This window comes from Vitis vinifera, chromosome 11 (genome assembly GCF_030704535.1).
Source record: "Vitis vinifera cultivar Pinot Noir 40024 chromosome 11, ASM3070453v1".
Lineage (NCBI taxonomy): Eukaryota > Viridiplantae > Streptophyta > Magnoliopsida > Vitales > Vitaceae > Vitis > Vitis vinifera.
In genome coordinates this window covers 10,267,410-10,339,498 of record NC_081815.1, presented here as the reverse complement: position 1 = coordinate 10,339,498, position 72,089 = coordinate 10,267,410, and the positions used below count along the sequence as shown (strand labels likewise).

At 33.3% G+C, this 72,089-nt stretch overlaps 3 protein-coding genes and 1 long non-coding RNA gene across 4 annotated transcripts; 2 read left to right on the top strand and 2 right to left on the bottom strand.

Moving 5' to 3' along the window:
* Window positions 1-3,396: 3,396 nt before the first annotated feature.
* Window positions 3,397-14,731, top strand: LOC104880717 (uncharacterized). Its single transcript, XR_786902.3, has 3 exons — window positions 3,397-3,762; window positions 4,427-4,532; window positions 14,507-14,731. It is a non-coding gene; the product is annotated as an uncharacterized LOC104880717 (long non-coding RNA).
* Window positions 14,732-20,230: 5,499 nt separating this feature from the next.
* On the bottom strand, window positions 20,231-32,401 carry LOC100265595 (cytochrome c oxidase subunit 6b-2). The gene is made up of 4 exons (XM_002271946.4): window positions 32,115-32,401; window positions 23,100-23,188; window positions 22,865-22,946; window positions 20,231-20,497 (listed from the first exon to the last, which is right to left on the bottom strand). The coding sequence occupies exons 1-4, from the start codon at window positions 32,121-32,123 to the stop codon at window positions 20,444-20,446; spliced, it is 234 nt and encodes a 77-aa protein (XP_002271982.1). The 5' UTR covers window positions 32,124-32,401; the 3' UTR covers window positions 20,231-20,443.
* Window positions 32,402-48,649: 16,248 nt separating this feature from the next.
* On the top strand, window positions 48,650-51,129 carry LOC100245084 (VAN3-binding protein). Its single transcript, XM_010658348.3, has 8 exons — window positions 48,650-48,851; window positions 48,933-49,007; window positions 49,119-49,187; window positions 49,306-49,666; window positions 49,964-50,131; window positions 50,444-50,493; window positions 50,620-50,677; window positions 50,822-51,129. The coding sequence occupies exons 1-8, from the start codon at window positions 48,672-48,674 to the stop codon at window positions 51,037-51,039; spliced, it is 1,179 nt and encodes a 392-aa protein (XP_010656650.1). The 5' UTR covers window positions 48,650-48,671; the 3' UTR covers window positions 51,040-51,129.
* Window positions 51,130-57,013: 5,884 nt separating this feature from the next.
* LOC100267398 (mannosyltransferase APTG1) lies at window positions 57,014-70,848 on the bottom strand. Its single transcript, XM_002271410.5, has 10 exons — window positions 70,634-70,848; window positions 69,950-70,203; window positions 69,718-69,835; window positions 68,081-68,185; window positions 67,629-67,915; window positions 58,439-58,720; window positions 58,124-58,325; window positions 57,674-57,825; window positions 57,400-57,562; window positions 57,014-57,318 (listed from the first exon to the last, which is right to left on the bottom strand). The coding sequence occupies exons 2-10, from the start codon at window positions 70,180-70,182 to the stop codon at window positions 57,235-57,237; spliced, it is 1,626 nt and encodes a 541-aa protein (XP_002271446.1). The 5' UTR covers window positions 70,183-70,203; window positions 70,634-70,848; the 3' UTR covers window positions 57,014-57,234.
* Window positions 70,849-72,089: the final 1,241 nt, after the last annotated feature.

The following is a 72,089-nucleotide window of genomic DNA, read 5'->3' as shown; positions in this document are numbered from 1 at the left end:
TCAAGATACAAAAGAAATATGATTAAGGTACAACAAAGTGAAACCTTAGGCACATTGTTTTTAGAGTACTAATAATTTTGTCCTTAATTCAACAATTAGGGAGCAACATTGAACAATTAGGGAGTGGATTTTGAAGGTATGAGAACGGAATCACTAAAATTATGAAAAATTGATAAATGCAAGTGTCAATTATCTATAAATATTTAAATTTCAAGAATTCGTCTCTTCCCTTAGCAAAAAACTCTAGATTATTTAATTACACCTTACTAAATGCAATCTACGTAGGGTACAATGCCATAGAACGATGGTACAGAGATATGAGACATAGGTACAACTAAACGAGACTTTGGATGCAAAGCCTTGGGACTACTTGTAATTCCTTCATTTAGAGTGGAAATGAATAGTTTGGGAGTGGAATTGGAAGACTAGAGAGCAACATGGAAATGAAGAGGATCGATATCACAAAAATCACTAAAAATTCACATTTGTTAGCTTGCAATGAATGGCACATAGAAATTATAAAAATGGTGAATTAATAATATAATTAACTTTAAGATTAAAAAATTGCTTAAATACATTTTATTTTTAAAGCAATGAGCCTAGGATACAAAGAAATTGGATATTTAAAAAAAATTAACAAAAAATTATCATTTTTTTCCTTTTTTAATTAATTGTCATATTTATCACTTTAATTCTATAACCAAATAAATTATCTTTTTTTAAAAAAAAAAATTATTCTTCAAAAATAAATTTATTTTATTTGAAAACCAAATATATTTCAATTACATTTTCATAAAATATTTTTTTACATTTATTAATTTGATTTAGATTAAAGAAAAAATTGCTCACTTTTTTTTTTAAATAGTTTATCTTATTAAAATGCTAATAAATTAACTTTTACATTTTCATCAAATTTTTCTCTACATTTATTTGTTGGCTTTAGATTAAAGAAAAAAAATTCCTCATTTTATGAAATAGTTTATCTTATTAAAATATTAATAAATTTTTGTGTTCTATAAAAATAATAATAATAAAGACCCAATCTGCCGATCACCCCACTTGAAGTTTCCTGGTTCTCTTAAGTTTTGGTTTTTTGTCTTTTGTAGTCCAAAGTATTAGTTACGCTTCGAAAACCATGAGTTCGATACTTTAGCCAACCCATATCATAAGAATCCACTAACAAAGAAATTCTGTAATTGAATGACGAAGACTCTCCAATGCTCACTAAGCTTATTGAATTACAAGTTTCTAAATTAGACTATACTTATAGCAGATTTTGGCAACAACCAATAAATGAAAATAAATCAAGAAGTTAAGAGCTGATTTGGTTGTGATTTAAAAACAATTTATTTATTTATTTTTTATTTTTTTATTTTTAAAAATATTCTAGCATTATTTAACTGTTATTTTTTAAAATTAATTTTTTTAAATAGAGAATAATTTTAGAAAATTAGTAGAAGTTGTTTTCATAAATTTTTAAAAATAAAAATAAAAAAAACTATGGTTCAATCGGTCGTATTTCCTGAATCTTGTTTTTTAAAAACTGTTTTTTTTTTTTAGAAAATATGCTCAAACGAATTTTAATTAGTTTCATGATTTTGAAAATCTTTTGATTAAGCTCATTGAAGAACACTCAAAACTTCAAAAATATTATAAATAAATAAAAAAATTAAACAATCATTACTAAAGGCTGGACTGAAATAGGAAGCATCCAAACAAAATCATTTGAATCTCCCACAAGGAAAAAATAAAAGGTTCAAAAAGTGCCTCTATTTGGGAGTTAAATCCGTTAGCATTTATATCTTTTAGAAATTCCCTACGTATTGCATTAGGGAAAGAAATAAATAAGTGACAACATGACCTGAAGATGGCCAAGTTGCATATCACATAAATGCAAGGAAAGTTTTTTTTTTTTTTTTTTGGTTGGGATCAGAGAAAATGAGAAAAAAGGGTTGTCCTTATCATTGAATAAAAATGGCAGCCATAATGACTAGAAGATAATGGACAATCATTATCCTACAATGAAAACCAAGAGGAGAAACAATGGACCCCATGAAAGGTTGATCACCAATACAACTACTCGTTTCATATATGATCAATGACCTTTTGTCTCTTCCTCTTTTCCCTTGTAGAAGGGAGTTAGACACCCACTATGCAATGTGAATGGTATTGGTAATTGGGTAAAGTGTTGTAGCTTTCGAGACTCTGGACAAATCATCAGTCGCCGGTTGATGCCATCAGTGGCATGGATGGTAGAGTACGTGTAGTAATATCAGTAGTTTCTCTATTGTTTTGATTTGATTCTTATTGTTGGTTTCTTCTGAGTATTCCACGACGACACAGAATGATGGAATGGACTCAAGTGAGAGGACAATTATTGTAACTCTTGTGCAGCGGAAGCTTTCATGATCAACAACATAAATAATATTATTTGTGTAAGATAGTCGCGGCCAACTCTCCTCAAACCTGTGGTATGTGGTTTCAAGCTGCTCTCCTCTTGCAGTTATAAATATAATTTTTCATTAAAATACTCATTTCAATTATCCCACTTCAAAAACAGAGGGAGATAAAAAGGGCTTTAAAAGCCTCAATCATGGAAGACAAATTGTCCATAAAGCAATTGGGCAACCTTTTGCCAAGAAAAAGGGTAAGAAGGGGCCGGGTTTGAAACCGTCTGGTTCTTACAGAACCGCCCGATTCAATGGCTGGTTGGTGAATGATTGAAACGAGAGAACCGGATTGGAAAGGCCATCGGTCGAGGATTGGACCGACCAATTCGGTCTAATTAACAAAATACTAATGATTATCATATAAAATAAAAAAAAATCAAGAACATCGATAATACACTATAGTATCACATAGATTGTCAAAGTCCAAAAACATTGTGAGAAAAATTATCTACTTAATGTGAATGAAATCACGGGGATATTTATAAGTTTATCACAATAAAAGATTTCTTACAAAGTTTTTTCGTACAATCTTTTATACCACCACTCCTATAACTTTTCATATAATTTCTCTCCTATTATCTCTTATAATCACTCCTATAATCTCAATATTATATGATGTAAAATCCACAATTTATACTATCCATTTCCAACTATTTTTCAAAATACTTTATATATATATATATAATCTGTAGACCCCAAATTTGTTCTAATTTTATTTTTACAATACTTTTGAATCCAATTTTGTCCTTAAATTTTAAATCTATGATATTTTTTGTTCACTCACCATCTAATTATTAGTTTTTATTATTTTATATATTATTACTATTATCATTATTATTGTTATTATTATTATTATTATTATTTTCTTTCTTTTCTCTCTCCTCAATCTTCCTACCTTCCCCAACCACCCCACCCACTCTTTCTCTCTCATGCCCATATCCCCACATGAGACCCATACCCCCTCTCCTCACTTCTGTCTTCTCTCTCTTCTCATTTTCCTTTTTTCTTTAGGTTTTTTCCTTCCCATTGGCAGCTCTCTCTTCAGGGTTCCCTCTCACTCACAATGGACTGAAGAAAAAAAAAACACTCGAAACCCGGATTATTTTTTTTTTTAGCTTCTTTCCTTCCCTCATTTTCCCTTCCTTTCTCTCCATCCAAACACCCTTCTTTTGATTCCTTCTTATTTTCTACTCTCTCTCACCATAGCCATTCTCTCTCCATCTGCCACCCTCACCGCCATTGTCGATCACCACCAACCATCGTCCGCCATTGCCTTCTAGCAATTTGACCATCTATAGTTCTTAAAAAAAGGGTAAAGTTCATTTTTACTTTATTTTATTTTCATTTTTTTATCTTTATTTATTTATTTATTTATTTATTTATTTATTGGTTTGCATAGTAATTTATTTGGACTTGGGCCTATTACTTATTGCTTATATGTTTGGGTTTATTGGATTGAGCTTAAAATATTATTTCTTTTGATCATATGTATTATTAATGTGGGCTTGTTAATTGGTTATTTGTTTGGGTTTATTGGATTGGGCTTGAGATATTATTTCTTTTTATTATGTGTATTATTAATGTGGGCTTATTAATTGATATGAGTTTTGGGCCCACAATGTGGGTGAGATTTGTTGGATGACTTGAATATTTTATATGGGCTTGGCCAATTTGAACTATTTAATTTGGACATAGGACAATTGTGATGTATATTAAATTAGGTTTAGATTATGAAATATTAAATTTAGGCCTAGTAGAATTTATTTTAATTTATCCAATTTTAGGTTTAGTGGATTGTGTTTGTATTTTTGGTTATTAATTTGGATATTTTGGGCTAAGACCTATAGTGATTTGGGCTCATTTTAATTGACGAAATTTATGGGACTAATTTGAAATTTAAATTTGGGTTTGAATATTTGTTTGAGATTTTGTACATCTCTAGATATTTACATTTGCTTTTTTTTTTTTTTTCATAGACCCATTCTGCAATCTTGTTGGTTGAGTACGAATTTATGACACGTGGAGTACAAAATTTTATAGAAGAAAGTGAAACTCGAAAAACTGTAGGAAGACATTGAACTTGTAAGTTTATTTGGGTATGCATTTTATTTCCCACTACTATTTGATTTGATTTTTATTAGTTTCTTTAAATATTTATTTATATATATTTATTGAGTATGTACAAAATTGAATATCGAACAAATAAGAATTTTTTGTTTAAATAAGAGAAACAATTCAATAAATATATTTTAATAAAATAATAATTTTAAAATATTCTTCTTAATAAAAGAAAGTTTTTTTTATTAATAAAAATTCAAAAAAATTGTTTTTAATAGAATTTGAAAAATTGTTTTTAATAATAATCATCCTAAAAATGTTTTTTAAATGAATTCTTTCTCCTTAATTAAAATGGGATTAAAAGTTTTTTCTTGTTTTTTTTTTAGAAATAGAGGATCAAAATTTTTTCTTTTTAATTTAAAATTCTTTGCAAATAAAGTTATGTCTTTTAAAATAATTTGTATAAATCATTTTTATTAAATGAAAACAAATTGAAATACTTTTGTAAATAAAATTTTAAAAATTCATTCATTTTTTGTAAAAACAAGTAAAAATAATTTTGTTGCCAAATTGAAATTTTGTAATAAATTCTTTTGATACAATAAGTGTAAATAACTTTTTTTGAAAATTAAATACAAATGAAATTGAATAAAATCACTTAAAGAAAATATTTTGTAAATAAATGAATTGAAATCACTCATTCAAAATTGTTTTAAATAAAATCCTTTGAAATTTTTGGAAAACTAATTTTTTTCAAATATTTTTTTTAATTAGTTCCATAAATCAATTTGCATAATTTTATTGTCTTTTATTTTGTACATTCTTGTAATTTTATTTTATCATCATCTTTGTGTATATTGTCTCATTCCTTTAATCTTGGTATATATGATTGATTAATTAATTGTCACAACTCCCTTAATTCGTTTAGTAGAGACCGTAGTATACGGGCTTAAAGGGGTGTTACGACTCACCACCATACCTTCCTAATAGGTAACCTAACCCCCAAATCTAGATTCTATTTTTGCATACATGTTTTTTCCAAATAAGGAGTCACACGTTTTTTTTTTCTTATTTTGTTTTCCCTTTAAAAAAATTAAAACAAGTGACGACTCCAAGTCTTTTTCTAAAAATCAATTTTCACAAATAAATGAAAAGTGAGTCTTGCCATTCGAGTAGGGAAGCACGTGAAAAACACGGGTCCACAAAATGGCAACTCTGCTAAGGAATATTTAGAGGGTCAAACTTGAACTCGAGTTGAGGAAAATGTGGCATCTAATTAATCGATTAGTGGATAACCCCTCATTGTGCCTTTATTGTATATTTGCATGATTTAAGGTATATGAGTGTTGACATGATGATTATTTTGTATATATAATACATGTGCCTTATTATACATTGAATCTTGTTATCATATGTGTTCGTATATATTTGCTTATGTATGCATGTATCTATTTCGCATGACTGTGTATTACAGGATTACCCTTTTTTTCTTTATGATGTATGTTTGGTTATTATTGTTCATTAGAGATGTTCACATACTAATTATATCGATTGATTCTCTTACCTACTTTTGCATAGTGACTCTTCTTTTATGTGATTATCTTACTTTCCTTGACATGCATATTCTCATTTTTCTATATCTTGTTCATATTGGTGTGATTGATTCTCTTTATTGTATATTATCTTGTTTATCTCAATATATTGTTTATTCTTATTATACACCTATCTTGCTTATCATATTCTTGCCTAGCTTGTGTGTAGTTATGAGTGATATACCTATTATTTGCATGACTGCTATTCTTCTATGTGATGCATGTGTTGCTTGTCTGTATGGAACACACATCTATCTCTTTACCTCCAACTCCCTAGTCTCGATCAACCTTGTTTCCCTTGATCTCGTATTTGATATGAGACTTGTTACTTTGTTTGCTCTTCGACCGAGCTAGTGATGCGGAATAGGGTTTAGTGATGGGCTATATCTATGTTTGGAAGCATTCTAGAGGTTGACACATTGATACTGATTGGAGTCTGATCTTTGAAGACTTGTATAGCTCAGAGCTAGATTTCAGGATATTTATGTGACCAGTGTGTTTTCTATCTACTTAGTTTGATAGGATTTTCAGATGCACCCACACCATTCACTATACACCTTAGACTACCACTGAGTGCTGAGAGTTGTGAGAGCTTTCACCATACGAAACCCCCTAAGATGTCGATGTGGTGCATGTGTGGAGGTAATGACCACCTTGCATGGAAGCGCTCTGTCTTTTCGGAGGCATACAGAGGGTTGCGTACCATCGGAGGGTACAATCACTTCTCTTAGGGCTCCTTTAAAATCCACTTTTTTCTTTTTAGAGTCGTATTGACCTTGTAGGTTGAGCCATAGATTTTTTTTATTAGGATTTCATTTCCTACACATGGGTGCATTTGAGAGCATTCAGGGCCGCTTTAGTCACAACATGGATCTAGTATTCCATTTTTTAGTCTCCAATCGAGAGTACTTAGATATTGGTGTGAGTTTGAGTATCAGTTGGACCACCCCTTGTTGTATGGTTTTGGTTTCTTCTTCTCACTCATTGAGTATCAGTTTTCTTTTCTTGAGTTGACACATTCTTTCGGTTTGTTGTCACTTCCTACTTGACGTTTTAGGATATGCTCATTGATTATGCTGACATTTTTACATTCTTCACGTGTCATGGGCTTGGTACTTCATTCCTTGGTCGATTTGCCTATTTCTATTTTCAACCTGATATTTTCATTATAGAAAGGTGAAATGCATGTTTTCACATTCACGCCATTTTTTAGAGGTTCGCCTTTATCGCCTTATCATTTTTCTTTATTGAGCTTGGGTTGAAAGTGAATCAAATATATTTTGTTATAGATGGAGTATCGATTTCATGACATTGTTGTTTTTCGCGTCTCATTCTTTTTTTGGATTATTGATAAAAATTCTTTAGTCACATTTGTAGCCATCTCACAGTGGACATCTTTATAACCTTAGAGTTTTTGTCATTTATCCAGTTTTAGATTGACATCATAGGACCATATATCATATGATGTGTTATACTTTTGACTTGAGGCATCTATTCATCTGCACATCGTGGTCTTGAGGTCTAACCTATCATGGAGGATATTGAACTTATTAGCCTAGGATCGGAGATTTAACCTAGGGAGTTTGAGAGTGTGACCTATCGTCTTATGATCAAAGCAATACCTTACTCCCTCACCTGGACTTTGCTTTGGCCTACATTTACCTATTGTGAGTTTTACACAACATCACCCTTGACACCATTACATGACCTTTCCATCACCTGTTGTTCTAGCTTTGCATATCTTTTCTTTGATCTGACCAGGTAGAGTGTGAGGAATTTGAGCCCAGGGTTGATCTTGCATGGCAAGGGATGACTTATGATCTTTGGGTGGCTTATGATGTGAGGATTGGTCAATTGCTTGATGGGACTATCGCATATTTTGCCATGAGTATAGAGATTGGTTTTGTATGATGAGAGTTGGCTTGTGATGAGCAGTTGTGCCTGATGAGATCGTCGTTTACTTTACTTTGAGATGATTATCTTTTAGATTATTATGGAGCATTTGGAGTACGGTTTGGTGCACGATTCCAGAGGGTTGACGTGGTTATATCAGATGGACATCGATATTCAATATTGATCATTTGAGGGTTTGAGAGCACGATGTTTGAGACCATGGTTGCAGGATGGGTGGCCTTCATTTTGGTTAGCTCACTATTACCTTTATTGACATCGAGACCATTGCTAGCCCTTTGAGCCTCACATGAGCATCATAACATTTTCTTTCTTATAGCCTTGCTCACCTTTTACATTGAGAATAGGGGTCCTTTGGTGTATATAAGTTTTATTCGAGAGTCTCATGAGCCATTGATTTATTGACATATTTTCTTCATTATTATTATTATTATTATTTTGTCTTACCACCATTTTTCATCATACCTTATTGTTTATATCCTTTGTTCTATCATTTGTCTTTGTCATCGCGTTTCTTTCTATGCCATGAGTGATGATCTTTCTCGTTTCAGTGCATGGAGGACGGTCATGTCCCCTTCCATTCCTATTTCATGGACATCGGTTAGGAGATCCTTAGTTGAGAAGGTCATTTTGTCAGAGATAGTTTGTATACGTCATAGTTTGAGTATGTATCCATTTCATTATGTATTCTTAGAGAAGCTCATTTATTAATATTCAGAGTATGCACAAGTAAAAAAAATTATAAAAAAAAAAAAATAATTGCATGTGTTTATGTGTGGATACAGTGTTCTTCTTCATTGAGTGTATATATTGGTCATTAAGGCTACTTTATTGAGTTAGTTTCTTATGAAAGTTCATGTGTAAACTTTTAAGAGGCTCTCATCTTCTTATGTCTATCTCGTTATGTATTTTACGTGTGAGAGACAAGTGACCTTTTCCTAAGGACTCCAGATCATTGTCTTCCCCATCATTACATACATTAGTGATTTTACTGTTCTCCATTACTTGATTTAGGTGGATTAGTGGTCATTCATTTTCCTTCGATCTATTTGATCTTCTTATAGTATTTCATTCGTCTTACTTACATTGTTCTTTGTTCATATCGATTTTCTTTATGTGTTTGATATTTTCCACACATCATTCTTATACATCCTATCATCAGTTCAATATTCTTCCTTTTTTCTTTTTCATCATGGATATATTCATCGGATTCTTTCTTCCTCATCGATATATTCATATTGGACGTCCTTAGATCCATGGTTTATGAGACTCTCTACACATATCGCATTTTATACACGAGGGTATGGGGTTTTGATCATTGGGTATTTAAGCCTAGTTTTCCTTCATTTCTTCATCTTATTACCCTAGCCTACGTTACGTCCCAAGTCTTAAGACCACTCTGAGACCATGACATCACATATTGTGTTTGATAGCTCTCACATGGGTGATATTTGAGATTGGTTGAAAAGCATTTTGATTGTAATGGACTAAGAGTTATGGTATGATCCTACATTGGGGCATAGCCACCTCAAAGAGTTTTTATTAGGTATGTAATCATTCTACTTGATACATTGCATTGAGGCGCACACCTTTCTTAGTCAATGGTTGATTTTTTAGATGACTATTACATAGAGACATATTTCTCAGTTGATGATGGTTTTTTAGACATAACTATTCCTTGGAGATGATTAGATTCCTTTCACATTAGAGTATGAGATATGGCTAGGTGATTTGATTGGATGTGTTTATACGGGAGATTAGCCCTCTTATTGGCATTGACGAATTTTTGAGATGATTGGATCAGGACATAGACAGTTGTGAGAGCTTGCAGCATTTCAGAGATTGCCCTATATTGGGGCATAACCCTTTCTTTGGTGATTGATCTTAGAGATACTAGCTTACATCTGGGCATGATCATGTCAGAGTGCATTTTTGTTGAGGCATACCACTTTGCATGATTTTTTTTCGCATTAAGACATGTTCTTTCTTTAGAAAAGTCGAATACTCTCTTCATTTTACCACAATGACTTTGAGGAGCGGAGATTCATTTTGATCAGATTATGTATGATTGGTTGTACTCTTCTCATCTATGTTTGATTTGGAGATGCTTACACTAGGGTATAGCCCACTCATTAGTGATAGGCTTTGTGAGATGACAGTTTATGTCAGACACATACTTTCCAAAGATTATCTTGCACAGAGGGCTTACCCATTTTGAGAGAATGCATTCATACTAGGGTATAGCCGCCTTGTTGGTTTTGACATTGAGACTTCACCTCCTGTTTATGATTGTTGCTTTCGATGGATCATGGAGTCGGTGACGGTTCAAGTTTGTTCTTCTCAACATACTTGGTTGATACCCATCTACCTTTCATTTCATACTTAGATATTTCATTCTTGATACCTTCACACCTATATCTTTCTTACTAGATCTTAACCATTACCTTCGTTTGGTCCACACATTTCACCATGGCACATGACCTCACACCTTACTCTCTTAATTAGGAAATGATGTAGATCAGTCCTCGAGTCCTCTTGTGGAGCTTTCATACATCTTTTAGACTTTGGGTTCAACATCTTCCATGATAGTAGAGCTAGATAGATTATAGATTTTTTTTTTTTTAGTGACGATGTTTTCATTTTGACAATTGACATGTTAAGTTTTAACTTGCTTGCATTTTGCATTATGTGTAATGGTCATTACTGTTTTTATCCATCAGTCATTTTTATGTTGTCAGCATAGTTTTCTGATACATGGTCATGTTTGGCATTCGCATTTGAGGTTAGACATCTTCATTACATGGTTGACAAGCATATCCCAGAGTACAGCAGTTCTTGTGACATTCCACATCTCAGTCTTTTCATCAGCACATACTGGGGCATACCTCTTTCTTTGAGATTATTGGACCTTCAACATACTTCATTCACCTTTCCGCTTAGTTGTCGACCCTCGTGATTTGCATATTGAGGCCTAGCCCTCTTGTTTGAGTTCATTAAACCTTCAGCAAGTTTCATTACCTTTCGACATAGTTGTCAACCCTTACGAGGCTCATGCTAGGGCATACCCCCTTCTTTGAGATCATCAGATCTTTAGTAGACTTCATTACATTTTGATCTAGTTGTCGATTCTTATGAGTTGTCAAGTTGGGACATATTCCTTTCTGTGTCGAGTTTGTTTACATCACTATCTTCGAAATTCTTTGGCTTTGAGCCATTTGGTAAGATCATCATCATGTCAGTTCAATCTTATCTTTAGCGTAGACTGCACCTTATATGATCGGTTGCATCTTTATCATTTTCCTCTGTTTTAGGTGATTTCAGTCATGGCGACCGCGTCTCATTCCTTCCTTTAGTTTGGTGATTTCGGTCATGGTGATCGCCTCCCATTTTTTTAGGTGATTTCGGTCATTGCGACCGCATCCCGTCTATTTTTAGGTGATTTCGGTCATTACGACTGCGTCTCATCATTTTCTTCAATTTTGTGATTTTGGTCATTGTGACCACGTCTTGCCTTTCCTCAATTTTAGATGATTTCGATCATGGCGACCACATCCCATATGTTTTAGATGATTTCGGTCATTGTGACTACGTCTCATTCATTCTTTTAGTTTGGTGATTTTGGTCATGGTGATCGCGTCTCGTATGTTTTAAGAGATTTCGGTCATGACGATCGCGTCACATTTATTTTAGGTGATTTCGGTCATTGAGACCACGTCCCGTTTTTCCTTATGTTTTAGGTGATTTTGGTCATTGTGACCACGTCTCGTTTATTTTAGGTGATTTCAGTCATAGTGACCGTGTCCCGTCTGTTTTTGGTGATTTCGATCATGGCGACCGCATCTTGTCTATTTCAAGTGATTTTGGTCATTACGACCGCATCCCGTCTATTTTAGGTGATTTCAGTCATGACAACCGCGTCTCGTTTGTTTTAGGTGATTTCGATCATGACGATTGTGTCCCATATGTTTTAGGTGATTTCGGTCATTGCGACCGCGTCCCGTCTATTTTAGGTGATTTTGGTCATGGCAACTGCATCCCGTTTGTTTTAGGTGATTTTGGTCATGGTGACCGCGTCCTGTCTATTTCAGGTGATTTTGGTCATTATGACCACGTCCCATCTATTTTAGGTGATTTCAGTCATGGCAACCGCATCCCATCTGTTTTAGGTAATTTCGGTCATGACAACCGTATCCTGTTTATTTTAGGTGATTTTGATTATTGCAACCGCGTCCCATTCATTTCTTCAGTTTGGTGATTTCGGTCATGGCAACCGCGTCTCGTATATTTTAGGTGATTTCGGTCATGACGACCTCGTCCTATTTGTTTTAGGTGATTTCGGTCATTGTGACTGTGTCCCGTCTGTTTTAGGTGATTCCAGTCATAGCGACCACGTCCTGTATGTTTTAAGTGATTTTAGTCATGGCGACCGCATCTCATCTATTTTAGATGATTTCGGTCATTACGACCATGTCTCATCTATTTTAGGTGATTCCGGTCATGACAACCGTGTCCCGTATGTTTTAAGTGATTTCAGTCATGGCTATCGCGTCCCATCTGTTTTAGGAGATTTTGGTCACTACGATTGCATCCCATCCTTTTTCCTTATTTTAGTGATTCTGGTCATTACGAACGTATCCCATCCATTCCTTTAGATTTAGGTGAATCCAGTCTTTGTGCACCTTGTCCTTACAGCTTCTTATTCCATCCTACTTCGTATAGTACACGTATGGTTTTTCCCTTTGTATACATGTGTTTTTGTGCTCCTTGGTGGTTTGACCACTATTCAACTTCGACATCGATTTTTGAGCCACTTTTGAGAGGAAGTCTAGATCCATGATGTAACTTTAGAGGCACCTTAGGAGTTTCCGTTTTTGCACTTTTTGTTAGGTTTTAGAGTTCGTTTGTTCCTGTTTTGGTTTAAGAGAGCCCACTTTGTTTCGCTTATGTATACACTCACACTACTCGTGGACTCTACCGAAGATGGGCATATTTGTAGATCCCAAAATTTGTCTCAATTTTATTTTTACATTAATTTTGAGCCCAATTTTGGCATTAGATTTTAAATCCCAATTACATATTATATTTTTGGCCCACTCACCATCTAATTATTATTCTTTATTATTTTGTACATTATTATTATTTTTTTTTTCTTTTTCTTTTTCTTTTTCTTTTTCTTTTCTTCCTTTTTTTTTTCTTTTTTTTTCTTTTCTTTCTTCTCTCTCCTTTCTCTTCTTACTTTCTCCAACCACCTCACCCACTATTTCTCTCTCATGCCCATACCCCCACGTGAAACCCATACCCCCATCTCATCTCTTCTCTTTTCTCTCTCTTCTCTTTTTCATTTTTTCTTTGGGCTTTTTCCTTCCCATTGGCAATTCTCTCTTCAGGGGCTCCCCCTTACTCACAATGGACTGAAGAAAATAAAAATAGAAAGAGAAACACTCGAAGCCGGATATATATTTTTTTTTTTTGGCTTCTTTCCTTTCCTCATTTTTCCTCACTTTCTCTTCATCCAAACACCCTTCTTTTGATTCCTTCTTATTTTCTTTTCTCTCATTTCTTATTATTATTATTATTATTATTATTATTATTTTCCTACTCTTCTCTCATCATACCCATTCTCCTTCATTCGCCACCCTCATTGCCATTGTCGATCACTACTAGCCACCGTTGACCATCCACCGTCAACCATCGTCGGCTAGCAATCCGACCATTCATAGTTCTTAAAAAAAATGGGTAAATTTCCTTTTTACTTTATTTTTTTTTTCCATTTTTTATCTTTTTTATTTATTTATTTATTTTGGTTTGAAAAACAATTTATTTGGACTTGGGTCTATTGCTTATTGGTTATTTGCTTGGGTTTATTGGATTGAGCTTAAGATATTATTTCATTTGGCCATGTGTACTATTAATGTGAGCTTATTAATTGGTTATTTGTTTGGGCTTGAGATATTATTTCCTTTGGTCATATGTATTATTAATATGGGCTTGTTAATTGGTTATTTGTTTGGGCTTATTGGATTGGGCTTGCGATATTATTTTATTTGATTATGTGTATTATTAATGCGAGCTTGTTAATTGATATGAATTTTGAGCCCACAATGTGGGTGAGATTTGTTGGATAACTTGAATATTTGATATGGGTTTTGCCAATTTAAACTATTTAATTTGGACAAGGGACAACTGTGGTGTATATTAAAGTAGGCTTGGATTATGAAATATTAAATTTAGGTCTAGTAAAATTTATTTTAATTTATCTAATTTTAAGTTTGGTTGATTGTGTTTGTATTTTTTGTTATTAATTTGGATATTTTGGGCTAAGACCTATAGTAATTTGGGCTCATTTTAATTGACGAAATTTATGGGACTAGTTTGAAATTTGAATTTGGGTTTGAATATTTGTTTGGGATTTTGTACATCTCTAGATATTTACATTTGAGCTTATTTCTTCTTTTTTTTTTGGCATGGGCCCATTCTACAATCTTATTGGCTAAGTATGAATTTATGACACGTGGAGCACGAAATTTCATGGAAGAAAATGAGACTCGAAAAGTTATAGAAAGACATTGAATTTATTGTAAGTTTATTTGGGTATACGTTTTATTTCCCAATACTATTTGATTTTATTTTTATTAGTTTCTGTAAATATTTGTTTGTATATATTTATTGAGTGTGTACAGAATTGAATATCAAACAAATAAGAAATTTTTGTTTAAATAAGAGGAACAATTCAATAAATATGTTTTAATAAAATAATAATTTTAAAATATTCTTCTTAATAAAAGAAAGTTTTTTTTATTAATAAAAATTCAAAAAAATGTTTTTAATAGAATTTGAAAAATTGTTTTTAATAATAATTGTCCAAAAATTTCTTTGTTTAATAAAAATTGTCCAAAAATTAATTTTTAATAAAATTGCCAAAAAATGTTTTTTTAAATGAATTCTTTTTCCTTAATTAGAATGAGATCAAAAGTTTTTTTAGAAATAGAGGATTTAAATTTTTTTTCTTTTTAATTAAAAATTGTTTACAAATAAAGTTATGTCTTTTTAAATAATTTGTATAAATCACTTTTCTTAAATGAAAACAAATTGAAATACTTTTGTAAATAAAATTGTAAATATTGATTAATTTTGTTGCCAAATTGAAATTTTGTATTAAAATCTTTTGATACAACAAGTGTAAATAACTTTTTTTGAAAATTAAATACAAATGAAATTGAATAAAATCACTTAAAGAAAATATTTTGTAAATAAATGAATTGAAATCACTCATTCAAAATTGTTTTTAATAAAATCCTTTGAAATTTTCAAAAAACAAACTTTTTTCAAATATCTTTTTTTTTTAATTAGTTCCATAAATCAATTGCATAATTTTATAGTCTTTTATTTTGTACATTCTTGTAATTTTATTTTGTCATCATCTTTATGTATATTGTCTCGTTCCTTTAATCTTGGTATATATGATTGATTAATTAATTGTCACAACTCCCTTAATTCGTTTAGTAGAGACCGTATACAGGTTTAGAAAGGTGTTACGGTTAACCACTGTATCTTCTCAATAAGTAACCTGACCTTCAAATCCAGATTCTATTTTTGTAAACATGTCTTTTCCAAATAAGAAGTCACACAAGGTTTTTTTTTCTTATTTTGTTTTCCCTTTAAAAAAAATTAAAATAAGTGGCGACTCCAAATCTTTTTCTAAAAATCAATTTTTCACAAATAAATTAAAAGTGCCATTCAAGTGGGAACGCATTGAAAAAATGCAAGTCCACAAAACCACCTATAAACATCTCAAATTTGCCTTTACGAATCACTCTATTTTTATAACAAATCTTTGAAAAAACTATTTTGAGTTCAAAATTTAACAAAAATTAAAAAATATATAGATTTTAAAACAATTTTATTTCCTATTTTTTATTTTCTTAAACACCTATTTGATTAAAAGAAAAGTAAAAATTATTTTAAAAAAAATAAAATCTATAAAAGATTAATTGATTTTGAGTTTTTAATAGTGAGAAAAATATAATTAAAATGTTATAGAATACACATGTCACATTATGAAACAACAACAATCATACTAATATATGCTTATTATTTTTCATACATATTGTAAGTGACATTATTATTATATTATTATCATAAAATATTATTAATATGCTTATAATTAATCCTTTAAAATATATTCATTTATACAATATAACAATATAAGATAATATTTAGTTTTTAATATATATTATATAATATTTTGTTCATATTAATATTTTTTCTATCCTTATTATTAATAAGTTTTTTTCACATTATGACTCACAATTTCTTTTATATGATTTTTATGTCTTTATAAATCTTTCTACCATTTTATCTATTTATTATTTGTTTTAAATTTTTTAGAAAATAGTTTTTACTTTTCTTAAAAAGAATTTGAAAACGCCACATCTGTATTTTTACTTTTTACATTCAATTTTCTGCTAAAATGAAAATTGAGAATCACTCTCCAAGTATTTGAATTTGATTTTTTTTTTCTTAGGACATGAAAAAAGAGAACAACTGAATCAAAATTGTTTTTAATTACCGTTTCTAAATAATTGCATAATTTTTTTAAATAATTTCTCTTTTTTTTCTTTTTTTGTTTTTTAAGTTTAGTTACTAAAATCAAGAAATTGCTACTATGTAAAATATCATTTTGACATGGGCTTTTTTTTTGTCTAAATAATAAAATTAAAAAAATAATATTTATTTAATAAATAAAAATTAATTATAAAAAGTTGTATAAACCTAGTAAAATGAAAAGACAAAATAATAATTTTAACATATTTTATATTATTTTATGAGGGAATCAAAATACATTTAATTGAAGATCAATTAACGTCCTATTTATAAATAAAATTTCATTAATGTTGAAATCACTTTTTTATTCATTAATGTTGAAATCACTTTTTTATCTGGATAGTATAATTATTTAAGTTATTCAAATATAAAAATGAATGAAAAAAAAAATGAAATGTTCATTCTTGCTTTTCTAGTACCAAATATGATCATACTGTTTCATAAATCCCCAATCACAAAGGTGTCTTGAGGTGTCAACATGGGCTTCAAGCTTATTCCTTTCAAACTTTAAAGGTTGTGTGTGTTCATTATTTTTTAAAATAATTTTCTCGACTAGAAAAAGAAAAGAAAAAATCTTATATATATATATATATATATATATATATATATATATATATATATATATATATATTTCAAAAACTATTTTCAAAAATATTTCTCAAACCTAAAAATTTGTTTGACTACATGATTAAAAAATAGTTTTTATTTTTAACAATAGAAAACCAATATTTTGGTACCAAGTTAGAACCAAAAAAATTATTGATTCATGGTTCAATGATAGAATCGATGATTGAAAGACAATAAAACCAATAAAATCATAAATATATAATTTATATATTATTAAAATTAAAAATAATTATAAGAAATTTGAAAAAAATAAAAATAACTAAAAATTTAAACATATTTCATCATTTTAGTTAATAATAATGACATAAATTATGATAAGGATAACATGAAGATTATTAAATTATTAGTATTTCTAATTTTATTAAATATATTTAAATTTTAATTATTAAGGTAAAAGAAGATGTTATTATTTAAATTTGGTTAGATTTTAAAAACTATATATTTTATTATTTTGATCAATTATAATTATTTATATCTATTTTTAAGCGTTTGAAAAATGTTTATATATTTTAAATGGTTTTTTAATTAAAGAATGTTGACTTGATGGCTGGTGCCCCTGCTTTTTATGGCCAAAGATTGAGCCCCAATCCCGTCCACTTCCTGTAGATGGCTTTTCGGCCCTAAAAATAATGAATCCCACATCGAAATCCCAGCAAGTCAAAGCCGCAAAAGCAAACTGTGAAAGGGCATTCATGTGCACGATGGCTAGCCCGTTTGGGTGGTGTGATTGAGCCCATTATGTGAATTTTGGTATAAAAAAAAATATTATTTCTACTGGCCCTAAACCGTTGGGTTGATGAACGGCTGAGTCGGTCCACCGATTTAGCAATTGGAGACTGAACGCGATGATTTGTAAGATTAGAGTGAAATAGAAAAGAGTTTTTAAAGAACAAATATAATTGAAATTTGATAGTTATTTCTTTTTTACACAAAAAATTTTTAAATATGATATTCCTTAAAATTATATATTTATATCATTTTTTTTTTAAGTTGAAAACAAATTTTCAGTACTCAACTCAAGATTCCAAACTCAACAGTGACAACTAAACACGTGCATTGCACTTGATGATCTAGGCAATGTTTCAAAGAGAGATTGGGTGAAATAAAGACCTAAGTAAATGCTTCTTTCCATTATGGATAGCAATAGTATAGTCTATCATTGTGGGTATAATGGTAGATGTACAAAAAATGGATGAATTCCTTTCGAGACAAAATTTGTAACTTGTTATCCTCTTACCTAGTAGACGTTACCTCTATTGAAAAGATGATTCATTCGAATCGACATGAAAGTCTAACTACATTGCATTGTTAGAATCCTGTATAAAATTTATTAATGTTTTAAAAATAATTTAAATTTAAAAATTGATTTAATTAGTACTAGAAAATCATGAAACTCAATAAATTGAAATTCATTTTAAATGTTTTGACTAGTTTTTCTTTGCATATAATTATATTTTTACAAAAAAAATCATTAAACAAATAAACTTGTTAGATAAGTTTTAATATATTAAATTCATTAATGAGTTTAATAATTTTTAAAAATAACTTAAAACTTAAATAATAATTCGATTAATATTATAAATTTATGACCCAAAATTGGGTTAAAACAACTTTATTATTTCTTTTTTATATAGATTCTTTTTTTTTCAATTTTTTTCAATAGGAAAATAAAATTCAAATTAATCAAAACTTAATGTATTGTATTCATTGAGTAGTAATTTTTTAAAATATTGAACACTCATTAATACTATATATTATAGATAAAAATTGGTTCATAATGATTATTATTTTTCTTTCTATACATAATTATATTTTTATAAAATTTTTCATTAGAAAAATGAACTTTAAATCAAATGACAATTTGAATTGAATTTAATAATGGATTTTTTTTTTTAAAATAAGTTGGAACTAAAAAATAAATCTAATCACTAAAAAAATCATAACCGATATATTATGAGTTATGATTTCTTTTGTTTTTCTTATATATGGAATCATTTTTTTTTTTAATTTCTCACTACCTAAATAAATTCTAAATTTACTAAAACATAATTAATAATTTAAATTCTTTAATGAATCTTTTAATTTTTAAGAATAATTTGGAATTCAAAAAATTGATCTAATTAATTGTATATTAAATCAAAACATTTAATTCCATATTAATCAAATCATTCTAAAATATTGTATATGTAATAAAATACAACATTTTTTTTTATATAAAATACAATTTATAATTTTATTATAATATTAATATTTATTTTTAACTAAAATTAATAATAATTTTAATTACAAAACCTAATTTCATTTTTAATAATACTTGAATAAAATTTAATGAATATCATAAAAATTAAAATTACAATGTTTTCACAAAATTTAAATTTAAAAATTTATTTTTAAAAATAACTCATCCCTTTTTTAAAAAAAAAAAAAAAAAAAAACAAATTGCGAAACACCTTATTTTAAAAAAATTCTAAATAAAGCTATTTTATTTATTTATTTAACTTAAAAGCAGTTTTATAAACAAGTATCAAAAAACCCTTAAATTTCCTCCTCCCAAGGATTATTCCCTACTATTAAAAACCTGCTAAAAAGACTCAAAATAAATTAATTCTCCAAAATTACCGTTAAAGCCCAAGTATTGATCAACCCATTTTCTCAATGAAAGCATGTAAATGAGACATCAAAGATTTAATATTTGAATTTTCATAAGAAAGGCAAACTGATTCTCCAAAAAGTAATTATGTAAATATTAGTAAAAAGAATCCGCATTTGAACTAAATATTTCGCCCAGCGCAAATTGCGACTTGTGAGCACATCCATCAAATAGTGGAAATAGTGCTACACACCTCTTTTAAATTCTATGCCAGCTCTCTCTCTCTCTAGTCATGAAACCAGAGGTGGGTCCTGAATCACACTAAAATGAAACAATTAGACGCAAACCTGTCTGGGGAACCAAGGCATTAAATTTTTAAGTAGAGATCAAACGCCATCTGCTGAAAAGACAATCATAAATTGGAATATCCAAAACATAAGAAACCTTGTTTAAGTTCTTCAGGAACTTGAGCACATGCAAGAGAGAGTTGAAATAGTCCTCCTGTGCCTCGCTTATTCATTAGGCTCCAACAAGAAGCATGTAGCTAGAAATTGAAAAAACTAAACAGAATTTGCAAGAGATAGGGGGACCATCACGTGTGATGATCAAGTTCAAAGAGGACCTGGGAAAGTGCCATTCTCCCTCTGCTCATTCCATTTCTCAATCTGCAGCCATTGAACCATGGATTTAAGACAGGAAAAATTCAAGATAATTGAAGGAAATCTCCCATCACAAGTAAATTTCACCAAAATCCAAGCACTGGCAAAAAACTGAAAGAGGGTATGAATTTTGATAGAAATAAAAGGAGAAAGTAACTTTATCATGCTCAAAACCTACTAATTAGTTACCAATAAAAGAATTAAGGGAAGTGAAATGGAGAGAATGATCTTGACCCCAAAAATCAAGTTTTTATAAATCACATGTTCTATTGGACTTTAGCAGTGTTGACCCACACCAGTAAATAACAATCTGGTTTCTTTATTTCTTCCTTTTTTTATAGATGATGTAGTATGAAACCCAAGTCTCCCACAGTTTTTCAAGATGGAGTATCTGGTGCCTCATTTGTCAGCATGTAATGATATGGACGTCGTATCTGTATGCTCATATTTTGAACATATTGCATGAAATTAAAACCTGCATAAATGCTACAATCCACCTATGACGATAGATTTGAAATGGGAATGGGGTTTTCATTGTTTGCAACCTAAACTTAAATTTTTTTTTCTACCCCTCATTGTTTCAAAGGTGGATAGTGCTTCTTCTACTCCATTGGAAAAACTTTTTCTTGTATGCTATGGTTGCAATGGATAAAAATAAAGAAACCTACAAAAGAAACAAGAACACTTTAAAAAATAAAAAAAATCAATATGTTAAAAAAATTAAGCTTGTTACTTTTTGAAGGCCTTTGATTTGTTATTTGTTATCATAAAGAAAAATATTCAGTCGCTTGTCAAAAAGCTGTTCCTCCAATGTTTCAGCATACATTTCAGTGCTTATATTTAAGCAAATGCTTATCCATTTGCAATATATATATATATATATACACACTACTACATAATAGCAATCAAAGCATCCACCAAGCAATCAAAGTCTTGCCAGGCACTCATGTTTCTATAAGCTTTCACATTTCTTGTTTGGTATTTCAATTTTTCTGCAATCTTCAACTTGTTTCAATTACTTTTACTTTGATTTTCATTTTTAAGATATCAGATTGGGTTTGTTTGAGCTCTGTTTTTGACATTGGGACATGACATCAGTTCAATTTGGTTTGTGCAAGGGTTGTTTTTGAGATCAGATTATTGCAGACTTCCAATTGAAAGATTGTTTCAGAGATTGAACTATTTCTATATTGGGTTTAGATTTTTACTAGATTTCGGAGTCCCCTTTTATTTTATTTTCATTTTTTATTAATACCTCTTTTGTTTTTAAGAGTGGCTTGAGTAGGATTGATTCGGATTCATTAAATTTGCTAGATTTAAAAAGATTGATTTTCCTTCTAAGAAAATGAGACTATTTTTAGGGTTGTTTTATGAATTACCATAGCTATAGATTTTCTTTTCTTGTGATTTTTTTTTTGGTCATTTTCCAATAAAACAAACAGACCATGATTAGAAATTTTTTTTTAATCAATATACCAATGTCCCAACCCTACCCATCCTGATTTAGGGGATGGGACTCACAATCCTCCCCCACTGTAGATTCAAGCTAGGAATGGGATGTGTAATTCCTCTGCAGGACTGAGATCGGTTAGAGATGCACTGTTTCCCAATCCCCCAACAACAACCACAACCACTGCCTGTCCCACCATGTTCTATCACTGAACACCTTCATAAGTTTGTTTCGTCACTGGCACCATCTAGATTTGTGTCACAAATCACCAGATAATGGAAGTCAAAGAATCCACCAAACAACAGACCAGAATAGCGAAAGAATCTAGGAGAATTCAACTAGCCACATTATATTGACTAAATCTAAAACCAACTAGTTATAAATCCAACTCTTTCCAAACATAGCCCAACAAGGTAAATTGTATATTTACCATTTGTTACTATGCCAGAGATGCCTATAGACTCATCATAGCCCAACAAACGAGCAATGAACTTCTGTACATTGCTCTAACAGACTCATCATATCCATGTTGAAAACAAAAGTGTATATCACTGTTCCAACTCCAAGCAGACAATACAAGCATCATGTGATAAACACCAGCAGAACATGAAACTCTGGGGTATACCCTAAAGGAGAAAGCAAGGTTCGGTCCTCAATTTCATTCCACATATAAGCACCTATAAGTTTGAAAACAAGAGAATCTTATGCATAATCATACATTAAGAATAAATAGGCACCAAGAAAAATGGAATATTAAGAATGATAGCATTCAAATTATATATCCCAGAAATAAAACAGCAAATAGCACTTTTATCTGGACCATGCCTATCCAGGACAGCAACAAAACATGCATCCAACTATGCTATAAAAAGATGGTTAACTCAAAAGCAGACCAAGAACTGTGTACATATCATACTACTCACCCATTCAACTGGACAAAGGGACCGATAGTATTTGGCAAATTTTTCACAGTCACCAGACTCTTCCCCCTTTGCTGCCAAGCACCTGCAACAAACATTTGAAGCTCAAATAGTAGCTTATAATGATACATAAAACTAATTGACAGCTTTACTGGAGCCTCAAACTATCTTCCTAAAAACGATGGGACACTCATTCATGAATGAACTTGATTGCCATTGTACTAAAAGCAATCAATACCGGTGAAACTCAATGTAGCGGGTGAAACAGTGTCTGGTCTGATTTGTGCTAGGAAATCGGAAATCTGCTGGTGCTGTTTGCAGGTGAACCTGAGATACAAAATAGGAAACAAAGAATAAATTGAAAGCTGAGATGACAACACCAAAGTTGAGACAAGGTTGTCATAGAATACATGAATGGCCTTCCACTGACACTATGGTATTGTTAGGAGAGAAACACTTAGCATATTGTGTAATTTGAACAGCCTTTCACATACTTCCTTCAAAGAAACTTTCCCATGAATTGAATTAACACATATTTACATACAATTAGTTTCTAGTTTTCAAGCAGTAATCACTTACATTAATATAGAATTGTAAAAGGAAACTAGCATGTCTAATTGCCGAAGCTTTTATCAGGTAATGGTCATGAGCAAGAAACATTTTCAAAGGCAATCCTAACTTTTCTAAAGTGACACTGATGAAAACACAAAATGAACATTCTCTTAAATCTTCCTGAGTGATTTCAGCTTCAGAGCTGTGAAGAAACCTTTATAGACCACTCAAGACAAGGAGCATAGAAGCTCTAGTAGCAGAAATCCAGTTGCAAGAGGACTTGAAGAGCAAGCTATTTCCTTAAAGATTCTAGACAACTAGGAGTATGACCATTTTCATTTGGTTCTTTTTCCCAACAAGGATGTAAAGGAAAGAATGAGCCTACAATTAATGGAACATGGGTTACCGAGGATGCAGAAGTTAAGGAGGGTGTTGCAAACGGCTTCTGTAGTGTATTGCGAAAGTCAAGGGACTTGGGACCTAGCATCAATGGATGACATTCGCTTCTCTTGGGAGTACAGACTCAAGGGGCTTGGAGGGTCCTTTTTTAGAGGAAGAAGTGTTTGCTGCCTTGTCTGGTGTGAGCAGGGACAAAGCTCTTGGGCCAAATGGGTTCAATGTGATGTAGAACAATAAAGAGAAGAAGGATGTAGGGGAGAAAATAGAAATAGAAGAGAGAAATTCTAAAGAAATTACTAACATTATTAATCAAAAAAAGTTTGTCATAGTTAACATAACAAGGCGAATATATAGATAAGCAATTCTAACTCCAACAGGAAATTAATTTTAATAAATGTTAACTCTAATGAAACTTTGTCGATAGCTAATAATGACCCTAAAATAAATAATAAACAACAAAACACTCTAAAATGAACTATAAATAACAAAATTTATCACTTCTAATATTTACACATAAGATAAGTGTGTAATTTAAAATCTTTATCTCCATCAATGCCCCCCAGTTAAAAAGAACACACCTCTGGTGAGTTATGTGTAGATATTGCTCTAAAAGATTAGGATCAAATCGACAGAAATCCTCATCAATAATCCCAGTATGATCAGTATTAGGACAATCTCTCCATCAAACAAGAAAGCATTCGACTACCACTAGTTGGAAAAGTAATATACTAATCCACCAAGACATCTACAATAACATCAGTTGGCGCTAATGACACATATGGAGCAGGAATCATAAGACTGATGGATTTTTGTGCAGAAACAGAATAAGGCAATACTAGATGCTCGAATGTGCCTCAGTAAGAATATAAATCTGCCATATTAAAAATTAGACTTGTGATTATACGTGATGGCAAATCAAGCAAATATGCATTATATTCAAGCCTTCGAAAAATATGAAAGGGGTCCAATGAGCAATCATGCAGTTTCTTTATGGAATTTTAAGGGTAATGCTCAGGACAAATGCAAATCAGAACATAATCACCGTTGTTGAACTCTCTATTCCTACGATGTGCATTAGTAGCAAGTTTATAGTCGACATTACTCGAAACGAGTTTTCATTGTATTTAAGCATGTAAGTCACGAATATGGTCAGCAAAGGCCTTAGTAGAATCAGAAGGACAGCAATCAGTAGGCAAGGGAACAAGATCAATGGGTTGGCAAGGTGAAAGACCATAAACAACTTCAAAAAGACTTTTGCATGTGAACTGGTTAACTAAGTTACTGTAAAAAACTCAGTGTGGATAAAAAAATATACCAATCAATGGGTTTCTCACCAACCAAGTACCTAAGTTACGATTAATAACTTCTGTCTAACCATCTATTTGAGGACAGAAACCAGAGGAATACTTCAAAGTGGTTCCAAAAAATTTCCAAAGCATCTTCCAAATATGATTAATAAACTTAACCTCTAGCAGTCTTGAGTAAACCAAGGGCAAAACCCATGCTAAGATCACGCCAAGGTGTATGTGGAACAGGTAATGGAATGTACAAACATGTGTCTTGTTCGTTAGCCTTACCCAACTGATTGGCATGGCATTGGGAAACAATCCTAGCAATATCCCTTTACAATGAAAGCCAAGACCTCCCATATGTAATTTCCTAAACTAGAAACTTCTTAAGTGAAGTACAATTTAACTCCCTTGAAAAGATAATCATCTCAAATGAGAAAGCTGACATGATTTCTATTAGAACTATCTAAGAGATTAGTAAAAATAGTACAAAAATTGGGACAATAGGATGCTCATCTTTAATTCACTCAAACCCTACTGCTTTATTGCTCATAAAGTGGAGGATCACAGCAACACAGCTAAGGACGTAGGCGACATTATTTTCTACCCCAAAAAAATGTTTAGTCATGGAGGAATTCAACCCATGAAACATGCCTTTCACTCAACTTACGCTAGGAATCAAGGTATCTAAAAGCTTGATGGACAAAGTAAAGCATAAACACCTTTGGTAATATATAGTACTGCCAACAAAGAAGAATTGCACCACGGTATATAACTCCTTATCATAGGTAGAATACCATTGTTTTTCCTCATTGAGTTTTTCATTAAAGTACGATACAAGGTGACTATCTTGACTTAAGACACCACCTATACCCACTTTAGAAGCATCACAAGCTACCTCAAAACCTTAGAAAGATCAAGGTGTCGCAAAACCGAAACCTAAGTCATTTTTTGCTTAATTTTTGGGATAGCTTTATGGATTGTTAGGTTACAATGAAAATCTCCTTTTTTTTTTTTTTTTCATGGATTCAATAATTGGGCAATGATGGTACTGAATCCCTAAATAAATTTCCTACAAAAAGAAGTTAAACCATGGAAACTACAAACTTGAGTCAAAGTTTTGGGTTCAAGTTAATCTATTATAGCCCTTACCTTGTCAAGATCAATAGAGATCCCTTGAACAAACACAATAAAACCCAAGAAAAAAACTCTAAGTTGCAAGAAACAAGACTTCTTAAAATTAGCATGTAACTTCTCAGCTCTCGGGATATGGAATACTTGCCTAACATGATTTACATGCTCCTCCTTAGATTAACTATAGATCCAAGATATCATCAAAATTGATAGCAAGGAATTTTCCTAAGAATAACCTCTAAAACATGTGTCATCACTCTCATAAAAGTACTAAAAGTGTTGAACATTTCAAAAAGCACTACTAACCACTCAGCTAATCCTTTAAAGGTTGTTTTCCACCCATCTCTAAGTCTAATACTAATTTGATGATGTCACTACGTAATTCCATCTTAAAAAACCATTGGGAACTAGCATGCTCATCTAACATATCTTCTAGCTAAGGAATAGGAAACCTATACTTAATCATGATTTTGTCAATGGCTCTACTTTTTGCATACATCCTTCAAGGCCCCATCCTTTTTAGGTGAGAATAAAGCAGGTACAACAAGATGAGTAAGGCTATGAAAAATAAAATCCTTAGCTAAAAGATCCTTTATCAGATAACTCAACTCAGCCCTATCCATAGGGTTCATCCTATAATGAGGAACATTAAGTAATTGTGATCCTAGGGCTAAGTTTATAGCATGTTGAATGTCTTTCATGTGTGACAATTCATCAGGTAAGTTCTTAGGCATAACATCCTTAAATTCATCTTAGCAAAGGAATAAATTTGGAAGGGTAATCTAAATTGAACTTAGATGATGTGTAAAAATCTTTCTTAGCTAAGAGAGCATATACCCAACAAGTGTAAAGTCCTACATGCTTAAAATTATCAAAGTGACAATATTGGAATTATTCGCTTAGGTCATTCCCAATGAGTAAACTTATCAACAAACAAGCACTTGTTAAATATTGGCTTAGTAGGTTTTAAGACAATTAACCGACTCCAAAGAAAAATTCATAGGTATTATTTCACCCAAAATTTTTCATATGAAGATCATACAACCAAGGACTTTCTCACAAGATATGTGCAATATCCATGGGTAACACATCACAACAAATGGCTTTCGAATAAAGTCCTAATTTAAGCGAAACTAGATACCTTTCCTTGACAAGTAAAGTAGTATTTTCTACCCAAGCTACCTTAAATGGACAAGGGTAGAACTTAGACTTCAGATCAAACCTAGCAATGGCGTATTCGGACACTACATTCATGGTGCTATCCCCATCAATAACCAACTTACAAGCTTCAACCTCACAAGGAATATAAGAATGATGAAAAATACTTGCACGTTTCCACACATCACAATCAATCAGGGTGGATAAATTACATCGTATCATAGATAAAACTTCTTCATCAGCATTAACCTCAAAATGTTCCTCCTTAGAATCAAGATTTTCCATTGTCTTGAATGGGAAAGACTTTGGGTTGGGGCTACTGCAAGAGTACATTATGGACATATAGATGCTAGGTGTCCCTTTGCATGATAATGATGACACTTAAACTTCGAATGTAGACAGACAAGACTAGATGAATTGTTTGAATTACTTTATCAAAGTTAGCCCTAAAAGTTAGAGTTGCTTCCTTACCATCTTTTGCCTATCCAAAAAACAAAAAAATAAAAAAAAATAAAAATAAAAGAAGAAAAAGAGAGAACAAGAAGTGAGCCATTGTTTAGTCAAAGAAGGGCAATTTGTGAACCATTAGTACTTTTAGGGAAGGCACTAGGGCAAAGCTCACAAGAGTCTATAGATTGGAAAAGAGCACACTTCATAATATAAGAACAAAGGTACTTTTCAATTACAAAGGCCATACAAGCCTCCTCTAAGGACTTAGGGGCATGCAAACTAACATCATGTTTGATTTCAGCTCTTAAATCATTTATAAACCTAGCAACAATGACTCAATAATCTCTGTGAATACCACAACATAACATTAGTTCCTCAATCGAGTCATATATTCACTAAAAGATGTAGTTTGCCTAAGATTCCATAGTTGATCTAACAAATGATTTCTATGATGATAAATACTTTCTTTTTTGTTAGCCTTATCTTTATCTTTTTCCCACATTGTAATAGTGTCTTAACCTAAATGGTCAATGAACAAAAGACTATTTGCCACTAACACTTTGCAGACCCCGTCAATTTCATCTTAGCAAAACAACCACAATAACTATTGGTCATCCCATAACAATCAAGATAATCTTCAAGATTGGCTAACCAATTAAAAAAACATATTTGGGTCTAATCTACCATCAAACTATTATGCATCCACCTTAACCCTCCTAGTGACATCACCTACTTCATCATATATATACCTAGATTGATCATAATAGCATTGCGGAGGTAAAGTTCGATGTTGTCGATAAGGTTATCTATCCTGAGGCTCTTGATGCCTAAAGGTATCCCTAGGATCATCATTGACAAAGTATCACTTAAACTCTCTCCTATCTCCATTGATAGGCACTGGGGAACCAAAAGCTTCATCCTCATAAACATCATCATCCTCATCTAGGATTTCTACAAGTGACTATGTTTTTGTTTATGAATCATTTTCCTAAGGGTGTAGGTAGCAAACCCACTTGGGAATCCCTAAGTCTCTACAATTTAGGGATTGACTAGAGTTTTGTTCAAGTGTAGATTCATTTACTGTTTCCCCCTCGTGATGCTACCCAAGGTCTTTCAACAAATAACTCAAGTCCACAACAAGTTTGGCCACAATATTTTCCATATGCGTCATTACGACATGTAGGGTTGTAATAGTGGTCATAAGGATTTGTACATCCCCTAAAGAGCGAAATGGGATTGTTCAAATTCAAGCAATCTTCATGCTATGTGAAAACAAAGGTTGCGAAAATTGGAAGCAAGGACAAAATTATGAGAGAAAATGGAAATGCTGAGATAAAACATGAATTACTTTAATTAATATCAAATTTTTTCTAGACTAGGTGCAGATAATAGTAATAAAACCCAAAATAAGGGACTATGCAATAACTCCAAAGAAAGGTAATGGGAAATAGGTTAAGGGTAAATAAAAGGCTCAATCCTTGTTTTGAAATATGATAATAACGACAATAACCCTTGTACATTACTTGTTAAACTAAAAGTACATATTTCCAAGTAACAAAAAAATTACCCTCAAGACTTGCTGGTTGAAGTAAGCCTTGAGATTGGCATGGTGATTCCAATGAAGCAGAACTTGTCTAATAACTGATCTTGGTTTTACTTTAGTACCTCTAGTTTAGTGGTAAGTATTTCGTTTATTACTCGCAGTTTAGTACTGAGTATTTTGTTTATTGCCTTGTAGTCTAATAGGAGGAATGCCAAATCATAGGAGTATGAATGGGAGAAATGCCAAATCAATATAGCACACTGGTATGTATATGGTATGTATGGCCACCATAAAAACACATCCACAGTTGACCTTGCGCTATTACCAATTCATGTAGAACAATAGAGAAAAAAGAATATAGGGGAAAAAATAGAAGTAAAAGACAGAGATTCCAAAGAATTAAGAATATCATTAATCAACAAAAAGTTTGTCATAGTTAAAATCATTAGGCCTAATATAGGGTAGACAATCTTGATTCTAATAAGAAACTAGTTTTAATAATCCTAATTCTAATAAAACTTTACCAATAACTAATAATGACCCTAAAATAAACAATTAACCACAAAACAGCCTAAAAACAAAAAAACAAAAAAAAAAAACAAAATACCCTAAAATAAATAATAAATAACAAAATGTCTTACTTCTAATAATTATGCCTAACATAAATGCTTAATTTAATATCCTTATCTTCATCACTATTGACTTTTTTGCAATATTGTTAAAGACTGCAAGGATTGAGTTGATGAGCTTTTTTAGTGAAATTTTCAGCAGCCCTTCATAAAAAGTTGAAAGACTAAAATTTTTTGTCTTGATTACTAAGAAAAGGGTGTCGAGGATTTGAAGGATTTCATGCCCATTAGTTTGATGAGAAGGTTTTACAAGCAGCTAGCAAAAGTACTTGCTAATAGTTTGAATAAGGTTGTCGCTAAAATGGTGTTTGATTTCCACCATGCATGTGCCATGCATTGGTAGAGGGCAAACAAATTTTGGATGCATCTCTTATTGCTAATAAGGCCATAGATTCAAGATTAAAGAGTAATTTGCCAGAAGTCATTTGTAACCTTGACAAAGAGAAGGCTTATTGGCAATCATGGAGAAAATGGGCCTTAGGTAAAGGTGGATGGGATGGACAAAGTGGCACATGTCTTTACTGTGAAGTTTTTAAATAATAAACACAAAACTCACTTTTTTGTGCAAAATGATAGGATCTAAGGTTTAGGAGGAATAGGTGGTTTGGTGATTCGTCACTAAGGGATTCAATTCCCACCTTATTCGCCATAGTGACCTTAAAAGATGCGTGGGTGGCAAATCTGTGTCAGCAAGAGGGGTCACTGAAGTGAGCCTCCCTCAAGATTATTTATAGTTTATATTCATCAAGTGGAATATAATCAATTAAAGAAGGTCTAAACTTAACAAATGAATCACAAATACAAATTTTGTTTAGGGTTGAAATTTAGGGTTTTCTGAACTACCACAAAATTCTAGTTGGACCCAATCAAGAGTCCTATTTTACTCCAAAGTTTTCCATGTTTTCTTCATTCTTCGTATTTACAAAAGTTCTATCAGCTCACTGGATGGGGTATATGCAGAGAAAATAAAAGGATACAAATTAGGGCTAGCCCACATATGAGTAATTAAATTTCATCAAATAGGTCAGAAGAGAATTAGCCTCTTAGTAGTTCCATCAAACACCAAAGCTCCTAATTCTACAAAAACCATGTTAGAAACTTCCACCCTAAGGCAAGTGTTATCATATCCACAAGGCTACACCTATTTAGAGTGATCCAGTGATGCCATTGCCACCATGGTTCAAGTTTTGAAGAGCTATCTGTTGAGCAAGGATGAGACAGAGAATTTCCATTCAGGGCAAGAAAACAATCAGCATGAAAGTTGTTCGTGCACATGTAAAAGCATCTCCTCAATACTCACCACAGGTGTTTAGGCATCTCCCAACTACAAATACTATTTCCTTTCATAAGAGGCTTCAGAAAACCAAGTATCTTTCGTGCATCTCTGTCAATAAGACATCCGTTTTCATAGGCTCATTTTCATTCTATAGTTGCTATTGGTCAGTCTCCGAAGAAAAAGATCGCTTAAGTAAATTATTATCAGAAATTAAATCATTTTGAGAAAAGCAATCAACAAATCAAAGCTGTCAAATATTTATCAGTAATTTTTCATGCCCACATATATTAATCTCTCAAAGCTGAAATTTCCATTTTCAATATCATGGGGCACCAAGAACTAAGAAATTTCACAAAATGTTTAAAATTTGGAAGGCCTGAAATACAATACCCCAAAACAATATTCATAATCTGAAAAGCTATAATGATTCAAAAAAATAAAAACAGCAACAAAAAAAACATATAAATGAGCTAGCAATCAATCAAAAATTGAATCATAAAATTACCCAAAAATTAAAAAATATATATAGATAAGCCGTGGGATTTCATTTCCTGAATTATCTTCGTTCCAAATACTGCCTTACGGGACCGTTCAATTCCTATTAAAGCTAGGAACATACAAAATACCAAAAAAATAAAAAATAAATAAAAAAATAAAGATTCATAATTGATAACTTGTCTTGTTTTGAGCCAAAACAACTAAAAGAAATAGATTTTAACCTGCATTTTCAATTTATTTTTTTTTCCTATCGCAAGAATTTCTTAGATGCCAAACAAAGAGAACCAGATCAAAAACAAAAACTGAATAGGAGGAGGAGGCTTACCTCTTCCATCACGGATCCGATAGAAAACAACCCGAAAGTTTCCAAAGAGCGAGATGAATACAACAGACTACGAACATAAGGGCGCTTTGACGCTGCGTTTGTATAGGAACAGCTTCTCTCAGTTCTTCCGATTTACTAATGACAACGTGCCACGTGGCTAAATGAGGACCCACCGCGTTTTAAAATGGAATGATGAGAGGTTTATTTTAAAAAATTAATAATAATAATTTTAAAAAGTTATCAAAATAAGATTTTTCTCCTAATAAATTAAGAACACGCACTCGTCTTTCTTAAAATATCAAAATTCTCCTCCATGAAAATGCCTATATATTTTTATGGATGAAATTTCATATTTTGAAAGACTTTTATAATTAATTTAAAAAATCATCAAATATCCCGTTTAATCTACTCTCACACTAAAGAAAAATTATTTTAAAAAAATAATTCAAAATATTATAAATTTAAAAAAAAAAAAGGTTGGTAAAAAACCTACCTTTCCCATATTTACTCATTATATCATTTGGGAAAATCAAGCTTTCATGCACCAATTAAAAAAATAAAATGAGGTTTTTAATCAACTTTCAAACGACAAAATAATAAAAAAATTACCATATTTTTAATTGAACAAAAAAATTTGAATCCTCCACGTCACTTTTTCTTTTAACATCCCTTTTCCTTTTTTCTTCTATTATTTAACATTCTTTTTTTTTCTTTTTTTCCCGCATCTATTATAGTTTTTTTTGTCTAAAACCTTTTTAATTTCAATATTTAATGTTAATCCTTTCATGATAATATATAATAGATAATTATTGACAACAAATAAAATATAACCTAAAATATAATGGATAAAAAATTTAAGTTTTTTATTTTTTTTTAAATATTCAATTTATAATGTTAAGAATAAAAAAATGCATAAATACTCTAGAGTAATAAGATAATAATTATTTTTTTTATTGAAAGATAAGTAATTTAATTAGAAAAAGTAGCTATCTTTTATTATTTTTTATGATTAAAAAAATTATTTTTTTATTGAAAAACAAGTACTTCAATTAGAAAAAATAATATTTTATTTCCTCCATTTTTTTATATAATCTATAAATTATATTTTTTGTTGTCAAATTTCTTTCAATTATTATTATTATTATTATTATTATTTTAAATTTTAAAAGTCATACATATTTATCATAATCTCATAACAAAAATAAAAAGACATGTTAGACATAACTTTTAAATTTTTTATGTTTGAAATTTTTTATGTTGCATAATATATTTTTATTTAATATAATTGATGATCTCAATATAAATTTAAAAATAGTTTATTAATAAAGTTCATCGTACACTTTCATGAAACAATCTAACTAAAATTTAGATGATCATACCACTAAAATTCAGATGATTCAAGGAAAAATAGGTCCGCATCATGTTGAAAAATAAAAACATTTTTTTGGGACATTCTTATTCAAAACATGTGTAAATATTTTTCTTCTTTTTCTTTTTTTTTTAAGAATGTAGGTATTTTTCTTATGGATGCACCTATGGCTCCACCATGTGGATGAGAAGACCTCAAATTCATTTCAAGCCTTCCATAAGTTAATATTTAGATCCAAATAAGGCCTAGGAAGGTCACATTGTGCCTAAATAAAATGTATGTATTAAGTTTTATTAACATATAAATATTTGTTTGGAAAGCATCAAGAAAGGATTTGAGGCCTTCCCCCATCCTGAATTCTAATTTGGAACTTCACGTATATCTTTAAGAAAAATATGTACATTCTTAAGAAAAATACATATATTTTTTTAAAGGTTAACTAGGACCTCATTAGCCCTTATTATGTCTTAAATATTAATTTAGGGATCCTCGAGAAGTGATTTGAGGCATTCCCCCACCTCAAATTCTAATTTGGAAATTCACATACATCCATAAATAAAAAAAAAAAAATACTTACATTCTTTCACAAAAATAAGTATAAGTAATTTGCAACCATCCCTCACCTAAAAATCCAATTTTGAACCCCACATGCATCATTAAGAAAAATATGTATGTTTTTCACAAAAATGCTTATATTTTTTTAAAGGCCAACCTGAAACTAATTAGGTCTTATTAGGGACTAAATATTCAGTGGGGGAAGATCGGGAATAAGTTTGAGGCCTTTCCCCACCTCCATGGTCGATTTCTAAATTCATGTACATCCTTAAATAAAATACATACATTCTTAAGAAAAATAAGTATATTTTTTAAAAAAATATGTAAATTTTTTAAGGTCAATCGAGACCTCATTAGGCCTTATAATGTCTTAAATATTCATTTAGGGGACCTCAAGAAATGATTTGAGACCTTCCCCCATCCTAAAATCCAATTAGGAACCTTACATACATCCCTAAGAAAAATGCATACATTCTTAAAAGATATATGCATATTTTCATAAAAATACATGCATTTTTTTAGTGTGAATTGAAACCCCAATCACCCTTATTATATCTTAAATAGGCATTTGACTCATTTGGGGGAACTTGAAAAGTGATTTGCAACCATCCCCTACCTTAAAATCCAATTTTGAACCCCACAAACAACCTTAAGAGAAGTAGGTACATTCTTCAAAACGATACATACATTTTTTTTATAGCAAACCGAAACCCCAACCACCCTTATTATGTCCTAAATAGTCATTTTGGGGACATTAAGAAGTGATTTGATAGCTTCACTCACCTCAAAATCCAATTTAGAACTACATGTACATTCTTAAGAAAAATACTTACATTCTTTACAAAAATATATACATTTTTTAGGGTGAATTGGGACCCATTCACTATTATGAAATAAATATTCATTTTGGCATCCTTAAGAAATGATTTATGATCTTATGCACCTCGAAATCAAATTTGAAACCTCATGTACATTCTTTACAAAATTACATATATTTTTTTGGGGCAAACCATGACACCATTAAGTCTTGTTATGTTCTAAATAGTCATTTGGGGGACCTTAGGAAGTGATTTGAGACCTTTTTCCAGCTTCCACATGCATCCTTAAGAAAAATACGTAGTGGACTTGAGCTACCAAAGTTCTATAAGAAAAAAAAAAAAAAAAAAAATTCTAAAATGCAACTAAGTAAACTAAATGAAGTGATCTAAGTTAAAGTGTAACTTAGTGAGTTGATGTGAGCTAAACCTAGGTTAAGTGTGACTAGGTGAGCTAGAATGAGTTAAGGTGTAGTTGAGTGAGTTGATGCTAAGGTGCATCTAAGTAACCTAAATTTAGGAATGCATCTAAGTGACTTGAACCTTAAAAAAAAATAATAATAATAATAAAAAATAAATAAATAAATAAAAAAAAAGGTAGAAAAGGGACAAGGCAATTTAAGGGATCAAAACACTAAAAAAAGGTAGCTAAGTGACCTAAACCAATGTATGACTAAGGTCACAATTGGGATCCATAAAAATCCCTTGATAATGAATCTCCAAAGATGACTTAAAGAATGCATAAAAATGAGCGACAATGGATCACCATGGGACAACTATAGGACAACAAGAAATCAAAGAAAACACACATAGAAACATGTGTTACTAGGACAAAATGGAGGGTCTACATATGTATTTATCTTAAAGATGTACACTAGGTTCTAAATTAGACTTTGAGGTGGGGGAAGACTTCAAATTCATTTATAATGTTCCCAAAATGAATATTTAGACCCTAATAGGACCTAATATATACATTTTTTTAGGCGAACTGTGACTCTTTTGGGCCTTATTTGGGTCTAAATATTCATTTATGGAAGGCCTGAAATGAATTTGAGGCATTCCCATATCCTGTTACGCATAATAGAGCCATAGGTGCATCCTTAAGAAAAATACCTACATTATAAAATGTCCTAAAAATGTTTTATTTTTCAATATGATGTGACTATTTTTCCTAGGATCATCTAAAATTTAATAGTCTTTGAATATGTTATTTTATGAATGTGTATGATAAACTCTGTTAATTTATTACTTCTAAAATTATACTTAGATCATCAATTATATTAAATAAAAATATATTATGCAACATAAAAATTTTATAGTCATATATCAAAAATAAAAAATTTAGAAGTTATATCTAACATACAATTTAATTATCACTATGAGATTATGACAAATATGCATGACTTTTAAATTTTAAAATAATAATAGTAGAAAGAGATTTGATAACAAAAAAATATAATTTATAGATTATATAAAAATGGAGGAAAATAAAATATTATTTTTAATCATAAAAAATAACAAAAGAAAACTATTTTTTCTAATTGAGGTAATTTTTTTTCAATAAAAAAAATACTCATTATCTTTTTAATCTAGATTGTTTATATAATTGCTTATTCTTAAAAATTATAAATTGAATATTTAAGAAAACTAAGAAACTTCAATTTTTTGTCTATTATATTTTAAGTTATATTTTATTTGTTCTCAATGATTATTTTATTATATTATCATTTTGTGTTTATGTGTTCAATAAAATTTTTGAAACCAATAAATATGAAAAGATTAAACAATAAAAAAATTATAATTAAAACGATTTTAGGAGGAAAACCATAGTGGCTTTGATATTTTTTTAAAAATATATCAAAGTGGATGTGGAGGAAAAATAATAAAAAGAAAGAAAGAAAATGGTGTTAATGTTGGAATTTTTATGTGTGGACTTACATAATCAATTTGATAATATCATAAATTAGTGTTAATTTAATTTTTTCATTGTGGTCCATAATGGGACTGGACACATATTGTTGCTTGATTTTTTATGAACTCACCCTAATTCACTTGACTGGCCCATTAAGTCAAGTGGTCCAAATAAAGTGTGTAATGTGTAATATATATATATATGAATTTATTTACATATATATATATTGAGATATATGTGCATTTGGAGACAACTCTTTTTTTCTTCTCTTGGAGAGCACTGCACGCACACACACTTGCACTTGGACTGAATTTTTGGGGAGGCAAGGGAAGAGCTCATTGATCCTTAATTCTCATACTATCACGCACCTGGAGCAGCTTATTGGAAATCAGAGGAGGAAGAAATGGCTTTCCATGGCATAAACCAAGGTAACCGGTTCATTTTTGCTATTAAATGCATGCTTAAATGTAAACATGTGATCCTATGCTATTTCAATTCTCTTCAATTGGTATCAAAGCTAGCATGGATGACATTTGAGCTGCAATTTTGGGTTATTTTTTGGTTTCTCGTTTCTGGTTTTGGAAGCCATTTTTTTTTTTGGGGTTTTTTTTTTCGTTTGGTGTTTATTTTTGGTTTTCAAGCCCGATTGAGGTTGGAGACTTGTAGAGAATATTGTTTGGAGCAAAACCCATCATTTTTTGTGGTTTTTGGAGCTCATTTGATAATATTTCAAAAATTAGGGCTTGTTTGGTTCTTCCTATTTTGTGTTTTTTGTGCATTTTTTTGGGTTTAGATTGAAGGATTGGTATTTGAGGATGGAAATCTAAGTGTTTTTGTCGAAAAATGCGCAAAATTTTGGGCTGAAATTTTTTTTTCTTCTTCTCCAAAACCAAGCCGTGTTCAGCTGGAGGAGAAGATGAATAGGCCTCTGCTGACGTCATCATGACGTCATAAAAAAACAAATTTTTTTTTTTGCCTTGGTATTCTTGGATTGATTATGCATATGTTAGAATTATTATGCATTTGTTAAATTTGACTTTATTGGGACAATTATTATTATTGTTTTTTATGGTATAATTTTTATTTTATACCAATAATGTTGTCCAATGTCAATTTTGTTAACTATTTAAATTTATTATGGCAATAAATAACACTTGTGTGATTGCCTATTGCAATTCCAAGTGTGTCAAGTTGCGCAAATTAAATATTTCAGTTTATCATGACAATAGTGAACATATATGTGGTTGCCTATCATGACCCTATATGTGTCAAATTGTCTTTGCTGAGATAATTTAACTCCCACTTTTAGTTGTTTTATTATTATAATTACTAAGATCCATACGGGTATTGTAATTGTCCTATCGATGATAATAATACTTGGTAGGATGCTTAGATTTGTGAAGGAAATTAATTGTATGTTATGAACCTTACTAATTTTCTTTGCCCTTTCGATAATAAAATTAGTACATCTTGGTTGTAATATTTAATTAGTTGTCCTTACCGTCTAGGAATTTTCAAAATTCCAAGCTATTGCTAAATTGAGAAATTATGGAAACTAACAAATGCATGATATTGTAATAACATGCATATTGTTAAATTTTGCTATTTTCCAACTACCAGCAATCCTGATATTTCTCTGTAATTGTCTGCCATCAAACCTCTTACTGGAAATAATTTTGAAGAATGGTTTGAGTCTTTCAACGTGCATATGACTCTGCAAAATCTAGACTTGACTTTGAGGGTTGATGAGCCAAGTAAGCCCACTGATGTGAGCTCTACAGATGAAAGATCATTTTATGAAAGATAGGAGCACTCCAACAAGAGTTGTTTGATGGTGATGAAATACACTATGGATAAATCTATCAAAGAATGCGTGCCAATTCTTGGTGGTTAGATACTGGTGCCACTATTCATGTCACTAATTCTTTGCAGGAGATGACAAACAAAAGGAGGCCGTCAAAGCATGAAGAATGTGTGTATATGGGTGACGGAAGCAAAGTGAAAGTGGAATTTTTTGGCATGATAAAGCTAAAGTTGATCATAGAAAGTTTTTTGTTGTTACACAATGTGGCTTTCATACCCTCACTTCGGAGGAATTTGATTTCTGTATCTTCTTTGGATAGACATGGTTATTCTTTTCACTTTGGAGGTGGAAAAGTGGATATTTTTAGCAACTCAATCTTAATTGGCAATGGTGTTTTGTTTTGAAATCTTTATAGTCTCAGTTTGCATCATGGTTCATTATGTGATTCATCTTCTGTTAATTCTGTTGTTGGTTGCAAGCGTGCTAGAATGAATTTGAGTTCTTCCATGTTGTGGCACAAACGCCTAGGTCATATTTCTAGGCAAAGATTAGAGAGATTGGTTAAAGATGGTGTGCTTTCTAATCTTGATTTCTCAGACTTCGAGACTTGTGTTGTTTGCTTAAAGGGGAAGACGACAGCAAAGACCAGAAAGGAGAAGATTGATAGGTGTGGAAGTACTTTAGACTTGATCCACACAGATATATGCGGTCCTTTGACACCAACTACTTTAAGGGGTTATAAATATTTCATCACTTTTATTGATGATTTCTCTAAATTTGGTTATGTTGAACTAATCCATGAGAAATCTGACTCCCTAAATGTGTTTAAAGCCTTTAAGGCTAAGGTGGAGTTGCAGTTGGGAAAGCCCATTAAAGCTGTGAAGTCTGATAGAGGTGGTGAGTATTATGGGAGATATGATGAAACTGGACGAAATCCTGGACCATTCGCTAAGTTTCTGTTGGAATGCAGCATTAATGCGAGATATACAATGTCAGACACTCCTCAACAGAATGGGGTTGCAGAAAGGAGGAATCGCACATTGTTAGATATGGTGAGGTGCATGTTGTTTAATTCCTCTTTACCAGAATTTCTGTGGGGTGAAGCCTTAAGGACTACGACATATATTTTGAATCAAGTGCCTAGTAAGTCTGTGCCTAAGACACCTTATGAGCTATGGTCAGGAAAGAAACCGAACCTTCACCATTTCCATGTTTGGGGATGTAAGGTTAAGGTTAAGCCCTATAACCCACAGTCAAAGAAACTTGATCCCTAAACCATTAGTGGTTTCTTTGTTGGCTATTGCATTGGATCAAGGGGTTCCAGATTTTATTGTCCATCTCATACCACCAGGATCATTGAGTCAGACAGGGCTATATATTTTGAGGATGAAGTTAATGCTGATCCAAATTTTGTGCCTCGTGAGATACCTTTTGGAGAAGAGCATGTTGTGATTCCTTTTCCTACATCTCATGTTCCAAATGTGGATGTTCCTATTGTCCAACAACCAGCCACTAATCAAGGAGAGCATGGTGACCAAGTGGAATTTGGCCTTCCTGTAGATGATACTGTTGTTAATGAGGTTCCTTTGAGAATATCACAGAGGTTCGTAGGTCGGCTATTTCAGATGATTATATGGTTTATTTGCAGGAGCATGAGTATGATGGTTATGATGTTTTTGATCCAATCACTTATCAAGAAGCAATTCATTGTCCTCAATTCACTTCTTGGAAAGAAGCCATGGATGATGAAATGAATTCTATGTATATGAATGGTGTTTGGGACTTGGTTGAATTGCCACATGGTTGTAAACCAGTTGGATGCAAGTGGGTATTTAAGACCAAACGTGATTCTAGCAGGAAAATAGAGAGATATAAAGCTAGACTTATGGTTAAAGGTTATAGTCAAAGAGAAGGAATTGATTTCAAAGAAACCTTCTCACCTATGTCGACCAAGGACTCGTTTAGAGTGATTATGGCCATAGTAGCTCATTTTGATTTGGAGTTACATCAAATGGATGTCAAGATAGCTTTCTTGAATGGTGATTTGGATGAGGAAGTGTATATGGAGCAACCTAATGGTTTTGCAGAAGTTGGAAAGGAAGATTTAGTTTGCAAGCTCAATAAGTCAATTTATGGTCTTAAACAAGCTTCGAGGCAGTGGTATCTGAAGTTTGATAGGATTATCACCAAAAATGGCTTTAAAGAGAATACAGTTGACAGATGCATATATTTGAGGGTCAATGGGAGTAGTTACATATTTCTTGTTTTATATGTTGATGATATACTACTCGCATCAAATGATTTCGACTTGTTGATTGAGACAAAGCACATGCTGTCAACCCATTTTGACGAAGGATCTTGGTGAGGCTTCTTATGTTTTGGTCATAAAGATTCTTCGTGATAGGGCTAATGGAGTGCTTAAATTGTCTCAAAGAGCCTATATTGAAAAAATATTGAAGAGGTTCAATATGCACAACTGTAAATCTACTAAAGCGCCAATTGTGAAGGGTGATAAGTTTTCAAAGGCTTAATGTCCTCAAAATGATGATGAGAGAGAGGAAATGAGGATCGTTCCTTATTCATCTATGGTTGGCAGCCTTATTGCTCAAGTATGTACACGCCCTGATATTGCTTTTGTTGTGGGCATGTTGGGAAGGTACTTGAGCAATCCTGGGAGTTAACATTGGAAAGCAGCTAGGAAAGTCCTTAGGTATTTGCAAGGAACTAAGGACTTAATGTTGACATATCAGCGCACCAGCTTACTTGATGTAGTTTGGTTTTGTGATGCTGATTTTGCTGGCTACATAGATGATAAGAAATCCACTACGGGCTATATTTTTATGATGGCAAGAGGAGCTGTATCTTGGAAAAGTGTCAAGCAGACACTTACAACATCCTCAACTATGGAGGTAGAGTATGTGGCATGTTATGAGGCTTGTTGTCATGCTATGTGGATACATAATTTTATTTCAGCTTTGGGAGTTGTTGACTCCATTTCTAAACCGCCGAAATTGTTTTGTGATAATTCCGCAGCTGTTGCTTTTCCAAGAACACTAGGAGTATTTCTCGTTCCAAACATATTGATGTAAAGTTCTATTTTGTTAAGGAGAAAGTGGCAGAATCTCTTATTGATATTGAACACATGTCCACAAAAAGTATGTTGGCGGATCCATTAACAAAAGGCTTACCCATAATTGTGTTTCAGGAACATGTATCTCAAATGGGGTTATTGGAAGCCTAGGTTGTATTAAGTTAGTGGGAGCCACTTTTGGTATTGTAATACTATGTTATTGTTGGAAGGATTGCTATTATTGTATATTTCCCTATGAATCAAGCAATAAAGCATATATGATTGCTTTTGATTATTTGTTTTTTATGAGATTCTATGGGACATTGATTTATGATTATGTATATGTTGTGATGTTTGATTATGTAGTCCAAGTGGGAGAATTGTTGGAATTTTTATGTGTGGACTTACATAATCAATTTGATAATATCATAAATCAGTGTTAATTTAATTTTTTCATTGTAGTCCATAATGGGACTGGACACATATTGTTGCTTGATTTTTTATGGGCTCACCCTAATTCACTTGACTGACCCATTAAGTCAAGTGGTCCAAATAAAGTGTGTAATGTGTAATATATATATATATATATATATGAATTTATTTACATATATATATATTGAGATATATGTGCATTTGGAGACAACTCTCTTTTCTTCTCTTGGAGAGCATTGCATGCACACACACTTGCACTTGGATTGAATTTTTGGGGAGGCAAGGGAAGAGCTCATTGATCCCTAATTCTCATACCATCACGCACATGGAGCAGCTTATTGGATATCAGAGGAGGAAGAAATGGCTTCCTATGGCATAAACCAAGGTAACCGGTTCATTTTTGCTATTAAATGCATGCTTAAATGTTAACATGTGATCCTATGCTATTTCAATTTTCTTCAGTTAAATGATAAAAATTAAAAAAAAAAAAAAGGAAAAAATGATGTTAAAAGGGAATGTGAGGTGGAAGATTCTAATTCTTTCATTTTTTTTTAAAATAAAAATATGGTACCTTCTCGACTGTTTTGTCACATAAAAAAAGAAGAAGGCAATTATGAAACTTTTATTATAAATACTATTCAATCGCATGTTGGAAGAATAATTTTTCTCATTGTACACTTGACATGAAATATGGAAGTTGAAGTTCTTAAACACCCTTTTTTTTATTTTTTATTTTATTGGTGTATGAAAGCATGATGTCCCTTATCATTTTCAATGACATTCTTCATCTTTATGCAAATAAAAGTCAAACTTTCATAAGTTTTTTATGTACCCAATTTTTTATTTTTTTTAGCATAATCAACCAGATAAATCTGTTAACAATATATTCAAAAATCATAACAAGAACATGCTGAGATAAAACCCTTAAAAGTAAGACATTATGTAACAAAGTTAAACTTGAGTTTCCACTATTATATAGCTTATTTGCAATAATATTTATTTGGGCATTTATACCTACGTCACTTGCATTATATATGACTTAGATGCATTAAAAGTTGTATGGAAAATCTAAGTCATGAGTTCCTTGCAAGATTAATATATTGTTTGCAACCAATTCATGGACTTAGGTGATTGAAGCTAAAATATGTATTCCAATGATACATATATGATATAATTTGTGCAATATAAAAAGTACAAACCATTCAACTCAACTCAAATTGATGCTAAGACCTTATCTTTGGATCTAACTTCTATTTTGAACTTAATTCCAAGTTTAAAGGATGAAAAGAAATGATAAGTATAATAGTTATTATCAACCAAGGAAGTAAAAAAGGTTGAACATGCATAGTGGAGAGATTCAGGATTTGTGAACCATGAAAAGTCTAAGAAATATTAAAATAAGTGAGTCATGGGCATGAAATACTAACAATAGATGTTGTAAAGTGAGACAAAGGGCAAGCAACTATAGAAGCAAATTCAATCAAGTTCACATGGAAATTTGGAACTCAAAATCTGGCCACAACATGTACTTTGATTTTGAGGTGAAATTTGGAGCATTTTCTTATGTCATTTTTAGGCATATTATAGATCATTTCAAAACTTGGGAAGTTAGGAGTCCAATGGTTCAAATTGTGTATAAATCGAAATTGAAACGAAGAAGTTATGGTCATTTGGAGACAATTATGTAGAGATGAAAGACCATTCAAAATGATTTCAAAATTTAACCTATGAATTCGAAATCTACTTCAAAACGATCCCAATTTCAAAATCATATTATTACTTTGATGTTTCACCTACTCCACCTTGAGAATTGCATCTCGGGCACTCCTTCTACCTTAAGTGGGCCCCACATGACTAAAAATCAAGATTTTGTTATCTTTTAGTTATTTTAACTAATTCTTTGGTACTTCTCTTTTTTTTTTTTCATCTTCACTAATTTGAGTTTCAAGAATAGGTGAGAATAAAAATCATATGTTGTTTTCAACTTTTTGCATGTCACAATTTTTAAGTATGACTCCATAGTATTAATTTTTTGCTAGTTTAATATACTATATACATCATAATATCATGGTAGGTACACATCAAAATTATTTTATGAAACTATTTTATTTTGGTCATGATGCCTAGCTCTTCTAGGCATCGGATTGGTCGGAAACAAAATTTAATTTTTTTCTCATCTAAATTATTAAGTATTTTTATCAATAAATATGTCTTATTCTATATGTAAATAGCCAGCTAAGTCAAAATTAGAGTGAATGGAATACTATGGAACATAGTGTAATTAAGGTACTGGATATATACTTCCTACAACACCCAGGGGTTAAGTTGGCCCAAAAATCTAATTTTTTGGCCCATTGACTTAAATTTTGGGCCACTTGGGTTTCAAGCAATATGGACTTAAATTTTGGGTTGTAGGCTAAAAGAAAAAACAAATAATATTAATATTTGTATTAATAATACGGAAACCCTAAAACACATTCTAAATACACTTTCAGATACAATAGAGAACAAATGTAAGAGATAAGTTGGAATTTCAAGATCTTTCTCTTTTAGAAGAAAACTTCAAGGTAATAGTTTTATTTCAAAATATTTTCCTTCTCTTTAGAATAAAATTGTTATTTTGGTTTCACAAATAAATAGAAAACGAAATAATTAATTAAAAGTATGCAAATAAATAAATCGGTGTTTAAACGAATACAAAATTCATAAATCTTTAACCTAAAGATTTTTTTATGAGGATTTGAGAAGAAGAAATTAACCTTAGGATAAAAGTTTGATTTTTTTTGGATATATCCTATAGATCCATACTTTTTATTTTTAGAGAGTGGAAAATAAAAAGTGTTAGTGGTAGATCAAATCCCACACTCATTGTCGTCTTCTTGTTGTGAGTAAATTCATAGAAAATTGCAAGTGGAGCCTAAGATCAAATTCCACGCCCTTTGATGTTTTGTTGTTGTGGGTGAATCCATAGGGCACACTAAATATGGAGATTATAGGAATTTGCATATTTTAATATTATCATGGGGAACTTTGAGAATAGTACAATATGGTTATGAAAATTTATGAAGTATGTTTTTGAGATTAAAAAATTAATAAGATGTTATTTGGAAATAATAGTTTTTTTTTTAAATTCCTATAGGTTGTATTAGTGTGGTTTTGAGGTATAGAAGAATTAATGTTAATAAAAGGTTAAATAAATTATTTAGATGGTTGGATGTCATAAAATATTATAGGCTAAAATTCATTAGGAAAGAAAGTTGAGCAATTATTTAGGAAAAACAAGTTAAATCAACCTAAGTAATGGAAATTGGATATTTCCCTAGATGAATTAATTTACCTAATTTTGGTATAGAGTTAATTAATAAATAAATATATACTTAGAGTAATACTTATCAAGACCTTAATATGAAGGATTGCTTTAAATCTCTTGGGTGATTGATAGGAACTTTCTACAACTCTGTGCCTTTGAGTTTATCCAATTCAAGGAGATTTTGTGAAAATAATTTTTTTTTTAATTTTTTTTATAAATGATCAAGTATATTTTTACGAATTCTAAAAATATTTAGATAAGTTTGAAACTTTGAAATTGAAAATTATTTTGGTTTGACTATATTTTTACTGTACATGTGCATTCTAGTTATCTTACTCCAGTAAACAAGGGAAAATATTTTAACATTTTTTACCCTTAGTGAGGGTAATGATGATATGAAAACTCAATCAATAGGGTAGTTACTAACATACGATATACCATTAGATTGGTTCTAATTCTGCTCACCAACATGTAAGGAACATCTGAGGCTACCCGATTCTATAAGTCCCACTATGATAGATACGTCTATTAATGACTAGAATTTTGTTTTGAATATATGCATGTTTGTTAAGAAATTCTATTTGATACTCTTTTTAGATAGCACATGTATTACAAATTTGTTATGTATGATTGTACTCATGTTATAAGCATTTCATATTAATTTTTTGAATAAATAAATAATGTACTTGATTTTTACCTCTTATTAGGCTTTGGAGCTCACTCATCTTATTAAATGTTTTCAGGTACACTTGATTTTGGGAAAGAGTGACATGGGTAGAAAAAAGATCTTTTATTAGTTCTGAGACTAGTTTATTTGGATTTTAGTGATTTTTATTTCCTTCTACTTTTGGGACGTAATTTGAATTTATGGATCTTATATGTGAAGACAAATTTCTAGTTTAAGACTTTTTAGTAATGTTAATACTTCACACAAGTTTTGTGATTAGCATATTGCTAATTTAGAGCTTGTAGTTTTTTTAACATCTCATATTGCAAGTTGGAAAAAACTTTCTATGTATGGACAAAAAGCTTTTGGCCCTTTGCCCTTGATATGAAATGCTTTTCCACTAAGCTCCTAGAAAAATGGATAAATGAGACCTCTTATTCATTTGAAAATTTGAAGAGAGGGCTGTTACAACTCACATACGTGGATGACAATATTTGGACTTTGATCAGTTGAGACCTAAGGGTGAGCCTCAACTTGAAAGAAATTTGGTTTACTACTTCAATTGATTGAAACAAATGTGGATTTGTCGAAGGCCAAATCTCTAATAACATTACAATGATTTTCTTGAATTAGGTTTGAGAGGGTGAACTATTTTTAAGAGTAGCGGAAACCATTCATTTTCCTTAAAAGTGAAATATGTCACTAAATCATTTATCATCCTTAAAGTTTGTTTGATAATAAATCCAAATAAATGTTTTAAGGTGCAAATTGAAAGCAAAGAAATTGGATGAATGGGATGAACTTGGCATTCCTTAGGCTCAATTTACAACTCCAATTTGAGATGGATTTGTCGACAATACTGTTGGATTGTGAAACTTAAATCAATTTTGTTGCGCTTAATGTCAAGGGTTGAACTTCCCATTAAGCTCAAGAAATTGCAATTGAGAAGTTTTTTTTTTTTTTTTTAGAGTTCCACCATTATACTCTTTTTTCTTTGATTAGTGGATTATCGAGTATTGGTGCATTTCGTGAATATAGGGATCACATTTATTACCGAACTATGTTAAAATCTTGTATTTTTCTTAATTTTCTGCTCGTGTGTATGCGGTTTTGGTTATTAAACACGTGGAGATAAAATCCCAATAATTTAGGCCCACAATTCCAATTTGAGATGGAATTCCTTATGGAGTCACAAACTAAAAAATTAGGAAGGTGTGTGTGCCGGATCAATTGTAAACTGCTTCTTTTGGATTAAACTCCTGAACAAGAAATTGTAAAATTAGCTTCGAATCTACTTACTGGGGTGTAAACTAATAGTATTTTTGAATCCTACTCTCCCTTTTCCTTTTTCCCCTTTAAATCTCTGCCAAGCTTTAAAATAATGAAAAAACCAGTGATTCCACCTGATCAGACTCATGGCATGGGCACATAGATTTGCCGCCCTCCTTCTTGGGTGGTTCCTGCTAATCACACCCACCACTGGGGAACATGAATAAGCATCGACAAGAATTAAAAAATTGCTTGCACATGAGTGTAATGAATGCTCTTTTAATCAAATCTCCAAAAGTTTACGACTTCATCAACCAAAATAAAGTGAAGGGACCCCATAATCACTTTTGAAAGATAAGCAACCATGTAAAAGGGGATCAACTAATTTCCATAGCACTATTTAATAGAAAAAGCTGAAGCCCATCGTGATTATTAATTAAACAATTTCTTAATCAAGAAATGTTTTATTCTAATTGTGACACAAAGCTTAACTACAATGATACATGTCTACTTCCTTTATCAATGTCGACCCCGCAAATGCATGCTTGGCTATAATATTATCTCACAGGTCATGCATCTACACATCTCCCTCTCTCCATCTGTCCAGTGTTTAGGGTTGTTAAGGTGGTGGTCCTGCTGGGCAGCTCTTGCAAGTAATTTTTCATTTCATAATATTTAAGTTCTTCATGCTTAGCTTAAATTTCTGGTTTGAATTTAAAGATACAAAAGGAAGGGGCCTCCTAATTCCCTTTATGATTTTATCCCATAACTATGCATGCTTCTATAGTGGTTGGCATGTGTTCTCTCTCTTTGAATCTTGGGGGCTCCCCCCAATCAAAATCTGTTTATCTATAGACTCTTTTGAAATCAAAAGGGTCCTCTTGTTTCCAACTCCAAGTGTATAATATATATCCAAAGGTGGTACTGATTACCCTTTCCAACTGTAATATCTCATCTTTTTCTGATTTCTTTTTAAGGGGCTCCTGGGTCTGGATGGGAGGACAAAGCGAAGCTGTACTCACTAGTCACTTCCCTTTATGGCCTCATTTCTATACATGTAGTATGATCACTTCATTGAAGATGATCCCTTTGGTGGGACGATGGCAATGATGTAGGGACGACGTTTTGTTCCTCTCCTCCTGTCCTAATCGATCAGAGTATCCCAACTCCTCATATACTAACCACTTTCTAGAGGGATATGGACCGTATACATATATATTGAGAGCCCACTTTGAAGGATAGGATGGTGATTTAAGGGCACCTGCATGATGGGGGTTATTTATATCAAAAACTGAGAGGCTTTTTTTCATCCTGCTAAGCTCAAGTCTCAATTAATTTTTAGCTTTCAAATTGCATGGAGCCGGATTTCAAGCCAACAATCTCTGAAGCGCATCCAGAGACCATGGATTTTCTATCGCCTGCTTGGTGCAACTTTGCAGTTCAAGCTATCCAACCAGAGCTACAAGACCAATCACTGGTTATCCTGGACAACCCAATTAAGAAATTTGGATATGATACCAAAGCTCCTTTCCCTGTGAGTTGAATTACTGTAGATCTCGATAGATATTTTACGTATTTTATTTTATGAACTGAAATTAAATTTAGGAAATTGCAGAAGATGGACCAGAGTGTTAAGGTGGATGATGCAGGTATCAAGTCTCCACCCGCATGGAAACCCAATGACGTGAAGGTAATATGACTGCCTACTAACAAATAATACCAAATAATACTGAATCACACATTCAAATTAAGACAACCAAAATTCACTATAAATATACCTTTGGCCTTTTTTTTTCTTCAGTCGTGGATATGGATGCAGCAGGCAATGCATCCAGAATTGAACTACAACAGCTATTTCCGAAAGAAATGGGTACGTAATTTTCCTTTGAAGTCCTTATGTTTTTTAGTTGGTACATAATTTTATACTCAGATGTGTAGTATATTTCGTCATACTTTGCCCAGAAATATTATATTACTTTTTCATGCAGCTTTCATGGAAAATAATGCCATTTGGGAGCAGTGTTTCAATCAAAAAATGGTTCAAAGACATAAAGCTAAAGAGAAAAGAAGAGGGCAGGCTGCAAAGAGCTGAAGTGCACGCAGCAATATCAGTAGCCGGCGTTGCAGCAGCACTAGCAGCCATTGCAGCAGAAAGCTCAAAACAAGATCAATCCAACGCCACCAAGGAATCTGCAGTGGCATCTGCAGCTGCTTTGGTGGCAGCCCAGTGCGCACAAGTGGCAGAAGCCATGGGGGCGAAGCGGGAGCACCTCAGCACTGTGATGAGTTCAGCAATGAGTGGTACAAGTGCAAGTGACATCTTAACACTCACAGCTGCTGCTGCAACATGTAATCGATCTTTGCTCTCACTTCTCATACGGCAAAATATTAGATAATTAAACTTGCGGAATGATCCTGGTAACCCGATTCACAGTGAAGATTGGATGCCATGGACTGGAATCAATTAAGATCAGACTTGACTCTAGAAGATGAACCCAAAAGGTCCATGGACCATGGACCAAAATCTATTCGTATAGGTCCATGATCCATTGCCAAATAAAATGAAAGCAATCAACATGTTGCAATTTTCCTTTCCCTTTTTAAGCTTAATTAATATATGTTCTGTCTGAATTTTTGTTGTTGTAGCATTGAAAGGAGCAGCAACCCTTAAAGCAAGAGCAGGGTACAAGAACAGATTGAATGGAAGCGCACCAGTGTTGCCTATAGAGGAAAGCAACGAACCGGACTCTGATTTGGAAAAGCATAGAACGATGCTTGCCAAGGGCGCTCAACTCACCATCCATACATCAGACGGTACATTAATTTTTTACATGATCATCTCAAAGTAGGCAGAGCTAAACGACGAGGATTTTAAAAATTTTAGATGAATTATTTAGCTCTATCAACAATGGATTGATTTTCAACTTAGAAAATAAAAGCCAAACAATTCACATCAGCACTAAGAGAGGATAATCTTACTGACGTCTAAGAAAATTTTTGTTTTAGAAGTGTCTCTCACCCACTTGGGACAACATGATTAAGCCCTCAAGACTCTTGTGATCACAAGTTCATCTTTTGAGTGTCTTTTTTCTTTTTGTTACTAATTTTGTTTTGTTTATTGGGCAGGGAGGTGCTTGCTGAGGTCAGTGTCCATCATCCTAAACAGCCAAGCCAAGGTCTAATCTTTGCCATTTGCCTTTTTCTTTTATCTTTTGGTTACATGCCCAAAATACAGTCAAAAAGCCAAAGTGGCTTCACAACACACGCTCAAAATATTCTTAAAAATTCATATATCATTGCAGGTTATTCTCAAGATAAGGAAGCTGAATCTGATGAATACTTTTTCAAGCAAGAAGGAAAGTGAGTCTTTTATTTCTCTTTTACTCCCCTTCTCTCATTAAAACCAATTCTACTCCTTCAATTGTGAGGGCCAGTATCTTCACATAATGTGAATTAGTGATGAAGGAAACTTCACTGTACTAATCAATCTTGATTCGGGTTTAGGCATTATACAGGACCTACATGCGGAGCTTTACGATGACTCTGAAGCTGACGAAACGAATACCTGTTATCTAATCGTGTTAACGACAAATCATGGGACAATTAAGCTAGACATGGGGGACGATTATCATCTATACAAGATATGGGCCACAACAGTCAATCATATGCTGACCCTCTCTACTTCTTTCACAAGATATGAACTTCAATTTTATAAAACCTAAAACAAAGGTTAATCTTCATTCATCATGTGTTGCCCTCATCTTAATTTCCTATATTTGTACTTTAATTGTGTAACTATATGCTTAATTATATCCACCCACTCTCATGCAAGATATGAATCATTTGTGGATAGAGGTTTGTACCTTGTATTGTATTATTATCATATGGAAACAAGAACTTCACATGAGATATGCCAATTAAGTCTCATTTTGCAAGAAAAACATGAAACAAGGTAAATTCCACAACAAATAGAGAATGGACTAATAAAAGACCCCAAGATTAGCTGCTAATAGAGCTGTTAAAACTGAGTTTGAGACTAGGGAATCTAAAGAATTAAGCAGGAATTAAGTAGAATAAAAATGGTATACAAAAGCCAGACTTGGGTCACATGCCCAAAAGTAAAGAGATAATAGGCCACTCATATCCTAAGTTAGAAGCCTGATTGCATTAACTGATCATGGACCGCAGTTTTTGGTGGAAAACAGATCACTAAAATGATTGAACATGGAACAAAAATGTGACCGAAAATGCAAAATGAAAAATTAAATTAATCTCAAAGGGTTGATGGAGGACAAGACTTTAAAGCTGTCCAAGGACAAAAAATAAACCAACAGACAAGCAAATAATAATGATGGAGTACTTTGAGGGAGAAAGTAGAAACATAAGATGGGAAGGAAAGAAAATAATAGTCGCATACAAAGTGGGGGCATAGTTTTTTAGCAGACTTCATATCAGCAGTAGATAGCTGAGAATGTCACGGCTTGAAAGCATAAGACACCCAAGGAAAATAGATAACTCAAAAATGAAAAAGCAGACCAATTTTTCTCAAATGAATCCAAACCCCACCCCCCTTTCCCCTCGACCCAGTTTCCAGGTGAATGTATTCAGTTCAGTCTCTATCAGGAAGCAAAAATTTCATGGGAAGTGATCCACATTGACTACTTTTCCCTCTTTAGATCATTCTTTTGTTTTTCCCGGAAGAAATTTTAAGTATATTTTATGTTGACATGCTCCAAAAAAATTATAAACATTAAACAAAAGTACACTTACATCAGACTAATGGTAATTTGCAGGAGATGCATCACAATTGGAAGCAATTATGAAGTACAATGCAAATCACAGGATGCTTCTTTTCCCTACAAAATAAAAGAGACAACATCAAGAAAATGCTTATTTGCCTGGCATTACAAGGGGTCAAAGTAGATGTTTGCATTGGTTGAGGTGTTGATGAGAAGAGTTCTGATCAAACCCCATGGAGTTTTGAGAGTCTCTTGAGGATATCCACTTGCATTTTGAGCTCAAGAATCTCCTCCATTGTCTTCTGAAATAATGTTTCAACATCAACCTCCTCACATCCAGGAATGATCTTGCGTAGCTTATCAATCTTTCTTTGTGTTGAAGATCTAATGAGTTTCTGCTTCGTTTTAACTGTTGAATGAATCATCTTGCCGCTCTCCATATTCATGAAAAGGGAATATTAGGCATCAAGAGAAACTTGAGGACATTGGCTTCATTCTGGTCCGGGGATTATATAGATGAGTTTCTGTCACTTGGGACAAGGTCAGGAATTCACATGCTCAAGGGAGAAATGGATCACTGGTTGGCATGGTCCTTTCCTTTGTCAGTTTGTGATAGTTACAGTTCAGTCGTGGTTTAGAATGAACTTCTATTTTTCTACTAAACCAAGGAATAAAACCAACATCGACAGACAGAATGAGAATTGTAAGGATTAAGAGCATGGGCACAATCTTTTTCAGGGAAAATCTAGAAAATAGTCAATACAGCAAACCTTAAAACAAATGGCACAATCTTCACATCAAACAGTGAAGGAAATTTTGTTCCAATGTATCTTCTGAATGATAAACAGCAAGAATTCCAACACAAAAGAACTAGGAAAACACTTCCTTCTCCAAACTTGTACTCAAAGCTCACATACTAGTGTAACAAAAAGCTTTTGAAATAAATTGATGATGGTCAAGAAAAACACTCATAACAATTGAACAATGATACTTGCAAATGTCCTTTTCTTTATTTCTCTTCCTGCTTCACGTCTTTCGAGGCATGTTTTTAGACCCCACCTTTGTTCATAACATAATTGTATACTTATTACTCATGTAACCACCACAGCTGATCCTTAGACATCTCCTAATCGGCCATAGAGCAAGAACATGTTCAGTGTTGAAATCTGCATGGTAATGGGTAGAAATGTTTGGTTTCCAGGAATAAAATAGAAGAAATTAGACAGTAAGGCTGTGAGTAACCTTGGGTGAAAAGTATTTTAGAAGCATCAATGTGAATGCAGTCGGACAAGACTGCCTAATGTTTGGTTGGTTGGTGAGCTTAATTCTTGTCTCCTTCCCCCTGTTTCTTGTTCTCTGCCATGTTCCATTTCTTTTTCCTGAAAGAGGACCGGGTTGCCCTCACTTTCTAATATAACAACAACCAACCGACCAACCTAGCTTTGTTCTTTTGCAAGTTGCCCCATCTATTCCCCATACCATTCACTTCCAGGGAGGCTGCATCCTGACACTTTGGGTCTCTTTCATCCATTAGGAGCACAGAGAAATTATGGGGAGAAAAAAGGTGGACAAAATCCTATCTCAATTGGATTAGTTCCGATGTCATTTAACAAGTACAGAATACAAGAAGCACTCAACACATCACAACTTAATCTCAATCAACCGCTTGAAGTCAACTATATAAATTATTTTGCCATCCTGCTCTATCTAAAAAGTCATATCCTGCTTTCAATCCTCAACAATTATTTCTTTTCTCATAACCTTTAAATAAAAAAAGCTACAATATGTGCCCAATGCATATCCTTATCAATGCTAACTCTGCTGTACTTCCTTGCATGCATTTGAACAAGTTAACTCTTATCATCTTTTTCCTCTGTTTCAACATTGGCTACACTAAAAATCCAGTCAATCCAAACTGAGATTCAAGAGATCATTTTTTAGTCCCTTTCATTGTTTTAAATATTCATTTAGTTCAGGAGACTTGACATTGAAAAATACTATTCTACACTTAATCTACTTCAATTGGCTTGGTTGGCCTACCTCTTAACCTGAGATGCATTGATAGATCCGAAGTACTAACCTCTTAGACAAAGATCATTTGGAAACCATCAACGAAAAAGATTTATAGCTCCTTGGTAGCAATCGGCCACATCAAACAAGAACTGATCAACCTGTCTATTCTATCCTAATCTTACATTTTAGAATCCGTAGTGGTGGAGCCTATATGTCTAATCACATGCATGAATCTTTTGTTGACAAGATGTGGTCCTCACATTTCTTTTCTCCTCTTCAGGCACCAAAGGTTGCAGCAAGTGGTCTCTTTTACTACACCAACCACTGCCATATCTAATAAGAAGCCCTTCACAGGAGCAAAATTTTTCCATGAGCTGGCATTTCAGTCGAAAAGATAATTTATATATTCTTAAAGTATGGGTGAAGTGGAGCCAAACACTGTAGATTGCAGCTTGAGTTCAAAGAATGTGGTCGAATCAAGTAGGCCAACTTCCAACTGCACTTGGTTCCCTTGCAGATAGAGTCCCTTTTATGGAATAAGACAGTTGAGGAATTGGCACAGATATTGTTGCAGACCCAGTATCTCAGTCCATAACATCCAGACGCATGGTTTTAAATACCATCTAACCGTCTCCCAATTGTCATATAATCCTGCACAAATACGAAGCTAGAATAACAGGAAAAAAAAAAGGCAGTTCCTTACACAGACACCTAGAAATGTAAATGTTAACCATATGGTTCCATGCTAAACTTCCTACCAGTTGGTTGTAAAATAGAATCAGTTCCACATTTGAAGGGTTATGGAGTGCTGATTCTGTGCACATTTTGAATTTTCATTTTAAGGGAAAAAAAAATGGCATGAATTTTTTTTAACGGATGTTACATTCACATAGCTTGTCAGTTTGATCAAGTTACCAAGCTAGGTGCCTTCGCTAGTAGTGGTCCCAACTGCCTGCTAACTTTTCCCTTCCAATGGTCGGTAGCCTACAGCCTTCAGTACCAACTAAAAATCTGGAAACCAACTCAAAACTAGAGTTTTAAATACTGTTCAGACCTAGGGCACTGTCCATAGATACTAAATCAAGACAGGTATAGTTCAATGATGATGGTTGTAACAGTAGCAGCAGCAGTAATTCTTCCAATATCCTGAAACCTTTTCTTAGTGACTCGGCTAAGCTGACTTGACTAAAAACGTAGATGAATTATAACCATGTTTGATTGGTTGCATATAACATGAAATAAGATAAAAAGATAGAATAACATATCCTATTATATATATGGTTGATGATGGAATAGGATCATATCATATGTTTTTTTCAACCAATAGGATAAATTATGAGATAACCTATTAAACCTCTTTTTTGTATCCCTCTATATTGAATATAATAATCCTAAGTTAAGATATAGGATATACATATCCCAAGAATCACAAATTTATTCTTCTCATAAGCTTCTTTACATTTTTTTCAATTTTTTTGTAACACTCATTTGGAAAAAAAAAAATTTTAATTCCAATCTCATTAAAATGATATAGAAGGAAATATAACATACAGAAATGTATACCAAGTAGGGCCAAAACTTTCCACCTATGACCTTCTCGAGCAAAACCTCTCTCCATATAGCCAGTCTTCCTAAAAGAAAGTTTCGCCATCCTGAACCCCTTAGTGCAACCCCTATCCCCTATCCTAAAAATCTTAAGGTGGGAAGCAAATGTATGGACTTTCAAAGCAATATTGAAGAGCACATGCTACCTCAGGAGCAAAATCTCCACCTGGATCATTTGGACCCACCAATACTAATAGCTACCTAGTACTTCTATGCACCTAGTGCTTTTAGAACCACACTGGAGATCAAATTGTATAAGAGACAAGATAGTTTTAAGGTGTTACCATCTAATTTAAGACTAGGCATTAAACTACAGAAGAGGAAACTATCCAGAATCTCTAAAACATAACCTAATCAAATAAAAAGTAGCTTAGCTTCAAACTCTACGTGTTTTTTCCTACCACAACTATATTCTGCTCTTGATACTAACCAAAAAGATAATTCAAGAAAAATCCAAGTCCAATATTGGAGTTGAGAAAACGAATGAAAAGAAATCCTCTCAAATAAAGGAAAATATAGCACCACGTTTTGAGTAGGAAATTGTTACCCAGAAAATAGTTGGCCATAAACCCATCATTCCTACCATATAATGTCTAAGTACCTGGAGTTTAATTAGAGCAAAATCAAAATCTAAAGACCTCTATTTAGAAATTAGCTTATCAAAATACCTCATTCCTAATTCTTTAATAACCAAATGTCCAACATTTAAACTAGAAATCAATACCAAAAATAAGGGCATATCACAAGTTCAATTACGCGCAGCAACTAAATGAGCCCAGGTGTGGGTCCAAAACTTTACAGCCTAGGATAGTTAGAATAGTTTAAATCCTGTAGAGGCCATCAAAAGAAAAGGGGGTAAAAGAACGAGTCCTATGTTTTTCATCACTTTACTAGGAACATTTCATTGTACAATAATGAACACTACTTTTTTCTTTATCCACTTACTTATCTTCATGGGGTTGGGGTGCTTGGGCTTTACATGTTCAAATTCTTTTTCCTAATTTTATTTTCCATACAAGCAAAGAAAGGCAACACAGGAACTTCATTTCCAGTGCCACCTTTTAAAGCTGAAGTAGTCAGAGCGGTAACTTTCTCCTACGTGAAATAACATAATAATAACAGTAAGTAAACCTCAACAAAACTAAATTATAAAAATCTATTTATTGATTATTCTAAAACAGATGCAGCATGGGAACCAGAACCTTTGCACAGAGCAAAACGTGCTTGAGATGTTTCAAGTTCTTACTGGACATTATAACAGCAGGCTAAAGAATATAGTGGACTATTGTAGTGTTAATAAGTTAAGACTTAAGGAGGAGTAAATTAATGTAAATCAAGATTCATCTCAGAATAATAGAGAAGCAATTTATTATTACATGCTAGAATCTTGCTGTAAGTGTTATACTGCTATCAATTAAATAATTCCTTCAGACATCAAACTACTAAGAATTAATTTAAGAACAATAAATTAATAAGTCTCTGAAGGAAAATAAAATTTGTCAAAATACAATTGAATAGTCAGATTACAAAAATGGCAATTGTTAGCATTGGAAACATGTGTCACTGGCCTGTAAAAGCATATACAACAACTGATGCTTGAAGATCACGGTCCACCTTTAAGTGAGCATGAAAAAACCTTCTTATCTGCAATTACAACAAGATCAGCCACAAAAGAAAAGAAAAAATTGCTCACTTAAAAAACTAATGAAACAAACTAGAATGTACCTCTTTGAAAGAATGTGAAACTAGAAATTCCCTTAGTGATCTTTCTTCTGAATCAAACATTACAATGTGACTAGGTAGAGACCAATTTATTGCAAATTCTGATGCAAAACTAGCTGGATCCATCATGAAACGGTCTGACTCATCCAGGGTTCCTTTCTCTTCACTGGTAACCAAACCCCCCAAAACCAAAATTAGAATGTTGCATCAAATAAATCTTTAGTAAATGATAGCACAACAAGATAAGGTTTTCCCACAAAATGGATGAAGTTAAAACCTTGGTGAGCAATCTAAGAAACGCATGGGCAGGTCATGATGCAAGGCGGAGTAGTAAGGTGTGGCATGGCAGGGCATTAGAAAAAGGATACTTTTCACTTTATTGTTGGAAGCCTCTTTGGATAGATAATTCATTACATCCTCAGTTCCTCTCTGCCCAGCACCTTTGCAGGTAAGAATCAACCAAAAACACAAGATGGAAAACGCAAACAAACTAAAAATTCCATGACTTCTGCTGAAGCTAGGTCTTTCTGCAATTTTTGCTTAGTACAGATCAAAGGAGAAAAGAAAATGAGAAATAAGAAAATTTAGTCTCTTCATCTCTTTCAAAAGAAAAGGATTTAAAGAAAATGATTAACAAGGATGCAATTTCAGACATTTTAATCTGTTAAGCTGTAGAAGAGAGGCAAAAAGGTAGACAACTCTGAATTCAACAAGAAGGAAAATATACCTGATGAAACAAGCTCATATACAAAGCCATTGGAATGTTTGTAGAAAGCAAGAAAAAGATGGCCAATCGCACTTTTGAAGGGCATTTGACATGACTGTTGGAAGATCCTTTCCTTTTACTGTTTGAAGAATCAGCTGTTTTCATTGCAGCTATTGAATATCCAGAGAACATCAAAGCTAGTGGAAGCACAGGCAGGACAAACCTGTAACTCTGGGTCTAATCAGAGGATGATTGAATCCATGAAGCAAAACCAAATGCAGAAAGAGGTCTTCCAAGAATAAAAGCACAAAACAATTGAAATTCAAACAAAGTTACCTGAATTCTTTGTGACCTAGCACACTGTAAAGCCCTAAAACCCATGCAATAAGGCCAGAAGGCTTCCATTGTTTAGACAGGACCATGCCAGCTATGGAAAATGGTAAAAAAGTGAACAGCATGACTGGAAATCCCTGAGTGAAGTACCAGTGCCACTTATGAGTGCCATAATAGTCTCCACCAGAGGAAAGAAAATTGAACTTTAGAAAATTAAGAGGTACTAAGATCCATGAACCGTACATCAAACGATCCACCAAACACATAAGTGCGAGCACCAGGACCCTGATACCATCAGTCAAGTTGTAAGTAAAACAATAATGTAAGCAATCAAGGATGCAAAAATATAGAATTAAACTGAAATGGATGTTTCCAACTTCCAAATGGTTTAGGAGGGATTAAAAATGTTCATGAAGTCTATATTCATGTTCCTGCAAAAACTTCTTTATTTTTGGAAATAAAGAGCTGCATGAATTTAGTTTTTTCATGTGTTCATTCATAGCCTTCTGAAAGGCAGGTACTGGGGCAGAACCAATCAACTATTGTTTCTGCACTATGGAATGCACTTCCCTAAAATACGTAACACCAAAAATGGAAACATTTTCCATTCATTTATATTTGCCAATTTGGGTTGCTTTTAGAAATGGAATATGAATAAAAAAAATTCATTATCATAAAAACCAAAACCCACTCTTGTTAGGATTTTGATTCCTCTCTTTCACATGATATTGTGATTCACCTCCTTTCTCATCCTATTTCTATTCCTATTTCCATATACCAAATGTTTGCTAAGGACATCTCTGCAGGCCACTTGTAACAGCTTTATGTTTGCTGGATAATTTAGTGTGCAGTGATTAACATGTGAAAGGCAATGACAGCCATTATATTAAAATTCCTGAATTCAGATGCAGAGAATGTCAATGAAGTTTATCTACAAATGCCTGAAAATTGGAAGGAAGGTGGAATCAGATTTTTATCACATGTGCTGGAGTTACATGAATGCAGAATTCCATGCAGAACTCATGGGGAGTTTAAGGAAGAATGAAATGATTCCCATGACTTACTGGATCTATGGGACTAGCTGAAAAAAGGCAAGAGTAATTGTGACAGATCTTTTAGCCTGAGGAGAGCTGCAACAGTAGCATTAGGAGGAAAATTCTCTCCAGAGGGTAGAAACACAAAAGTTGTAGAATAGTCCACTATGCAAAGCTTGCTTGCAATTGTCAATATAGTAATTCCACTGCAGAAATGCTAAAAGATGTCCTGAATCTAAATACAATTCTACTTATCAGAATGCAGCTGATTCGTGTTAAGCAGATTGTTAAAATGTGACTATCATCAATGAATTGGTGAATTCAAGATTTTCAAATGCCCCACCAGGTAACTAGTTCTCCCATGGAAAGGCTCATGGCCCTTGGTAACCCTTTTTCATCCATGATGGAGAAGTACATCCTCATTTACTTCTTTGCCACGGTAACTCAAACCAACCTACTTGCAGAGTCATACATGTTAGGTGAATCACTAACAACAGAGTATCTCCATCTTCCAAGTTTAAGTTTATAATTAAAAAATTAGTCAATAACAGGGCTGATTCAGAATTCAAGAATCATTGAGGAAGATTTGTGCATATTGAGAAAATGGTTTACATGGAAAAAGCATTTCAGGATGACTAGCGGTAATTTGGAGAGTAATTCATAATAATTTTTAAATAACTTATTATGATTATAATTATCTATCATTTTCTTCTTGTTAAAGTCTTCTAACAAGGTAGCCAATCATTTGGGTAAACAACTGAGTAAATAGTTAAGTATTGATTATGTGTAATAAAGTTCTGTTGACTATAATATGTAACACCAAAATTGGATATCATGACCCAGGGAATATTTCATAAGGTATCTCACATTATCATTGACTTTTCTCAAATACCTTCAATTTTTCCACATGCATAGCATATTTCATACAATGCTGGTGTATTTTAAAATGTCAAGAATGATTTGGAGCTTCTTTAACGGTCAAAGAGAATTTTGCACTGTCACATAATAGAATCATGAAGTTTCTGTAATATTTTTACCAATATTAAGGACTTTCCCACCATCACCAAGTTCGGAACCCCTAAGTCACTGTTAACCATCAAAAGTTGCCTCTTGAATGAGGATTACTAGGAAAAGTGAATGAAGCTATACAAATTAATATCTATTAGGAAAAAAGAGAACTTGTCTTTCCGACCATCATCTCAAGAAAAAGGTCAAACTTATAGTTCCCTACTTTTTCAGTGTTTTTCACAGACTTTGACTTTCTTGCTATTGCAAAAAGAAATGACATACTATCAAACTAGATGAATTGCATCCATTATCCAGTTCAAAAATTATTTTACAGAGAATCAAACTTAATTCTCCAAACAGGGCTATCCATAGTCAAAACAAAGTAAACTCTATGTTTTCATCTTGGTAGAAGCTTTATAAAAGCAGACTCCGTAGTCTAGGAAGCCTGCATCTTAGTTTTTTTATAAGTAAATGGGTATTATATTAATAAAAAGGTATACACAATGCATACATATACAAAAAACCAATAGGGGCGACAACACAACCGCACCCTACGGGGAACCTAACCAATCCATAAAATCTATCAAAGAAGTAATGTTATCCCTCATGCAAGCTCTAATCCAATCCCAAAACAAAATACAAAAAAGAACTTCTAAAAGTTGATCTAAGCTTTCCCTATCCTCAAAAGCTCTCTTATTTCTTTCCCTCCAAATGAACCAAAAAATGCATAGAGGAGCAACTTTCCAAGCCTTTTTTCTTGTTTCTTGCCAACCGGGACACCATTCCAACTTAGGAGCACCACCCTCATAGAAGAATGCATCACCCACCGGATATGAAATAAAGCACAAACCAGCTGTCACATGTATGTTTTTGGTCAATGCAAAAGTAAATGATCTCCTGATTCCTCTTCAACCTTGCACATGTAGCACCTGTTTGGCATCCTCCATCCCCTCCTTATGAGTTGATCCTATGTCAAAATCTTAGACCAAGTTACCTCCCAAGCAAAAAAACTATCTCTAATAGGGACCCAAAAGTTCCACACCGTACTGTGTGGGAAAGGCTCCACTCTCCTAATTGCCGAAGAGGAGTAAAAGGATCAAACTGAAAAATCATCATCCTTAGTCTCCAACCAAACCATGGCATCAAAAGTACCCGCAACGATAGAGTAGTTATGCAACCTCCCGAATAAGACATCTACCTCTTCTAACTCCCAATCATTGAATTGTCTAATAAACCTCGGTCCCCCACCACCCCCATCCCAAACATCTACCACCCAAGCATCCTTAAAGGAAGCTATAGCATAAAGACCCAGGAACTCATCCCTCAATGACATGTCACCACACCATCTATCTTTCCAGAATTTGACTCGATTCCCCAAACCAACCTAAAGCCTTATTTTATCTTTGAAGCCCTCCCAACCATTTCTAATTGTCTTTCATACTCCTACACCATACCTCCCTCTTATCTCCTTTGTGCACCACTCCTCCTGAATCCCTTACTTACCAGCAACTACCCATTTCCAAAGAGGATACCTTTCCTTCACAAATCTCCAAGACCATTTACCCAAAAGTGCCTTATTGAAGAGAGAAAGGCTTCTAAAACCCAAATTGCCATTTTGTTTCTCCAAACACACGATCGACCAATTAACCAAATGAGACTTTTTCTCCTACTCCCCTCCTCCCCACAGGAAATCTCTATGAATTTTTTCCAATCTAACTGCCACTCTTTTGGACATAACAAATAGGGGCATAAAGTAAATGGGCAAACTTGATAAAGTACTCTTAATCAATGTTTGCCTTCCACCTTTTGACAAATATTGTCTCTTCCACAAAGGAAGCCTTTTTTGGAACTGTTCTACCACACCTTCCCATACCCTACTAGACTTGTAAGGAGCACCTAAGGGGAGGCCTAAGTGGATGGAAGAGTACCCACCTGACAACCTAAAACCTCAACAAACTCCTCCAAATTTGGAACCTCCCCAATGGGAATCAATTCACTTTTCTCCAAAGAGACCCAAGCATGCCTTGAACCACATAAAGACCCAACTCAAGTACTCCAAGTTTTCCTTGCTTGCATCACAAAAAATGAGAATATCATCTGCAAAGAACAAATGCAACACCTCGACACCAGCATCTTTCCTCTCTTTAACCCAGAAACCCTCAATAAAATCACCATCCTTTGCCTTAGAGATCAAACAGGAAAGGATCTCCATCACCAAAATAAACAAATAAGGAGACAAAGGATCTCCTTGTCCCAAGCTTCTAGAACTGTTGAAGAAACCAGAAGGAGAGTTGTTGACCAAAACAGAGAAACGGACCGTAGAAATATACCATCTAATCCAACCCAACCACTTGGAGCTAAAACCCATTTTATCCATCACCACTATAGCACAATTCCAGTTTACATGGCCATACGCCTTTTCTATATCCAGTTTGCATAGCAAGCCTCTCAAATTAGCTTTAAGTCTAGAATCTATGGCCTCATTAGCTATCAAAACTGCATCTAAGATTTGTCACCCTCCCACAAAAGAATGCTGAAAATCCAAGACTATAGAGCCCACCACTTTCTTGAGTCTATTAGCTAGAACCTTGGCTAACAGCTTGTACAAACCCCCAACCAAGCTGATCGCACCACACCCTCCCCCCCACCACCCGAAAAACTTTTCTTAGGCACCAAAACTACAAACATAACATTTAAACTTCTCTCAAAGCATCCCAACTCATAGAAGTCTCCAAAAAAACCCAAGACCTCATCTTTTACAACATCCCAATAGTCCTACCAAAATGCCAAAGTAAAACCATTTGGACCCGAGGCTTTATCTCCACTTAAGCTAAACAAGGCAGAAAAAACCTCCTCTTCAAAAAAAGGAACCTCCAAGGCTACTGAATCTGCAGGCGACAGAGAATTAAACGCCAGCCCCTCTACGCTCGACCTCCACTCCCCTGTCTCAGAAAGAAACATTTGAAAAGCTCCTGCCATCCCCTCTTTAATATTATTCTCCCCTTCTAAACAAACATCATTAACCCTTAACTTTTCCAAAAAAATTCCTCCCTCTATGAGCATTAGCCATTTTATGGAAAAATCTAGTATTTTTATCCCCCTCTTTAAGTCATAGCTCTCTTGATTTCTGCCTCCAAAAAATCTCCTCCAACACTGTCCATTTTTTAAATTCATCTACCGCTCTCCTTTTCTCCTCAAACTCCTCCGTTATGAGGGCTCTTTCTCTTTCCTTTGCATCCCACTAACCTATCTACTCAAGAGCCTCAATTTTTTTGGTGGATACATTCCCAAAAACCTCCCTATTCCACACTTTGACATTCTACTTGAAGCTTTTGAGCTTAACCTCCAATATATGACTATGAGACCTCTGGACGCTCTATCCCTCCCACCAACTCCTTATGAGATCTTTGAACCCTTCCTCCTTCAACCACATATTTTCAAATTTGAATGGAATCTTTCCATTTCTAATCCCTCCCATCCAACAATATTGGTGCATGATTAGAGGTTGGGTTTGGTCGGATTTTCTTAACCAAACCACCAAACTAGTCTTCCCAATCATTAGAGACTAGAAAACAATCTAGCCTAGAAGCTAAAATGTTGTTTAAACCACCACACCATGTATGCTTGCCACCGGATAGGGTAATGTCTTAATGACCAACTCATCGATAACCTCTAAAAAACATCTCATTGTAGCTGACATTCTCGAACAACCCCTCATTTCTGCCAAAAATCTCACCACATTAAAATCACCCCCAATACACCAAGGATCCCTCCAAAGGCCCCCTAATAGCACCTAACTCAGCCCAAAAATCCTCCATCTCCTCAGTGAGAACAGGTCTATAAACACCCGAAAACATCCACACAAAACTACCCTCACAACTTCTAAATTGGCATGACACTGAAAAGGCACCTACCTCCATCTCAAGAAACTTCAACACTCGCTTATCCCAAAACACCACGATTCCCCCTGCTTGACCTCTAGCATCCATTGCTCCCCAGTTTAAACATTTGCCCACACCCAAGCTCCTCACCATTTTGGTTGTTATCTATTGAACCTTCATTTCTTGAAGACATGCAAGATCGGTTGAGTACCAACATATCAAAGATTTAATCATACTACGCTTATTCCCCTCATTAATCCTCTAACAGTCCACAAAATAATCTAGAGCTTCATTGACTAAATCCATAAAAATTACACCCCCCCGCCCTTTTTTTTCTCCCACACCTCAAATCAGACTTGTAATTGACTAAGCATTCCAATTTCCGAAGCTCCCTCTCCAACTTTGAACCACTCACCTTAGCCTTTTTGGTCCCCTACCTTACTGTCTTCCCCTTTATTCTTAGTTCCAATTTTTTCAAGAGGCCTAAAATTTCCTTTTCATAACCATCCACTAGAAGCCCCAAAACTTTGTTAAAAGCCACTAATCTACTAAAGTTTACTTGGAAACAGGGAATATCCCCCTATGCACCTCTAGGGCACTTCCCTCTCTCATAACGTAATTGTCTTCCTCCTCCCCAACCGAAAGTCTTAATTCCACCGCTACGTAGTTTGATTGAAGATTTACCCTCGACCCATCCTACAAGATCATGGAAAGGGGGACATTTCTCACATCTTCTACCAACAGCAGATCCTCCTTATCCAACCACGACATACCTCCCCCAAGAAATCAACCCTACATCACGATGAGCCTCCCCGATAGCCCCACAAAAAGGAGTAGAAGAGAGAGTCCCCCCGCCCGCTTCAGAAAGAGAGTTAAACATCGTACCTTGAAAACGCACCACCTTCGACATCAAAACCTCATCCATAGGTGAGAAAACCTCTCTCGATTACCTCTCATCATGCTCGTCAATAGGGGACACCCCTCATTTAGGGCAAAGAAGATCCTCCCTATAAAGAAGGAAAGAGGGTTGGGCCTTACACCCTTCCTTCTCCTCTACTTCTGCTTGGATCGGGCTCGAAAGTCTCTCATGGGCCAAACTACTAGGGAGATCTTGGGCCCTTTTAAACACCAAGGCTCTGCTATCAACAGGCTGGCCTGCCCACCCATCATTGGGTTGATGGGTGGGACCTGCTCAACAAGTGGCCAAACAACATCACTTATGGGCTCCTTAAAGCAAGATGGGTTTGCTTTTATATCCACAGGCCTCTGTAAAGCTGCTCCAATTGCAGACGTCTAACCCTCCTCCCACACAGCACCTGCAAACTCATGCTCCTGCACCTCCTGCTGCAGCCTTCCCACAAAAGGTACTGAAGGGGCTACCTCTTCTACATGCCTCGTCCTACCCGAAAGCGACACCTTTTCTACAAGGTTTGATCCCGTGAGCCCCACGCGACTTGCCACACGGGAATCACTACTCTTCTTCTCCCTCTCCTCCTGACTCTCAGCACAGGGAACCACCGGAGCTACCCAAGGAGGTGTTTCCCACCACAAATTCACCGAATAACAGAGTTCTCCTACCACAACCTGTAACCTCCCCAATACCTTTTTTTCCATTTGTTTTGATTAAAACTCATGCCCATTGTAAATTTTTGCCCCTCGCGGTCTCCTTGTCCACCCCCACACTCATCGCCCACTTGCTTAAAGAAATCCTTGTGCCATAGGCATAGCAACAGCCCCACAATCCTCACCCAATGGGAACTTGTTTGAGCTCTCTCACTGAGACAACCTATTGTTGGACTCCATCTTTCTAGCTTTAGTGGTCTCTGCCTAAAGACACTCAAGCCTTCTTGTAACACCTCTCAGCCTCCCTTGCCAAGTCAAATTCAAACAGAATCCATGACCCTCCCAAAGGAAATAATGACAAATTCCCTTTCAACCTCCAATCGTACCTAGCCCAATCCTCCAGAGAGGATATCAACGAACCTTCCTCGACTTCCCCTCATTTTCCTACCAAGCAACGATTAAGATACTGCAATTTGTTAAACGAGTTAACTCCCCCAAACTACAACCACACCTCTTCCCTTTCACTCCCCTATTTAGGCAAGGGATAAGCCCCCCATAGGCCCTTGTCTCTGCCCATCTTTCACCTTAAATACCTGAATCCTTCTTTCTTGGAATTCTACTCCACAGGCCTGCATCTTAGTTGAATAAACTTGAATATTAACCTGCAGCTACATAGTTATAGTTTTCACATCCATAGATTTCCATGCTTATTTTTTAATAGACAAATAAGAATATATAAACAGGCACCTAACTCTATTTATGTAGCAGATATAATTAAGGATGACAATACTAGAGCTATTTCAAGTTTGCATATTTTTCAAGGTTGATGTTGAGAAAGGCTCACACTTTAGTAAGAAAGGCGTTAAAAGTGTACGCAAGGCACACCTCTAAAGCACCTCATGCCAAAAGGCATTCGCCTTTTGTGTTCGACATTTTTTTGCCATTGGCTTCAGGTGTTTTCTAGACACCTCGCCCCAGAGCGCACCTCAAGAGCGCCTTTCAAAACACTGCTTCAAACATGAACCAACTATTCCAGTAAGTTCTCCCTTTAGAAGATAGTAAGGCAACTCCTAGGGTTTTCCTATTCACTCATTTTTAAATGTTCATCCTAACATTTCCCCTCATAAATGATAAAACTCTATTCCATCTACTATTTCAAAACATTTAAGCACAACCGACAGTGACTTCATCTCATCAATGTCGTGAGTGTTTGGTTATCCTATAGGTTAATGGCTCCACTATACTCTACATAGCATTGGAAGGTATGAATTCACCATCTTAAGTGGGCTATAGAAGAATATTGGAATCATAACCACCATGAAGTCAATTTTAGAATTTTGACAAATGTTGTCGTTTCAAATATCTATATCATGGACAAACATTTCTCTAATGGCACCTTTTTTATGACATTGTAAAAATTAGATAAAATAGAATGGGGCAGTGCAATTTCCATGGGACAATAAAATGGTCCCCTTTATTTGTAACTTCATATTTGATTGAATTCATTAGATTATGATGATTATGAAGAAAGGCAGGGAAAAAGAAAGGACTAAATTAGCAGAGACTATAGCAGATCCTTTCTATAAGCACAAGCAGATATGATAATCAATAAATATGAATATAATAAAAGCATGCATTTTAAGACAAAACAGAGTATAATTAAGAGAGTTTTGGAATAAGAAATAATGGAAAACGATTAATACCTACCCAATAGGAGCCACCTCAAGGAAAATGAACTTCAGTCTATCATGTGCCAAAAACAGCTCAAGAAGGCCAACATACATCCATATAATCGCACTTGTTGGTCGAATTGCACAAGCTAATGCTGCTATAGCCACACCCCACTTTCTTGAAAACAAGGGAGCTTTGTTGGAAGAAACTCTCATACAGGGCCAATAGTATATGCCCACAAGGGTAAGAACAGTCTCCAAACTATTTGACAATGTACGAGTGAAACAGAAAAACATAAACCAGTTCACCAACTGTGAAAAAAGCTGCCATAGAATTAAGTATACCATCTTCAATGAATGTAATGATTTCTAAAGTAGTTTTTCTCTGGTAACAATCATAAGAAGAGAGCTTCCAACATGGGAAAACAAAAATTGATACATAAAATTCATAAAATTACAAGCTGCAAAGAACACATTATAAAAGGATACCGCCCATTGTGCAACATGATCATCAAATAGGACATTAGACAGCTTGTACAAGTATAAATCACCAACTGCACAAAACATGGACTGTAGCAGTCGCGGAGCCCTTGACTGTAGGGCATAGAAATTAACATAACAAAACAAAACAAATAGGATGATGGTATTAGTTCTTTGAATGAAACAATCACAAATACCATTATTTCATGCACCTAAATTTTAAATTTGTTTATGAACTTAAACAAAACAAAGAATATCCAAATTCTGAAGAGAATGGACAATAAATAAATAAAAGACTTTGTTTTGGATTATTTTCCTGCACTACAGTTGTCATAAAACTCATAATTGCAAGAGCAAGAAAACACTAATGATTTGCAATGAAATAAAATGGCCAATCACAAATGCAAACTCCTATAGGTTTCTAAAATATGTTTAACTAAGACAATCAAGCTGGCATTAAATCTGGAAAACATGATACATGAGTAATGAGTGGTTAATTTTGGCCAAAAGACCATAAAACAGGACTTGAAGGCACAACTACAATGTCTAGTGGCCCCAGAAGCATCTGATTCCTCCCATGAAGACACAGATTCAAAAAATGCAAAAGAATTTATTCAATTCATGTAAGGTCAAGGAGATTATGATGTTCTACTAACTTTAGCTCAGTTTATTTCAAGACTCAAAATTATTTACTTATATTCCTCCAGAAATTACATGAAATTTTTATGGAAGAAAACAAGAAAAAATGATTACCATAATTGATTTTTTATGCAGAGAAGCAGAGCCTTTATGTACATAACTTTCTTAGGAAATATGGACAAAATGCATCAATTGATACTAAACAACTCAAACTATTTGTGTGTATATGTGTATCATTAGCTACCCTAAGCATGAAGGCACAAAATTTAAAAGCCTTAAATCTTGGGTGTCCAATTTGTTTATGTATCTTAGAAGGGGGGTAATTTCATTCACCTCCACTAATGTTTTGGTTAAACACACCTAGCCCCTATTGGTTTGAAATTTCATCAAATATCTCTCTTATTTTGATTGAAAGAGAAGGTGAGTAAAAATAACAAGTGAAAAGAATAGGGGAGGTATTTGATGAAATTTCAAACCACTGGGAGTTGAGCATATTTAACCAAAACATGAGGAGAGGTGAGTGAAATTAATCCTTTAGTAGGAGAAAAGGTAAAGTCATTAAGAAGTTAATCCTAAATTGAAAGAACTTAGTTTAAGGCAGTTTGACAAACCCTTTTGTGTTCAGACATCATGGTTATTTACCAAAAAAACAAATGTTCTTTCAAATATAACTTCCAAACCAGCACTACCTATCTTAATTCCAAGTTCCAAATATGTCCTAATCCTTGATTGAATCTACCACCCTTGAAGCTTTATCAATCATTTCTTGCTGACAATCACGATTTATCTATACACAAAAATGAGTTCATATTTTTTTCATCAGAAACGAAGATAAATTTTATTGATAAAAGAAAGAGAGAAGGATGAGGGTCCTTCTCACAAACATACAAAAAAATGAGTTCATATATTCACTCTTTTTCTTTGGGTAGGTAGGATTTATACCATACCTCCAATTTTGGGCAATTGGCATCACTATTAATATTACAAAAAATGCACAAATGTATTACCATGAACCACGGGGTATCAAGATGACATAAAGCAAGAACTTTATAAAGGGAGGCAAACACCATCGGATGCAAGTAGCTACGAATTCCCTTCTTCCATTCCCATGTCAAATGACCATATCTATCATTCAACCAAAAACAAAACAAGCATGATTAGTAGTTTACATGAACACAAAAATTATGAAAATAAAAAGACAGATATAATTTTTTTTAAAAATATTTAATATTAAGTTACCCAAATGCAATGCTATGTGCAACTTCTAAGGCTTGCCAATGTTCATCTGGATTGAAATATGTCTGCACTAGCAAAGAATTTGCCATTCGCACGGCCAAGCAAAACATCAAAGTTTTTGTTGACGATGAAAAGAGATCATAGCTTGGTTTTCTCTTTTTCTCTTCTTCAGAAAGATTAGGATTTTCAATTCTATCTTTATCTTCTGCAATTGCAACATGTTGTCTCTGCCTCATTTGTCTCCGTAATTGGGTGAACTAACCAAAGAGTCAAACAATCATGATGGGCAGATGAAATTCCATATATAAAGATAGAATGAGAAAGTTTTTGCAAGTCCTGCGAGCTGCAGAAAATTAAGGGCTTGCTTAGCTCAAAAAAAATTCTGGAATTTACATTGGAATTGCCTTTCGCGGATTTGTTGGCTGTGAAATTAGAATCAGTTCAAAACCCAGAGATAACTATATCTATGTTATCCAAAGTTTTGAAAGGTGTTTTCAGGCGCGCCAAAGGGCGAGGCGTGGCAAAAAAGCCTTGAGTCGTTGAAGAAAAAAACGCGAGTCCAGAAGGCGTACGCATTAAAAAAAAAAAAATTGAAGAATATTTGAACCCGAAAATCCCGTAGAGAGAACTAAGAATAGAGAAGAAACTTGAAGAAAAACCCAAACCCTAGCGATGTGAAACCCTTACCTCACGAGATTTTGTGGTAAGTTTAGTCTTGTGGAACCCTCTCACTCCGGCAGCAACCCATCTGTCAAGTCTCGGTAGTCGATACCTTCTCCGTCTCAGGTACGCCACTTCCCTTTCCCTTTCTCCACTCTTCTTTCTTCTTTCTTCTTTCGCATCGCCTCGACCTGCTTTTTGTTTTCTTTTTTTTTTTTTTTTCCTTTTTGTATGTTATTTATGGACAAAACCAATCGGGGCTTTTTTTAACTTTTACAGCAATTTTTAAAAATTATTATTAAAAAATGGTAGTTGGAAAAATATTGATAGATTTACAGCAGTTTTGATCACGTGGAAGGTGTCTTTTGAAGAGACACCTTCCACAATTTTCAAAATCATGATACATATTTAAAAGAATTGAATTAAGTTAAAGGTGTCTCTTGAAGAATATTTAAAAGAATTGAATTTAAGTTAAAGGTGTCTTACACCTTCTACAATTTCAAAAAATTGGATTTATATTAAAGGTATCTCTTGAAAAGACACTTTCCACGTGGTAAAAAATCCAATATGCATTAAAGATGTCTCTTAAAGAGACACCTTCCACAATTTGACAAATTTGAATGTCTCATGAATTTGATTTTTTTAGCTAAAGATGTCTCTTGAAGAGACACTTGTTACAATTCCTAAAAATTTTAATTTATACAAAAGGTATCACTTGAAAAGACACTTTCCACAATTCCATAAATTCCAATATATACTAAAGGTGTCTCTTCAAGAGACACCTTCTACAATTCCAAAAAATTGGATTTATACTAAAGGTATTTCTTGAAAAGACACTTTCCACAATTCCACAAAATCCAATATGTATTAAAAATTGTGGAAATGATTTTAAAACTAAAGATGTCTCTCTTCAACATAAATTCGAAATTTTCTATTGTGTACGAAAATTGTGGAAAGTGTCTCTTGAAGAGACTTACAGTATAAACCCAATTTTTTAAAAATTATGGAAGGTGTCAGTATAATTCCATTTTTGGAAATTGTGAAAGGTGTCTCTTGACACCTTCCACAATTTTAAAAAAATTGGGTTTATACTGAAAGTGTCTCTTCAAGAGACCCTTTCCACAACGTAGCCTCTATCGATGGTGGCCTTTCAGTATAAATCCAATTTTTTGGAATTGTAGAAGGTGTCTCTTGAAGAGACACCTTTAGTATATATTGGAATTTATGGAATTGTGGAAAGTGTCTTTTCAAGTGACACCTTTTGTATAAATTAAAATTTTTAGGAATTGTAGAAGATGTCTCTTCAAGAGATATATTTAGTTAAAAAATCAAATTCATGAGACATTCAAATTTGTCAAATTGTAGAAGGTGTCTCTTTAAGAGAGATTCAAGTCATGGGAATCAAGTAATTCAGGGTTCCCAACAGTAGAATAATAAAGTGAAAGAAGAAGAAAACAAGAAAAAAAATATAATGTAGGAAAAA

Excerpts from the sequence above, each read along its gene's own strand:
- LOC100265595 (XM_002271946.4), bottom strand. Across the intron at positions 22,947-23,099 it reads CGCTACATTGAGTTTCACCG|GTGCTTGGCAGCAAAGGGGG; the intron begins GTATTGATTGCT and ends TGTTTGTTGCAG. Across the intron at positions 20,498-22,864 it reads CCCTTTGTCCAGTTGAATGG|ATTGAGAAATGGAATGAGCA; the intron begins GTGAGTAGTATG and ends CAATGGCTGCAG.
- LOC100245084 (XM_010658348.3), top strand. The coding sequence starts at position 48,672 with ATGGAGCCGGATTTCAAGCCAACAATCTCTGAAGCGCATCCAGAGACC. Across the intron at positions 50,494-50,619 it reads TCCTAAACAGCCAAGCCAAG|GTTATTCTCAAGATAAGGAA; the intron begins GTCTAATCTTTG and ends ATATCATTGCAG. Across the intron at positions 50,678-50,821 it reads TTTTTCAAGCAAGAAGGAAA|GCATTATACAGGACCTACAT; the intron begins GTGAGTCTTTTA and ends ATTCGGGTTTAG.
- LOC100267398 (XM_002271410.5), bottom strand. The coding sequence starts at position 70,182 with ATGAGGCAGAGACAACATGTTGCAATTGCAGAAGATAAAGATAGAATT. Across the intron at positions 58,326-58,438 it reads CTAGGTCACAAAGAATTCAG|GTTTGTCCTGCCTGTGCTTC; the intron begins GTAACTTTGTTT and ends CCAGAGTTACAG. Across the intron at positions 57,319-57,399 it reads TTTCACATTCTTTCAAAGAG|ATAAGAAGGTTTTTTCATGC; the intron begins GTACATTCTAGT and ends TTGTAATTGCAG.